This window comes from Stenella coeruleoalba (genome assembly GCF_951394435.1).
Source record: "Stenella coeruleoalba genome assembly, chromosome: 1".
NCBI classification, from domain to species: Eukaryota; Metazoa; Chordata; class Mammalia; order Artiodactyla; family Delphinidae; genus Stenella; species Stenella coeruleoalba.
Genome location: NC_137169.1, coordinates 2,662,009 through 2,734,097, shown reverse-complemented (window position 1 = coordinate 2,734,097; position 72,089 = coordinate 2,662,009).

Below are 72,089 nucleotides of genomic sequence, written 5' to 3'. Positions count from 1 at the left end.
CTGACACCCGGTTCTCACCTGGTCTGGGCAGCAGAAACAGACAGGGCCAATCCTGCCGGCCTCCTGAGTCCTGTCTTTCCTCCTCCCCACACACCAGGGACCTCAGCCAGAAACCAGGGGCCACCCTTGCCTCCCCACTGCTCCCCACCACACATCCACCCCGGGACCTGCTGTTTAGCCTCATCAAGAATTCTCTCACTCCCTTGTCTCCACCCTCACCTGGCTCAGAATGGCATCACCTCCCACCTGGACTTTCTTTGTAGCCCAACAGGGCCCTGGCTTCATTCTTCTTAGATTCATTCTCAATGCGGCAAAGCCAGAGCACACACTCCATCAGACCCCCTGACACACCCTGGGGCAGGGGCCTTGCCTCTTGGTGTGGCTGTGAACCAGGACCACAACATTCTTTGGCTCGGTGTGAAAGGCCTGAGTTCCTAGTTGGCCTCAGGGTTCCGTGGTGCCAGGTGGCCAAGAATTGTTGATCAGCTTCTACCTGGGATGAGACATACATCTGCCACGTTCTCCTCTTGGTATCTGTGCATTCCCACGCCAGCAGCCGGGGGCTGGTGATACGTTCAGAGGGGGAAACAGTGGAAACCCTGCTCTAGACGTGTTTGCAAACTCCAACCTCACCTGAGGAGCATGTTGGCCCCTCCCATGGAGACGTGGACATGCTCACACCTCTCTCCCAGCACCCAAAGGGTCCTCCCTGCAGAACCCCTCAATGGTTGGAGGATTGTTCCATAACGAGGTGTGCAGCAGCCATGGCCTGAGCCACTCCCCCAGCTGCGTGTGAATCACACCAATGTGAAAAGGCACGTGAGGCATCAGCTACGCTTCCATGCGGAAGCCTGGTTCCCAGCACCCGCTCTGCCGGGCCATCTGTTAACAGACCGCAGCAGAGAGTGGCATCCCCAGCTGTGGGGAAGCTGCCTCACCCGAGGGACCTGTGAGGTTTTGGCAGACATGTCGCCTTTAAAACACCATATGCTGGAAGAAAAAAGGAAGGTGTGCTGGCAAGCGCTCGAGGTGAGTCCTCATGGATTTAGGAAAGAGAAGTAGCATCACAAGAGTGTCCCAGAAGGGTATGCCTGCTCTGACCAGCAACATAGAGACTCTGCAGACCCGCCAACCCGCCCCCCTGTGCCAGTGGAGCTTCTGATGGATCATGTCACGTGACTCAACTGTGGGATTCACCTCGGAACAGAAACCCCTTGCAGGCCAATGACAGCAGAGAAAGGTGACTGTTTGTTATACAGCATCTCTGATAGCTCCTGAAGCTCCCAAGGCAGAGTCTGCAAAGGGGCCTAGGCTAGATCCTTGGGGCTGACGGCTTAACCAACAGAAATCTGGTGTCTCACAGCTGGAAGTCCACGATGAAGGTGCCGGCAGGCTCCGTTCCTGGAGAGGGCTCTCCTCCCGACTTGAAGACGACTACCTTCTCGCTGTGTGTTCTCACGGCAGAGAGAGCCATCTTTCTGGTGTCTCATCTTATAAGAACACCTCTTACGGGATCAGGCCCCACCCCTGGGACTTCAGGGAACCTTAACTACCTTCTCATAAGCCCCATCTCCAAATACATCTCCTAATGCATTAGGGGTGAGGGCTTCAACAAAGGAATCTGGGTTGGTGGGGGAGGACACAATTTAGTCCATAGCAAAGAGAGACACACCACCAAGACAGTGTTTCTGAACTGAAACAAAGGAGCGAGCACTAGCTCCATCTCAGGGGCCCCAGTTCTGATCCCAGGCATGGGTCTCTTACCACTTGTATGAACAGACAGGTCTGTGGTGGGGGGTCACTGTGTGTGACAGTGTGATTTGTAATAAAAAGTGTATATTTGGTCTTTCTTCAGTTCCCAGCACAGAGCTCCTAAAACCCGTGGAATTTCCTAAGTGAAAAGAGCCAGGAAGGCGTCTTTTGCTATGTTAATGAGGCTACTTTGGGAGAGCCCCCAGGTCAACTAAGGTTGGTTCCCCTGGTTGCCAGGGGAACCAACTCAGTGATTAGAGGATTAGAACTTTCAGTCCCGACCTCCAGAGAAGAGTGTGGCTGGAGACAGAATCCATCACCAATGGCCAGCGATTTAACCAGTCATACCTGTGTAATGGAACCTCCATAAAAACCCAAAAGGATGGGGCTCAGAGAGCTTCTGGGATGGCGAACCCAGAGATTTGTCAGCAGAAGTTCCAGGCAGGCTGGAGGTCACTGGGAGGGGTCTGATGCTGTGGGAAATGTAGGCAGTACAGGGGGACAAACATCGGGGACAGGGAAGAAGCGGGGCTGGAAGAGATTCTGCAGATCCTTCTCACTTTCTGTAGGTCTCCCCAGCAGGCACTGGGAGGGTGTGTGGGAAAACTCTCCTTTGGGGTCTTGTCTGCAGGTGCAGAGGTGTCTTCCCAGCCCCTTCCACCCTTGTCCAAACGCCCCAGGATGCCCACTAATCCCGTAGATCTGCTGTTGTCCCCGAGAGTCCTCCACACTGTGACACTGTCCTGTTAGGCTGCCTGTGAGGACAGAATCTGACCCTGAGAATTAAACGTTTTTACTCTCCTTTAAACCTTTGCATTTCAGCTCAGCTTTGGACAAACACAAAGAGCCAGAGATGGAGAGGGAGCCTCACTGGCTATTAAATCTCAAGGCCTCCCTCTCTCCACTTACTTTGTGGGCACAAATGCTGCGTTCTTTTTTCTTTTCTTTACAGCACTCCCACTAGAACAAGGGCCTTGTCTAATTACGAAACACACAACACTATTTTAATGATAATTACAGTCCTTCTGGGCCCCACCTCCAGCAGAGGTGGGTTTAAATGCCCCTAGGGGAAGTGGAAGAGGGGAGAGCTGCCCCCCAGATTCCTCCCACCTGCCTTGGGGAAAATTGCATCCACATCCACTACGACGTGAACTGTAATTTATGATCCTGCCATCTGATTGATGTGAGTAATTCTATTTAAAGCAAAGCCCAAGCACACACATTCTGCAAGTGCTGCCTTGTCTGTGTTCTCTGACAACAAGGGAACCGACCCTCAGTGAGTCTGGACAGGTGGGGTAAGAGGGTCCAAATAGGTCCTTCAAAAGCAGCCTCTTGAGTGAGTCAAGAGGCTGTGTGACCTGGAGCTGACAGCTCAACCTCTCTGAGCCTCATCAGGCTCACTTTCAGATGAAGTAATAAATACTCGCCTGGCTGCACACACAGAATCCAGCGAACGTCCAGCCTGACAAAGAATGTGAAAGCGTGTTGGAGGAAAATGCTAGTACCTGCCTTACAGGGTGACTGTGAAGTTCAAGGGTCGCCCTATTCGTTTTCTGGGGCTGTCGTAATAAAATGCCACAAACTGGGGGCTTGAACAGCAGACACGTATTCTCTCCCAGGTCTGGGAGTCAGAGATCAAGGTGCCTTAGAGTCCTGTTCTCTCTGAGAGTCTGGGTGCCAGCCCTCCTCACCTCTTCCAGCTCCTGGTTGTTGCCGGGAGTCCCTGGCTTGTAGAGGCTCCTCACCCATCTTCACCTCTCCCCTCCGCATCTTCTCTTCCCTCTTCTTATAGGGACACCAGTCATTGGATTTGGGCCACCCTAATCCAGTACGGACCCATCTTAACTCATGACATCTGCAAAGGCCAGATTTCCAAATAAGGTCACGTCCTGAGGGAGATGACCTCGCAGGAGGACGTGGATCTTTGGCCGTGAAAGGTCCACCTACTGCAGTGATTTTCTGTCAAGCGCTTAGAAATATGCCTGGCACTTAGTAAGAGTTTTGAAAGTATTCGCTATTATTATTTCTGAAGTAACTTCAGAAATGCATGTTGATTTTGTGATTTTTCTTATTCCTACAAAACACCGATTACTTCCTTACTGGAGCCCCACGGTGGTCCATGGGCACCCATCTGTGTGCTGTGAACAGGATACAGCGCCATTGCTCCGAGAGGTACCGACCAACAGCACCAAGTTGATCAGCCTCAGTTTCCCCATGGACTCCCTACAGACTGAGCTTCCCTGTTGCTTTCACAGATTAATGAAGTAACAGCAGCAGTGCGTGTGCTTAAGGATTCCACATAGATTAGATTTGTTGTTATTACCGCTATTTTCATATCCCAGCAATAGCGGACATACGCACCCCAGGCTCCTCACTGCCTTTCATGGGGTGATTCAGTAAGATTTACCTATAAAAAACAAAAACCAGAGCCCCACCTAATTATGCCTAATTACACTTGGCAGACACTGAAGAAAATACCACGGGGGCTGGTCGTGCGTTTGGGAGCCCAAAATAATCCAGGCGTGGTGGGTGCTTGCAGCGTGCAGCATGATAAGAGGATTTTGCCCTATCATTTTGAGAGTTACCAAATTTTTCCAAATGAGTAAAATTCTGACATGCAGCACAGGGCACCCCTGTTACCCTGGAGCATGAGGAAAGGCTGTTTCCGGGGCACTTGGGCGAATCCCACGTTCTCCCTAACAGCCTAGGATGCCCCCCTCCTTAGCAGCAATTAAGTGCAAATATAAATATCAACAATTCACCTTGGAGATATTCTTGAGGACTGTTTTACTGCTGATGCCAAGTTCCAGAAAGCTCCTGATTAAAGTTGAAAGCCACGTAAATGGTTGCCCTTTGGGTCTTTCTGAAACAGAGGAGAGATTTATTTTTCTCCCCCCTCTCGTCAGCAAAATCTAAATGGAGTGCTGGGTGTAAAATGGTGCGCAATAAACATTTAAAAGGATAAGTCACGTTTTAAAATATTATGAAGTTGGAGAAAATACAACCCCGCCCCTGGTCTCAGAGCTGGTTCTCTTTCAGAAACGTATAAGACTCCGGGCTCTTTGCCCCTGGGCAAGAGGTGAGCCTGAACACTGTAGAGGGTACCTGCCTGCACTCCCAGGGGCTGAAAGAACACATCTGTGGATGCCCTTGGGTGCCAGAGACCCACACATTGTAGGTGTTCAACAAATCTTAATTCATTTTGGAGTCCCCTTCCTCCAGGACTGGACCAGAGACGCCAAGTGTGTGAATGTAGCAGTCACTATGCTGCATGATACGAGAGCGTTCAGTCTGACTTGCCATCCCCCTGGCTCTATCCTGACCAACAGCCTGTGGCCAGGTATCCTGACTTCGTACATGACCCTTAAACAGTGCTCTGAGCTTTCCTCCTCTCCAGCTCAGAAACCTCCATAGCTCCCTATGTCCGACCCCTGGCATGAGCTCTCCCGCTCCACTGGGTATTGTTACGTAGCACCCCTGCCTCTGCACCTTTCGTCAGCTCTTCTCTCCACCTGGCAAGTCTGCGTCCCCGTCTCAATTCATTCACTCGTTCAGCTAAGTTCTTGAGCAGCGCCTGTGCCCCCAGACCTGCTGGCATTCTCAAGAACGGAAGACCCTCCCGCACCTTCGACTTTCAACCCAAGACCCCCTGGCCCAGGCACCTGTGCTCAGGGCCACCTTCCTTCTGCCTGATCCACACCCGGCATCTCCCATCTTGGACCCCGAGATCTGGCAGGAGGGGACTTGGCTCCATTGATCTTTGTCTCCCCAGCTGCTTAGACTAGAGCCCGAAACTTAGTGGACATTTGACGAAGATGTTTTGAGTGAATGATTGGTCTCTTAATGGACCCATTCCCACCCAGCTCGAGTGAGCCCTGGGGAAATGAAACTCATGACAAAGAAGTATTTACAGACGCGAGGAGAGTGGGGGGGTGAGCGTGGAACTGAACTGCCTGGGGTGGGAGGAGGGCAGGCAGGCAGGTCAGGATCACAGCTGGATGGCCCATAGAGGGGAGAGGATGCTCCCGTCCCGTATGTCTTTTCAGATTATCTCAACACCATCCTCACAAAATATGGGGTCTTTTCACTTTTTCTTCTCTTTCCTCTATCCGCTTCTCTCTCTGTCTCTCTCTCTCTCACTTTCTTCTCGAGAGCTGAGTTATCAGGACCCAGAGAAAGGGTCAGATACACTTGAGATGAGCCACAAGCCCCCTCATGCAGGAGTCTGCCTGGCAGGTGTGTGTCACATCCTGGGAGCAGAACAATTATGTTGAGGGGAAATCATGGAGGCGTGTCTGTGGGGAAGGGAGCAGGTGGGGTGGCCTTCCCTGGGCAGATGGGGCATCAGGGACTTCTGGGGTAGACAGGCACGGGGCAGCCAGGGGCTCCAAGCTGGTTGGCATTCCTGGTTCTCCATCCTGTCCATCTGGCTGCACGCCTATTCCCTCCCTAGATAAACACTGACCAGCACCTCCCTTTGGCCCCAACACTCCCCCGGGGCGTCCACACCTGTGCTCACCCGGGACGCCCCTGTTACCTCCCTGTTCCAGGGTGGAATCTTCCCACGGACTGGGATGCCACCATGCACCCAGGGCGCTCCCCCCTCCTCCTACAGAACTTATCCGTCCTGGTCGCATCCCTTGGAGACATGCTGGAAGCGGGCACACCTTACACACAGGGTGGATGACAGCTGGATGGGCTATTTCCATGGGAGGATGGGAGGCACCGGGGCAATGGGCAGCCTTTGCTGGACTCCTGATTCCCCTGGAGCATGTGGTTGCGAGTGTGTGCAGGGCCCTCTGGGCTGCAGGGGAGCAAATGAGTGGAACTGGGCCAAACCCGGACCCTCTCGGGGGCGCAGGAGACAGAAGGGTGGGCATAGCTTTGTTAGAGCTGTGAGGTCAGGTGTCTCAGGCAGAAGGAAGCTGGGCTGCTGGGGGTAAACTGAGGGAAGAGAGGTCCCGGGCCCCCTGCCCAAAGACAGTGCCATATCATGAGGAAGAGGCAGACCCAGCAATCCCGGGGGTTGAGATCCATCCAAGCCCTCCCGTTGGCAGGCAGGCTTAATCCCCGCATGATTCTCAGAGCCAGATAATCGTTTTTGCTGAGTTTCGGGTGTATCCTGCACTGTTCCTTTTGGCTCTGCAAGAGGGTGCATTGTATTTAATTCCGACCCAAAGCAAATACTGAGTCACATGGAAAAGCCTGAGCTACTGGCCCGAGAGGTCTAGTCACCACTTAGAGGAGAGTGAGGACTGTTCGTCACAGACAGAAGGTGGCTCTGAAACTGGTCAGCAGCCAGACAACTGCCAATCCCGCCGCCCCAGACAGGCACGTGGTGAGGACCCCCCTGTGCCCCATGGGGTGGGGCTAGATGGGTCCCCCTGGCTCCCAGAGGGTGGATGCTTCCACTGGTGAGAGAAGGCCTGGACCTCTTCTATCCTTTCAGTGCACACCTGTGCGTGCCCACCCGTACCAGGTTCCTAGTTCACGCCTCGTCGCACCTGCACGCCCCACGCCGGCTCACGCCCCCCTCAGATCAGCCTCCAGCACCTTCTCAAAGCCGTGTCCCTGGCCTGTCCTGGGAAGTGATGTGCCCACGTGGCCACGTGGCCCTTGCTCTCTGCATCGCCTGGGAGCACATTCTACCAAAGCCCACATTCCTGTCCTACAAAACCCTGGAAACAACTCTGTACTGAGCAAGCTGCCTCGCAGATCAATTCTGCTCAGGACATTTGAGAAGGATTTTGCAACTTCTGATCAGATTTTATTTCTAACTCTAACTCCGCCCAGTGTTCATGTCCCTTGCCAAGACTTTCATGTGGCGATGATGTTGACAACACGAGTGTTCCCCTAACTTGAGTCTAACTTGAGTCTAACTTGACTTAAGTCTAACCCAGGCTCATCAGACTTTGCATCTCAGACTTCCTCTGTGCTTCCTCTCCACCAGCTCCATGCCCCGACTCGTGGCTGTGCCCCAGGACCCATGGCACGATATCCAGGATGCCTGGCAGAGGGGGCAGGGAAGAACAGTGCCTGGTTAAGGCCAAGGACAGCTCAAATCCTGGCTCTGCCACTTTCTGGCTTTGGGACCGAAGACAGGTTATTTCAGTTTACTGAACCTCAGTTTCTCCATCTGGAAGGTGCAGCAGCTGAGAGAATCCCGCCCCAGTGCCTCCTACCTGCCGTAATGCTTGTACCCATTACAAGCACCTGCTGTCTTCTTAACAATGTCACCAACCAGTATGACGTGGGGGTTATGGGAGCAGGCTTGGGGGCTCCCAGTCATTGAGGGATAGGCCAGGGCCCCGGGGTCCCTTGCTGGATATAAGGCCTCAGACCAGACACTCAACAGCACGGGCCATAGAGATTTGCTCTGAGAATTAAAGATAGAATGAATATAAAATGCTTTGTTGAGTGTCTGGCATACAATAAAGTCTGACAAATATCAACTATTAGGAATAATAGTCAACATTTATAGAAAGCTTTGTGGGTCAGACACTGTTCTGAGCATGTTGCAGCTTTTAACTTACTGAATCGTGTGCCTTGTCCCGAAGGTAGGCAGCCCTGTTTCAAAAGGAGGAAACCAAGCACAGAGATGTTAAGTCATTGCCCAGGGTCACACAGTTCACAGGTCTGGCTCCTGAGTCTGCCCCCTTAGTCACAACAGCCTTTCACACCAGAGTTTTTATTATGTCCACTGATATCAATGGACTTTGAATTCCTGAGGAAAGGGGCCATGTCTTCTTACCCCCCTCCCTGGACAGGGTGTGCACCAGCTGCCTGGGGAGTGGGCTCGCCAATGGATGTGTCCAGAGATGCACCTTCAATCCCGTCCAAGGTTTCTCCACCCCGGCACACCAGTAGGAGGGTGGGGTTTCAGTGATCAAGCCCAGCTGAATGACAATGACCGTCACACTACATCGGATGCAAGAGTGAAACATTCGTGTTAACCGCCCCGGGAAGAGCCCACAGTTGGAGGCCTATCCCAACCCCCCAAGTCAGGGAGCTAACCCCACTTGTCACCACCTGACCCCACCTGCCCCCACCTGATCACATCTGACCCCACATGATGACACCTGACCACACCTGACCACACCTGATCCCACCTGATCATACCTGACCACAACTAACCCCACCTGATCACACCTAATCACACCTGACCACACCTGACCACAACTAACCCCACCTGATCATACCTAATCACACCTGACCATACCTGACCCAACCTGCCTCCACCTGACCACACCTGACCACACCTGATCACACCTGACCCCACCTGATCACACCTGACCCCACCTGACCCCACCTGCCTCCACCTGATCACACCTGACCCCACCTGACCCCCACCCCAACCACCAACTAATGAGTACATTGGATCTTGGCCCACCCTGGAAGCCTGGCCAGTGCCCACAAACTCCAGATTCTGCTCAAACTACTGGGAGAAAAGGTGCCCTTGGTTCCAGGGCTGCTAAGGGTACGGGAGGCCAGCGAGCCTGCCACAGGAAGCAGCCTCCCCAGGAGGCAGCCAGCAGGAGCAGAGCCAGGGCTGCAGAGAGGGGGACCAGGCCAGGCCTGGGGCTGATACAGCTCGAGCCCCGTATCCGGCAACACTGGACGTCTGGGTGCTCAGTGGATGTGGGTCACCACATCCCCCTCTGGCCTCAGCCAGTCTGGGACTGTTCATTGACTGAAGCCCAGAGAATCCAGCTCTTGGGGACAACGAGGGGCCCACCTCCTGGGTGACTGGGGACCATAGGTCAGGGGCCTGGCCGCCCCAGGAGTACGTCCTTGGTAAGTGCTCCCATGTCACTGTCTCTGCCGGCAAGAGGGAGACCGCCAAGCCCTCTTCCCCCACCCACCCAGGAACAGCTGTCCTCTTCCACGTCACCTCAGCCGTTCTGGCACATCTTGCGCCCTGCCTTCTGGGACTGTTTTGGGTGGGTGAGTGGCTAGGCCCCTAGTTGAGACGCCCAGCCCTGCCAGTGACATAGACCTCCATTTTCCAAGCCACCTACGGTGTTCCAGATAAAGATGGAGCCTAGCCTCCCTTGGACCTCGGGCAGGACTGAGCAGAGAGCCAGCTCCACTGGGAGATGCAACCTGGGGATGCAGGTGGGAGGGAGGGTCCACAGACCCCCAGCTCTGCCCTGCCTCCCAGGTAAGTCTTGTCTGAGTCCTTGTGGAAGGTGAGCCCCCACCCCAAGAAGAGAGCTGTTGCCTGGGTCCCCACCCCATTGAGTCTCGGAGATCCCAAGTCATCCTGATCGCCCCTCTTCCCTCACATCGAAGTCCTGACCATACAACCTCCCAGTACTTCTGGAATCCCCACATCCCAGACCCAATGGCCACTCTGCTTGAGTCAGCCCTCCTGGACCACCGCTGCCTCATGAACAACCTTCTGCTTCCCCCGACCCTGTGTCTTGGGGTGAAATCTGTCCCCCAGAATTCATGTCCATCTGGGATCTGACAATGTGACCTAATTTGGAAATAGGGTCGGTGCAGATGTAATTAGTTAAGATGAGGTCATATGCTGGTTTATAATGACCGGTGTCCTTATAAGGAGAAGGAGATGCAGACACAGGTACACATGGGGGAAGATGGCCCCATGATGATGGAGGCAGAGATTGGAGGGATGCGCCACAAGCCAAGGATGCCTGGGGACCACCAGAAGCTGGAAAAGGCAGGAAAAGATGGTCCCCTAGAGACTCCAGCAGGAGCACAGCCCTGCCCACACCTCGACTTGGGGCTTCTGGCCTGTAGACTGTGAGGGAATAAAGTCGCTGTTGTAAGCCCCCATTTTCGGTAAGTTGTTAGGGTAGCCCCAGAAAGCGGACACAGTCTGCTGTTACTTGATCACCACGTGAAGAGGAGAATACGTTTTAAAAAATGCAGCTCTTCCCCTCTACCCCTTCTGCTCATAAACTTCAGTGGCTTCCCGTTTCTTTCATGCAAAAATAAAGATCCTTGACATGGTCTGTCTCCAGGTCCCTGTGGTCTCCGTGTGGCCACCCCGCCACCTCCCACCCATCTCCTGCCTCCACATTTGCCCAGCCACTCCAAGCCATGCTGATAGAAGTCGATAGAGTCAGAGGTCCCAGCATCCCAGCCTCTGCCTGCCCGAGGCTGCCGTTTCCTCCTGTCCACGGTTTTGTCTCGCTTGTTTGTTTGTTTGGCTGCACCATGAGGTTTGCGGGATCTTTGTTCCCCAACCAAGGATCAAACCTGTGCCCCCTGCAGTGGAAGCATGGAGTCCTAACCCCTGGACTGCCAGGGAAGTCCCTGTCCGCATTTTTATTCTCTCTCTCTCCACTTTCTCTCTCTCCTTCTTGCTCTCTCTCTTTCTTCTCTCTCTCTCTAAATACATAAATACACGTATCTAAATATAAAAACATAAATATGTATATATATACACACATATTCACATATATGGTATTAGTGGTTGTGCTTTATAACTTTACATAAGTAACACACTATCATACGAATCTCTTTGCAACTTGCTTTTTTTTAATCATATAATTCTGAGATCCATCCAAGTTGATAACTGTCCCGTATCAATATAGTTTACACATTTTTAACTGTGGCCTGACCCCCACCATCATTTATTTATGCAAACTCCTCCGTATCCCTGGACATCTCACATCAGCGCACACCGGGACAACATTGTGATGAATATCCCTTTCGTGTCCCTGTGCACTTCTGCGACCATCTCCCTCACTTCTACCCCCAGGAGCCATGTTATGGGCTGTAGAGTATGAATATTTTCCATTTTACTGACTATTATAAAAGTACTCTCCTAAGGGTTGTAATGGTCTCTGTTCCCAGCAGCTGTGAATTCTCTCATGCATTTCGGCATTCATTCAGCCCACGGGGATTTACTGAGCACCTACTATATGGAGGGCACAGTTCCAGGTATGGGGACACAGCACTCCAAGTGCACAGGCTCTGGGGCCAGTCTGTCCGGATCCACAGCTCATTAAATATGGGGCCTTGGGTGAGGTATGTAACATCTCTGGGCTTCAGTTTTCTCATCTGTAATAGCTGATAAAGTTGGAAATGCATAACTAGACATAGATATACATGACTAGGTAGGGATGATGGAGGTAGGTATAGAGCTAGAGGTCAAAGGAGCTATAGAGATACAGATATGGATGCAGGTATAGAGATACAGACGGTACAGTTGTGGACATACACACAGATGAAATCGACATAGATGATACACATAGACATCAATACACACCAGATACAGGTACAGGTACAGATACAGATATGCACAAGCAGATATGGATACAAATACAAAAACAGTTTCCTCTGTGCCTCAGTTTCCCACCTTACAGTAACTACACTCAAGTTTGATGTGGAAAATAATGTGAGAAAATGTGTATAAAAGCTCTGAGCTCCATGCCAGGCACGAAACAGCACTCATATTGGGAACAATGGTTAATGTCCTGGGTCAAGACCCCGCCACCAAAGGCTGCCGGGAACACACTGAGAGTCAAACAAGATTGGGTTTACGGTCTCGCTGTAACTAGGGAGATCACGCACCGTGGGAGCCTTGCAGCGTCTCTGCGAGAGGGCCTTAGGGAGAGCATATCATAGGTTTGGGCTTGTACTTGGTGATTTGGGGAGGGATTCGGGCTTTGCTCTGGGTTGGATGCTGTTGGGGAGTGGGGGTCTTTCAGTGATCGGGTGTCTTCACCGGTTGTACCTAGAAGGCCGGAGCAAGGGAGTGCGGCTAAAACTGTGATTGGTAAAGAAACAGTGGTCCACTCGTCTCTCAGGGTTGGGGTGACGGTCAGTCTGTGGTTTGGACGTTTTTGAGTGAGCTCAGTCCTCATCACGGAGTGGCCATGAATTCTGTGACGACACAGGAGGAGTCACCAGGGCCCACCCGGCAGGACCAGCTTAGCTCCTGCTCTTTTCTCACCGGATAGAGACTTTCTGATTTAGGTTCTTGTTCAAGGACCTCTGTTGCTTCCAACGGTCTCTGACCACCTCTTTCTCGTTTACCGGCCTGTATATTTCTCCTCCCCATGGTCAGGCCCTGCTTCTTGGGCTCAGCTCTGTGTCTTGCCAGCAATTCTCCGTGGAGGAGGGTTTCCAGCTTCCCTCAGTAGGAAATAAACTGTGTCTTCCTTCCTCTAAAGCCAGAGGATCCCACAGAAGGACCAGGAAGCAGGACCTCCACAGAGCCCTGCCTTAGCCAGGCCCCAGGTGGGGGCTTGGAGCCGCTGTTCCGTTCATCTGGCCAGTGCAGGCACCCTGTGGACAGATAGAAACTGGGAGACCTGCGTCTATGGGGCGGTGGGGACTACAGGCTCCAGGGTCAGTGCTGGGGCTGCATTTGGACTCAGCGACTGCACTGGGTTCAAGAGTGACTCCAAAGTTCATGTGCACCCAGAACCTGTGGTCGTGACCTTATTTGGAAATGGGGTCTTTACAGATATAATGAAGTTGAGACAAGGTCACGCTGCGTCAGGGTGGGCACTAAATCCCATGACTGGTGTCCATGTAAGAAGAGGAGGGACACGTACAGATGCAGAGAAGGTGGCCGGGTGACCAAGGAGGTGGAGGTCAGGGTGATAGAACAACAATGCAAGGAACACCAAGGATTGCCAGCAACACCGGAAGCTGGGCGAGAGGCACGGACCAGATGCTCCCGCAGAGCCCGGAGGGCACCAAGCCTGCCCACACCTTGATTTTGGACTCTGGTCCCTAGAACTGTGAGATGGCAAGCTTCTGTTGCTTTGAGTCACTTGACATGGCAGCCGCAGGAAGCTACTGCAGCAACCTTGAGCTGCCAGCCCACCACCTGCACCCTGGCTCTACCTTTCAGAGCAGAAGGCACCCTCATCAGCCCTTTCTCAGTGGGGCCACAGCCGGGCACGGGCAGGGCCGAGGCCCCCAGGCCCTGTGCCATCTCACGGCAGCGGCTCAGGCATCAGTCCCTGGCTGCACTGCACTGCCGGCTCCAGCCACTCAGCCCATCAAACCGTCACTGGGTGATGACTGCCATTACAAGATTGTGGTGTCGCTGGGGCCGATGATTTGTCCTGGTTAACATTTATGAAGTGTGCAATCCATCTGCAGAAAATGATGATAATAAAACACCGAGGAGTCCCCTCTGATTGTCACAGGCTGGGTCAGAGTAGAGACTCTGGAAAGGAAGACCGCACGGCGGGAGTGTCGGGAGAGGGGATGGGGGATTCGATTATTAAAGACGGGCAGTGGTGTGAGCCCCATTGTCTGAGTCCCTTCAAATAAGCACCCCTAAAAACACTCAAAAACGTTGACTGATGCTCATTAATAAATGTTACCATAGACACTAGAGAAAGCCAAGTTGATCAATACTCATTACAAACCCAGACAGCACCGTGCTAGGCACCGTGAGGGGCTGTCCCATGAAGGACACTTCTGTGTCTGCCCTTGAAGACCAGACGGCAGGACCAGCACCCAGGGACCCAATCACACCCCCTTTATTCTCACCCCGGTGTTTGCTGGTGTCGACATGTGGAGGACTGTTCGGGGCAAGCTGAGCTGGCTTGGGAGGCTTCCTGGAGGAGGTGAGTTACCTGGAACCTCGGAGGATGAGAGGGAAGGAAGAGCGAGCTGCATCACGTTCCTCTGACACATTTGAGAACCTGGCGAGGCCGTCTTTACTTTCCCCATCCAAATGGGAGGGTCAAAGTGACCGTTCTGTGACTGAGGTCTCCCAAATGCCCTCAGATAGCAAAGGCCCTGTCCATCCCTCAGGGTTCCTGACACCCCCTGGGACGAGTTTAGACATGTTTAGATGTGACAGACATTGGGCAGCCTCTGCTGCGTCCCCCCCCCCCCCACCCCTTGGGGTCGGGCAATCACCTCCCTAGGCTGCTCTCTATCTGCAAAGGTCACCCCTGTCATCCAGCAGGGACTCTGCGAATGGAGCCAGGGGACAGGGCAGTAAATCTTCTCAAGACCCACAATTGAACTCCCACAGACTGGATTTTCTGCCTGAAGTCAGTGGATTAAGAGAGGTCAGGGACTTGCCTGGGGAGCCAGGAGCAGATGAAGAGGGCATGCTGTGCTCCCAGGAAGGAAGTTCCCCTAAAGAGCCTTTGCCGGGACCCCTAACGATGGCCTCACGTAAGAAGGTAAACACTTCTCTGAGTGTCCTCCAACAGGACTCAGAGTTTCTACGGTAAGTTGGGTACCTGATTCCCAAGGTGGCGAGAGCCCCTCGGCCCCTTTCTCCCTCCACCTCCTCCTAATCTCTGTCTCTATAGGCACCCCCCAGGTGGGTCAGGGCCTGATAAGTGCAGGGGTGACCCAACTCCAGATGCAGGGACCGTGAGGACCCCCTCAGAGCTCTCCATGGCACATAACTGGTGTCAAATAAAAACACTCCAAACTTCAGTAAAGAGAGACTTGATTCTGAAGGATTACTGCAAGAGGGGGAGGGGCTTATTGCAATGGGGAGGAGCCTATTATAATTGGAGGAGGGGGCTATTACAATGGGGGCAATGGGGAGAAGGTGCAGTTTTATTGGGTGAAGGGGTTATTGTTCTGGGGGGAAGCCTCCAACCATGAGGTCAAGCCTATGAAAGGTCAGGAGAAAAGGCCTTTCTTTTGCAGAGAAGAGCAAGGAGCCAGGAAAGGACAGGAGGTTGGGAGGTGGGATAAAAGACTGAAGGATGGAGGCCACCTGATGGGACCACACACGAGAGACTGTCTCACCCTGGGGTCAGGAGGGGTCATCCGCTGCATCGGGCTGGGGTCAGCCTGGGTCCAGGGGCCCTGGGGAAGGAGAGGAGCTTAACTAAGTTCCACTCACAAGCTTTTTGTTCCTACTGATCAGTGGGGACAAAACAGTCCAGCTGGTCATTGGTGGGGCAAAGGATGGGAATTTGAAGGAGAGGGTCTGTGTCTGGGGCAGGCTGAGTCCCTCTAGCCGTGTGGGGAAGGGGTTCTTGGCAGTAGGCCGTTGCCAAGAGCACTAAAGAGTCAGGGGTGGGTCTTTGAGAGTCATGGTTTACCACGATCCGGGGCCTCGGGAGAAATGCGACATTGCTATTGGCCTGCAATGCAGACTGGAGAGACCTTCCGTGCTCTGAGCTGGACCCAAACCCAGCAGCTTTCTGTGTCTCCGTAAATAGGTCAGAGCAGTCTTTTCAAGGATGGAAAAGCTGCCTCCCAAACCCCAAGGGGCCGACCAAGGCTTGTGCATCTTTCTTAGTGGTGAGAGGTCCAGGGGCTCTAATACGTCTTTTATATTGGAGGGGACATCCCGGCACGCCCCAGTCCCACCCGCAAAGCCTTCCCCGATGTGGCCGGCTCTGGCATCTCCACCTTGGGAGCATGTATTTTCACCAAGGCCTCCAGTGTAGCCGCCGTTTCTTGCTGTGGGGTCAGCGTGCTGCCGTCGGTGGGTGAGGTGTGCACTGCTCCACTGGATTTCCTGCCAGCCCGCCCCCTCCCTGGGAACGCTGGCGGTGGACACACAGCGAGAAGAATCACCGGATGAGTCCGTGACTGTGACCGCGGCCCCAGCCCGAGAGAGTGCAGACGACTCTGCCCCTTCCCGGGGAGCCTAGAGATTCCCAGTGTCGGGCTCCATCCTCATTCAGTGTCCCCAGGAACAGTCACCCCAGTAAATGGCCGTGAACTCCTCTGGGGAGGGCTGGGCGAGCAACTCCTGCATAGGTGCTTCCTTCCTCAAAACCTGGCCTCGCCTGCACTCCATGGGTTCCGGTGCAAGAACTGGTCTGAGTTTGGAACCGGGGCAATGGCTCCTGTGCAGTTAGGGCAGCTGACCTCAGCCTTCTCCTTATCCATCTTTGATCCTGTCTGATTTTATGCATGAAGATTCTCCTCGTTGGCTGCCCACCACCATGCCCTGGAGTACCACGTTCCGTGGATCACTGTCCTGGATTCTGGAAGATCAGGGTCCTCCAGTATTCTGACCTTGCTGCCCACTCAGTAACTTGCTTCTGGCAGGTGAGCACTGCCGTATGGCCTCTGGTATTCTAGGATCCCACCATCCACTGCTTGGCACCACTGTCTCCATCATCCTTACTGCTCCAGGGGTCCAAGCCCTGTACAAACATCTCCATCATCCCACTGCCCCGTGACCCCTGCCCCATTCCACGGTATCCATCACCCCACCCCAGGGGTCCAAGCCCTGCACCATAGTGTTTATCACCCACTGCACCATGACACCCGCCCTGTCCCACTGTCTCCATCCATCAGCCCAGTCTACAGAGAACGACCACCACCAAGCTTCTCAGTGATGCTGGAACCCCCCACCAGGGCGCTCTTTACCACCTGGCCCCCAGTGGGTCAGCAGGGTGGTTTGCACTCTTAGGTGGTAGACTCACCCAGCACGCCCACACTCTCACCTTCTGACCCCTCCACAGGCTGCCCTGGCAGCCCCATGATTGCCACCTCATTCAATGCCGGCCATCGCGCTCCCACACTTCTGAGAGGTATCCCGGCAGCATTTAGAACAGTCTCCCAGGGCCCCTGCCATGGTGACATCCTGTCTCATGAGCCTCCTGTGGACACAATCTGCTTATCTCTTCTCTGTCCCGCCCCGGGACCCAGCCCTGGACCCCTCTCCCTATGCCCACAGGGGCCCATCAGCCAGGTCCTGACCCCTCACACCCTCACCCTCTCTTCCCCAAAAGATCCATGAAGGTCCTGCTATGATTTGAACCCAAGTGTGGGTCTGGGTGCAGGAGGGCAACCAGGGGTGGCCCTGGGGGGCCAGCATTACCTGCAAGTCACCTTTCCGGCCTCTGCACTGTCTTCAAGCCAGGAAGGGGCTCCATCTCCCGGGGGGGGGGGCACGTCCACAGGTAAGAGGGCCGGCGAGGGTGGCTGGGGCTGCAGGAGATGCTCGCCTGCATCTCTACAGACCTCCCACCCACATCTCGAGGTGCTTCTGCCTCCCCACCAAAGCCAAGGCAGGAATGCAGCCCTGGAAGTACCCCCCCACCGGTGGTCAGTCCCCAGCCGGAGGTTTCTGTGGGTTCCCCAGAAGCAGAGCCTGGGGTGCGTTCAGGGCCATGATCGAGGCGACGGGACAGGGCAGGGGAGGAGCTGAGGAAGTGGGGCTGGAGGGGCTCCAGTCTGACCCAGTGGGAGCCCTAGAGCTGGGATTGTGTTGGTCCCACATAGCGGTGAGGGGGGCTTGTTCCACCTCCCGGCTGAGGGCAGCCCCCCGGGGGGGGTTGTGACCTGCCACAGGCAAGGTGGCTCCACCCACCCGGAGCAGTTCTCCAGAGCAGGAGACAGCGCGGAGACCAGGTGCCTGCCTGATGGGGCACGAACAGCAGCTACTACAGAAACAAGCCTTTTTCTGCCGGCTTCTCACAGGATCCCAGGGAGCTGCGACCACCAGCCAGTCTGAGGGCTGGCCCGGCCTTGTCTGAGAACAACCTCCGGCTCCCTCCGGCTGCTTCCCGGGGCCGGAGCACCGCACGGCCATCACCGCGGCGCCTGGTGCGGACCGTGTCGCTTCCCACGTAGGGCCATCGAATACGGATCGCCAGAGGCCAGCCAGGTGCCAGCTGGTGGATAAGAAGAGCTAACAAACAGGATTGATTTGTTTAATCTAACGCTGGGCCTTTTCACAGCAGGAAGGATGCTGCCCCATTTGTCAGGATTAGGCTGCTCCCAGCAGACGAGCTGTCCAAATCTCACCTTTCTTCGATTGGAGGGTTATGTTATTAAAGACAGGCCCCTGCGACGGAGAGAGCTCTCCAAAAGAGAAATGTATGTCTTTGTCAAAGGGCCTTTTAGATTACAGCCGGGCCTTCCCTGCAAACAAGAGTTTCGGATGGGGTCGTGCCCTTCCTGGTCCTCCTCTCCCCACCTTCCCATTCCCAGTTTTACAAAGTGTTTTGAGGAAAAAGAAAGCCACCCTCTGACCTGCATCCTCCGCCCAGTCAGCCTGCTGTCCAGAGCACCGGCGGGGGTGTCCTCAGCCCTTGCCCTGCACCATCCAGATAAATTCACAGGAGTTAAGTCACAGGGCCTCAGAGATGGTGGGAGAGGATCCGGAAGCCACAGCGTTAGGACTCGAGGGCCGTTTAAGGGAAGGAAACTCGAGGGACAGCAAGGGCGGCTGAACACTGTCCCCAGAGGCGTGTCCCATCCGAGGCTCATGTCAGGGTTGGTTGTGTGTCCTTGTTAAAATGCGGGTTCCTGGGCCCCGCTCCAGGACTCCTAGATCAGGATCAGTGAGGGCAGGGCCCAGGAGTCTGCATTGTGAACAAGCTCCAAGATGATCCTGGTGCAGCCCAGAGTCTGGGGCCACTGGCTGGACCCGTGTGGATGGGGAGGGACGGCTGCCATCACAGCCCAAGTCTTCCTGCCCCACCCCGCCCCTAGCCCAGGACACTAGGTGCTGGTCCTGACTCAGTCCCCAGGTGCTTCAGAGCACTTCTGCAGCCTTTCAGCTGGGAGTGGGAGCCCAGGACCTCAACAAGCCCATCACACAACCAGCTGCCTCCTCAGGAAGTGTTTTAGTTCCTGGGGCAGCCATTACAAAGTACCAAAGATGGGGCGGCTTAAGCAACAGACATTTAATTTCTCCCAGTCCCGGAGGCTGAACCTCCAAGATCAAGGTGTCAGCAGGGTTGACTTCTCCTGAGGCCTCTCTCCTTGGCGTGTAGACAGCCGTCTTCTCCCCGTGTCCTCACGCGGTCATCCCTCTGTGTGTGTCTGCGTCCTGATCTCCTCTTCTTATAAGCACACCAGTCCTATCTGATCAGGGCCCATCGCAGTGACCTCATTTTACCTTAATGACCTCTTCAGAGACCCCATCTCTGCATATAGTCACATCCTGAGTCCTAGTTGTTAGGACTTGAATACATGAATTTGGGGGACACCATTCAGCCCTTGACAAGGAGCCAAGAAAACCCAAACGGCAAACAGGTCCTGCTCAGCCTGAGTAAGATGCCGGTTACACCAGTTTCCCAGTCTGACTCTCAGCTAGAGCAACACAGAACACAGAACACGGAATGCAGAACGCTCTAGAATGCAGTGACAGCTGCACGGAGCTGGAGAGATTGGGTCTGAGGGGAGGCGGGAGAAAGAGAGACCAGCCGGCCCTCTCCATCTCTCTCTCTCTCTCTAGACCTGAGACGGTCCCTCCTCCACCCGGCTGCCCATCAACTTGACGCTAGTTGAAGAGAAGCCCCTTCTTTTAAATGTGGTTTGCCATGGGCTTCCTGCTGCCCTTATGAATAAATCTGTTTTCTCGGCCCCCGTGAACCCTCACCCCTGTGCCCCCAGCCTCTGCCCTGTGTTCTCCATCATCCCTCGCTGGGGACTGTCAGGCATCTTGGAACCGGGTCCACCAGAGGGACAGGATGGACTCTTGTCTCCCTGCTCACTCACCCCAGCCTAGGGAGAGCGGGTGGTCAGATGGCAATGGCCCCAATCCTCATGTACTTGAGGCCAAGCTATGAGAAAGCTCTGGCTCTGGGGTGTCTCTTCATTTTTCTCTGCCCTGCCCCCTCGCACAGCAGGGAGGGTCTGCTCTGCCTTCCCCAAGTCCCCCCGGTGGCAACTCCAAGTTCTGAGCTTGGGAGGGAGAAACTGCAAACCCTGTGACCCAAAAACCAAAGCCATGCGTTCCCGCCAGGCCTCTCAGGAATGAAGCTGCCGTCTCACCTCCGTCTCCTGGAGACTCTTCTGGGATGGGCTTCCCAGAGGGCAGGAACCGGGGAATTTCTCATCCCCTGTAGCACCAAAGTCACCTATGTCGGTAAAGGCACCAGAGCCTTTTCTGGACGCTCATCCTGCATCCCCCAGCTTCTCACAGCCCTCCTGCCACATGTTGGAGACCCGGACCACAGTGCTTCTTAGAGTCCAAAGTCTGTGGATGGGACTCCAGGCAGAGCGTCCCGAGGAGAAGCCCCGACACTGAGGATGGTGGTGATGTTGACTCCCACTTACCTCACCACCAACCAATCAGAAGAAAGTCCATGAGCTGACCACGCCCTCTTTGAACCATTACTGTAAAACTTCTCACTACATCCTCCAGGTTGGGACATGCAGTTTTGAGGGCATTAGCCCACTGTGGCCCCCTTTGCCTGGCAAAGCAATAAAGCTATTCTTTTCTACTTTACCCAAAACTCTATCTCCAAGAATTAATTCTGTGTCAGGGCGCAGAGGTCAGATTCAGCTTCAAAGCTAGAATGAGCCTCATGGCCCCCAAACCAGACTCACCAGGGCCTCACACCGCTGCCATGCAGAGGGCTTGGTCTGCGGGCCATGGTGCCGGAAGAAGCAGGAGGCCCCGAGGTGGGGCAGGAACAGACCCCGCCCCTTCCGGCCTATCTTTCTTAAGCAACCCCCCCCCCCCCCCCGAGTTCCAGGTCTTCATTCCCAAAAGGAAATCACAGCCTCCGCCCCTCTTCCCACCTCGTGGTCCAGCCTGGGCTCCTGCAGAAGAAGCCAGTGGGCCCTGTTTCCTTGGGGTCAGAGGAGTCAGGCTGGAGGGTCTCCCTGGCATCAACCCTCATCAGATGATACATTTCTCTAGGTCTTCCATTGTGCTTTGATGCGTTGTCCCTCCTGAAGGCCTGGGTTTAGAAGGATAAGTTTAAAACAACCCTAAAATAATTGAAATATACTCTAGGCATCCCGGAGTAGTGGGTAGGAACTGGATTCTAGGGCCCAACTGCCCAGACATGGAGGCAGAGCCAGCTCCACCCCTTGGTAGCTTCCTGGCCAGGGAGCCAGCCTTTCCGGGCCCAGTTTCTTGTTGTGTAACAAGGTGGTGGTATTAGCATCCTCCTGACAAGGTTGTACAAGGATTAAGTAAGTCAATGTTATAAAGCGTTAGGAACTGTGTCTGACATAACAAAAGCCTTCTTAGTGTTTGCGAGTAAATTAAAAATGAGCGTTTTGTCTTTCCCTCTGTTTTCAAGTGACTTTTACCTGCAATCATGGTGAAGCTGTAACTAGCAACCCTGAGGACACACAGCCCCCCTCCCAGCCTCTCCCCGGCCTCGCCTCGCATCCCTGATTCCCTCAGCATTATGATGCTTAACTAGACACATCCTGTCAGCTTGGGCGTAAAAAGCTGCCCATGGCATTTAGGAAGGGAAAATAAATGCTTCTTTTCTGTCTCTCTCTCTCTCTGAAGTCCCAGTGTCCCCAGGGGATGAGACACTGAAGTATTTCACAATAGCTTTCCTGGGACAAAAGGCAGGAAGATAAATACAAACAGTATTCATGTGTCTGGAAGTGCTGGCAGGGTGGGAGGGAGCTCTGGTTCCCAAGGGGGAAAGGAGACCTTTCTCCTGGGGGTAAAGTTTCAGAGCCCTCTTACCCTGTGCTTGCCCCCTCTCCACTCTAGCCCCACTCTGCCATCTTCTAAATCTGGACAGGGTTGCCCAAGCTGAATACCTAGTCGGTTGTCAACTGCTTCCCAAAGCCTCCATTCCTCTCCCTCATTCGCGTTGAACATTTTGTGTAGGAAATCACCTACACAGCATAGAGGCAGATGCAGGAGTGGACAGGACATGGACATCCCAGGTGGGGAAACAGGCAGAAATAAATGGGAAGTTAACAGCCACACAAGGTATGAGTAACACTTCTGGCTGCCCTAAGGGGAGGTAGGGTCACACCTGAGAAAGTGTCCAATAAGTGGCAGATCGTCAGCAGAGGGTGTAGGGTGAATACGGATGCTAAGCTCTACGGGCCTCAGTTTCTTCACCTGAAAAATAAAAATGATACTCGCCCCTACATCACAGGGTTGTTATGAGGATTCAATGAGTTAATACACAAACGCCTGGAGAGAATAGTGTTAGGTATACAGCACTATCATAACTACCTTCATCACCATCACCACCATCACCACCATCACCGTCACCACCATCACCATCACCACCATCACCATCACCAACATCTTCATCACCATCACCAACATCTTCATCATCATCACCATCACCACCATCACCATCACCACCATCACATCACCACCATCACATCACCATCATCACCATCACCATCACCAACATCTTCATCACCATCACCAACATCTTCATCATCACCATCACCACCATCACCACCATCGCCATCACCACCATCACCATCACCATCACCACCATCACCAACATCTTCATCATCATCATCACCATCACCACGATCACCATCACCACCATCACCATCACCATCATCACCATTAATATCATCACCACCATCATCATCTTCATCAACAGTATCATAATTACTAACCCTAGAAGGTAGAAATTGAGCTGGGCTCTACAAAAGGGATTCTGCTGGGATAGCAGAAAGGGAGGTAGAAGCAGGTCAGGCAGGTGGAATAAGAGAGGTAAGGAATGGAGACTGGGAAAGCAGAGGATTCCTGGGACTGGTTCCATTGAAGGGCCAGAAGCAGAGCATGGTGGCAAAGGTAGGCTGGGCTCAACTGGCAGCATCCTCGTGGGAGCCTAGGGTCTCCCTTCCCTCGTGCTCGTCCCTGACTCCTGGCTTTGCCCGTCTTTTCCTTGGATCCGAATGTCGCACACGTGCTTGGGTGGTAACCCCTACTCCATCTTTGGAACCCTGCTCCACCTTCTAGGGATGTGTGTGGACACAACAACAGAAGTCCAAGTGTGCTGCCCCCAGGATCCGTCTCCTCAGGACACCCAAATACACCCCTCCCTTTACAGAAGCATCTCCCCCACCCCCAGCGACTTTCTGCCTGGCTCTCTTGGCTTCATGGACAGGCACCCTGGGTTTCTTCTTCGAGGCTGATTAAAAAGTTCTCCTGGGCGGGAGTGAAAATGGTGTGATAATTAGCTGGCAGGCGGCAGTGGCCAGGCCTCCAGCTCTGGACCGCTGTGATCGGAATAATGTGGGAGTTGATTTGTTCCCTCCAAAATGTACCATTATTGTTCAGTTTCCCACTGGCTGGCTTTGACAGTAGTCATTTCTGTCTCCCTCCCACCTGGGGGGACTCCTGATCCTTCCTCGTGAAAGGAGGTGGCGTCTCCTGACTGAGCTGCAAATGCCTCATTATGGCTCTCAGCTGCACGCTTGGTCTTTTTTTCTCACTCTGGGTCACATTTCATTTTGGCTTAAATAATGAAACCAGCAAACTGGAGATTAGAGCCGTTAAATGATTCTTGCTCCCAGGAAACAGATGCCTGTCCAAGACACAGACTCACTGACAGCTCAGTGGACTCCATGCTCGTGGGACTGGAAGAAATGGACTGAACCGGGGTGGGCGTGGCTCAAAGACTGAGACATGGGCTCGTAGTCCGAGACATCAGGGCACCACCAGGTCACGTGGGCGGGGATGCGGGCCCCGTGCCCTGATGTGTGACGGCAGCACAGAGCAGGCCCTGGTAGTCTCTCACCCATGTCCAGGGTGAGCTCTGTCCAGAGGCAGCGGGGCACCCCAGGGGTGGGGATAGATGCCTTTGACCTTCAAGAAACGGCAGGAATGATCCTCGGGCCCTCATGCTTTTTCAAGTGCTTTCTCATACATCTTTTTTTTTTTTTAACATCTTTATTGGAGTATAATTGCTTTACAACGGTGTTTTAGTTTCTGCTTTATAACGCAGTGAATCAGCTATACATATACATATATCCCCATATCTCTTTTGGACCTCCCACCACCTGAAAATTCACTGGGGCCACCTTGCTGCCTGCATCATGCAGACGGGGAAAAGGTCAGAGATTCGTCACTCAACCCAGATGTCCAAACCTCCTGTGGCCACCCAGATGGCAGCCCTGAGCTGCCATCTTTCCACTTAACCACTTTTCTCGCCAACCTTTCCTCTTCCAAAGGGGGAACCAGGAGCCCAGAGCAGCCAGTGACAAGCCCCAGGTTACTTGTCAGTAGGAGCAAAACTCAGACCATTCACTGCATTCTGTTCAGGGAAGGACTTAACTTTGGTTCCTCGTGGACAGAGGGACCCACTCACTGGGCAACAACAGCAGTGAATCTCAGGGTCATCCTGAACTCTCTGAGACTTGGTTTCCTGATCTGTAAAGGGGGAGTAATGATGTAGGCCTTGCAGAACTGCTGTTGAGAGTGGAGAGTGTGCGTGCTAAGCCGTGGTTGCCACTAGGATCACAGAGGAGCAAAGGCCAGCCACAGCCACGCCACCTCCTCCTCAGCTCTCGCTCTCTGGAACAAGGGCCCTGAGCAGCTCAGGACAAAACGTGCTGAAGAAAGTAAGGAATGTTGTGCCAGAAGGGTGGGCTCCGATGCAAGGGTGAGGGGGCCAGGAAGGGACGACACTCTGCCAGTGCTCCCCAGAGACAGGAAATTGCTCCCTGTGACTTACAGACATTGTATGGAGAAAATAAGCATCTTCATGGGCTCAGAGGATGTGACACGAAGCAGCCTGTACATCCCACTCAGCAGACTGAGATTAGCATGTATAGGTGGCTAACCGCAGGCTGGTGCCTTGGGCCAGACCAGCTGAGTAGGCAGTTGTGTCTTGAGGAGCAGGGGCCTGGTCTGCTCCAGCCACACAAGGAGCCTAGCTCACCTGGGCCACAGACCCCAGGGACCACAAAGAAGAGAAAGTCACGTATGCCCACCAGGCTGGCGCTCGACAGAGGTTTCATCTTCCCGCTTCCTGCCCCTCCCCCGCCAACATGAAAATGACTGCACTCCAATCCTGTTTCAAGCGGATCCTTGCCTTACTCATTCCCTGGCTTCCTCTGGGCTTGGCCTCTAAGTTCTCTGAACCATGCCTTGCCTGCATGTTCACCCTGCTGTCCTGGTGTCTTTGGATGGATGTCCCTTCCCATCCCAGGCCCTGTGGACACAGAGTTGGTTCTGGGGCTCAGTGGTTCCAACCCAGACAGCCTTGAGCTGCCAAGACCACAGCATCTGGGCACAATGGCTGGCTTTTTCGGGAGCCCTGTGGATGGGGTGCTCTTTGATACTATATCAGTATCAGTATCAGTACAGTATATGCCTGAAGCATATACTGGGGTGGCAGGCAAGGCTTGTTCAATCCTCACCCTGAGGCCTTGTGACTTTGTGACTATGACATTGGGCAAGTTGCTTCACCTTGTGAAGGCTTGATTTTCCGACTTGTGAATGAGGTAATAATGTGTTTCCTGAGGGGGGTCCCCCACTTTATCATCTGTTACTCCCCACTCCAGCCCCTGTGGCCTGGATTCCATCCTCACCATTCTGCTGATCCTGAGCTTGCCAAGGTCACCTGAGCTGTTGCTAAATTCAGTGGACACTTGGTAATCCTGCCTTACTTTTAACCTCTTGGCAACATTCAGCATATTTTCCCATTAGTTCCTTCCTGAAACTCCTAGTTCTCTCAGCTTCCAGAACCCCATACTCTCCTTCCTTTGCTCTCACCTCTCTGGGTTCTCATTCTCAAAGCTGCTTTTCTCACCACCTGGGTTAGTCAGCTCTGGCTGCCACAACAAAACACCAATGACCAGGTGGCTTAAGCAACAGACAGTTGTTTCTCACAGTTCTGGAGGCCAGAAGTCCAAGATCAAGTTTCCTAGTGAGGACTCTGATTCAGTTCCTGGTGAGGACTCTCCCTGGCTTAGTTCCTGGTGAGGACACTCTCCCCAGCTTGCAGACATCCACCTTCTCACCATATCCTCATATGGCCTTTCTTTGGTGCCTGTACATGGAGAGAGAAATCCCTCTGGTATCTCCTCTTATAAGGACACTAATCCTGTGGGATCAGGGCCCCACCTTGTGACCTCAATTAACTTTAATTACTTCCTTAGAGGCCCCATCTCCAAATACAACCACTCTGGGGGTTACAGCTTCAACATATGAATTCTGGGAGGACACAGTCCGTAACACCATCCCTAAAATGGGTGTCTCCTGGGTGCTGGCCCTTGAGTGTCCTCTCCTCTGCCCTCTGTCCCCCCAGCATTGCCCAGTGGAATTCTCTGTGATGACGGAAACACTCTAGTCCATGTGACTCTAAGCACTAGGAATGTGGCCAGTGTGACTGAGGGTCTGAGTGTGTCACCTAGTTGTAAATATTTTCCATGTAAATGGCCCTGTGTGGCTGGGGGCTGTGGTACTAGACTGTGTAGCACTACAAGCTCTCCTCATGCAGTCCCAGGGTAGAGCTTGGATAAGCTGTAAGTTGTGGCTCCTACATTCCCACTTCCAGCTCTGAGTTCTCAACTGTGGTCCTGGCCCATTGGTGTGATGCCCACACGCCATCCCCATCAGGAGGGCTCAGAGGATCTCAAATCCCACCCATCTCAGATGGAACTCTCCACCCCTCTGCAAACCCCATCCTGGTAAAAAGACCCACCATCCAAACAGTCCTTCTCACCGGAAACTTGGGAGTCATCCCCAGCTCCTGCTCTCTCGAATGCCCCCCAAGTCCTGCTGGATTCACCTCCATCATGTACCTTGAGGCCATCTGCTTCCCTCCAACTCCCTGCCTCCACCTCTGGTTTCCCCACTGCACACGCAACCTCCTCATGGATCTCCCACCTCCTCTACACCCAGCTATCCCAGAATCTCTTTGAAATGCTCAACACCTAACGCATCTATGGCTTCCACTTCATCACTCAGCTCCCATCCTCACCTGATCCTTCTGTCTGCATCTTCCCCCATCCCAGTCCCTGCAGGAGCCCCTCTCTACCCTCCATGGCCACCCCTGACCCTCTCAGCCCCCCGCTCCCTCCAGGGTCCCAGAGGAGGTAGCGAGAGGGCGGAGAGTGCAGACACGGCGCTGAGCTGTGCAATCCCCAGCTAGCACGCTGGGCCCCCACTCCCACGCCTGGACAACGGGAATAATTATAGCACCTTCCTGGCAGGGACGATTAAATTTAATGATGATTACATGAGTTAACTAGCAAACACAGCTTGGGACAAAGTAAACCTCCAAAAACATTAGCCATTATGAGCTAGAGTTCCCACCCCGAAGCCCGGGCTGGCCTCCCACTCTGGGCTTCCATGGAGTGCCTGTCCCACCAGCCCCCTACACACACTCCTCACCCACCTCCTGTCTGGGTTGGGAGCCCTGGACCCCCATTTTCCCACCCTCTAGCCAAGTCCAAGGAGACGGCACCTAACTAATGTCTGCTGAAGAAATTCATGTTAACCCCTCATGATCTTTGCTGTTCTTAACCTTAAAAAGAGATTTGAAGATAATTCTGTGCTGCAGTAAAACAAACACAGTGTGAAAATAAAGGAAGACCCCCTACATGAGAACAAGCAAAGGTCACTTCTTCAGAGCTCAATGTGGCAAGGGTGTCAGCCACCATCACCTGCATTTGGCAGAGACCCCAAAACAGAGGAGTGGGGGAGCTTCATGGTGGAAAAGGGGGTTCCAGGTGTGTCCTGATGGGGGCTGAAGCCCTGGGGGAGCTGGAGGCATTGACCAGAATGGGGGTGCCTCACGGGATTGGCTGGGGGCACACCTGGCTTTCTCTGGCTGGTCCTGAGTTGGAAGCAGAGACAAAACCTAGAGAAGCTGTTAGCTATTAATCAAGTCCTGGCCATTTGGGACACTTGTTACAGAAGTTATTGTTTGGTCTCCTGTATAGTTAGCAGAGATAATAATCTGACTTCTATGAGTCTGACTCATAGTGGCTGGTTTCCTGGGCTGGTTGCTGCAGGTCGTGGGTCAGAGTTCTCTTTTTATTCTGATCTGGCCATTTCCATTTACACAGACATCCTCTCACCAGAGAGAGAGAGAGACATTGAGTATTCCTCTGACATGCTCCGACAGCCTCTGTGAGCAGGTGCCACAGGAAGGTGGGTGTGTGCCCTTGCAGACACGTTCCTGGGAATCTGCTGTCTCTGTTTCAGTGTCTCTGCTTCTGTATGTGCTGCAGCTGTAATGCATGTGTGTTGCAAGCGTGTGCATTTGTGCTGGATCTCAGGTTGTTCAGGGGCTAGTGTTCCAGCAAGGACATCCCAAAGGCCACCCCAGGCTGTTCCTCAGCGGTGCTGGGAGTGGGGTCTGCATTGTGAGTGGCACGGATGCCTTTCTGAGAAGGATGAGTGGGGGAGGGAGGCCACGAAGCAGGACCCTGTCCCACGAGCTTCAGCTCCTCCGTGGGGTCCTGGTCACCCACCAAGGAGCACTTTCATTTTCCTCTTAATAGAGAATAATGATTGAGACCCAATTCTCACTCTGTTTTTAAATTTATACTGAAAAGACTATTAGAAATGAAACATTAATGGAATGTGAAGAATGAACTCTGCATTCAGCTCCCATTTACCAAATTGCTTGAGCTCATTGTGAGGAAGGGAGAGGTGGTAGAATGATGCCCAGAAAGGTAGCAGTGCCACCCTGTGCACATGGCTGGCTGCCAAGAAGCCACATGCATAAATATTTTATGTACTTTAATTTTCTCATCTGTGGGCTTGATGTTCTAAGCCATCTTTTTTTTTTTTTTCTTTTCCTACTTCATAAATGTTAAAAGTGTGCATTCTTTTCCCTATGAAGAGCAAAGTTCCGGGTTTCTGTTCTATGGTTTTTCCTTTGAACCCATGAGGACAAAAATGCTAAAACGTGTGGCTGCTCCTTTCCTACCCTCCTGTAATACAGTAAGTCCCCTACATACGAACCTTCAAGTTACAAACTTTCAGAGATGTGAACATGCGTTCGCATGTCCAGTCACGTTAAGTTAGTTCTAGTTGAGGAGGCACTGTTAGTTTTTGAGGCATAGGACTGGAATGTAGACTGGTACATGAACACTGCAGCAGCCGTTCAGAATGCAATCCAGTGCTACCGTGTCATCTATGATGAGAAAAAGAGAGCTACTACCCAGACATCACTGGGTCGTTTTTTCAGGAGGGTAGGTGGAATTGAATCCAGCAAGGAACCAGAACCTGTGCCATCAGCGTCAGGTGTGAGTGACATTGCAGCTCGCCCTCCATCTCCTATTGCTGACGATCCTTGAGCTCTACCATCTCCCACCTCCTCTCCATCCTCCAGTCAGTAACTCTTCTTTCCTGTTCACTTGACGCCAGCCCCTGTATGCCAGCTGTTGTCCTGCACTACTGTACTTTTCAAGGGACTGTACTGTAAGATTAAAAATGTTTTCTTTATTTTTTGTGTCTGTTTTTTATGCATTATTTGTGTGAAAAGTATTATAAACCTATTACTGTATACTGTACAGTACTATATAGCTGATCGTGTTAGTTGGGTACCTAGGCTAACTTTGTTGGACTTAAGAAAAAATTGGAACTTGAATGCGCTCTCAGAGTGGAACTTGCTCTTACGTAGGGTATTTACTGTAGTCAGGGTTCTCCAGAGAATATCATATATATATAAAGTATATATATATATATATGTATATGACATCATATATGTGTGTATATATGTATGTATATGACATCATATATGTGTGTGTGTGTGTGTGTGTGTGTATATATATATATATATATATGACATATTATGAGGGATGGGCTTATGCATTTATGGAGGCTGACACAACCCAAGACCCATCATCAGCAAGTTGGGGACCCAGGAGAGCTGATGGTCCCAGTTCAAGACTGAAGGCAGGAAAAAGTGGCTGCCCCTGTTCAAAGGCAGCCGGGCAGGAGGAGTTTCCCATACCTGGAGGGAAAGTCAGACTTTTTGTTCTATTCAGACCTTCAGCTGACTGGGCACAGCTCACCACATTGGGGAGGGCAGTCTGCTTCACTCAGTCTACTGATTCCAGTGTTCATCTCATGCAGAGGCCCCTTTCCAGACACACCCAGAATCATGTTCAACCAAACGTCTGGGCCCCTGCAGCCCAGTGGAGGCAACACATCAAAGTAACAATCACAGGTCTCCTTTGTCTTATGTTTCTTCTCATCTCACTTGCCTTATCCTCAGGCTGGTACTATTAAGAATACTGTTCTTTTTTTTTAAATTAATTTCTATTGGAGTACAGTTGATTTGAAATGCTGTGGTTAGTTTCAGGTTATACAGTTATACATCTACATATATCCACTCTTTTTCAGATTATTTTCCCATATAGGCCATTACAGAGTATTGAGTAGAGTTCTTTGTGCTATACAGTAGTTATATATTTTGTATATAGTAGTTCTTGTTAATTTATTTTTTCTAACTGGACCCTGCAGACTCTTGCAACACATGGCCTGGTTTCCCTGACTCATTTTATGTTTTCTCCCTTGTCATCATTCCCTCCTATTCTTCAGCCCCATTTCCTTCCTTAGATCTGTGACTCTTCAGAACATGTAACACACCTTCACAAAGAGCCCATCACTCTTTTATTCACTGCCCCCGCCCCGCTCCCCTTTGGCTTCACGGCTTTCCACAGTTCAGAAGTGACTGAGGTCCCTGTCTGTAAAGACATGGAGCCGCAGCTTCCTGCCAACGTACAATTAGACTGCTGGGGGTGGCAGCCCCACTATGTTCCCATCCCAAGTCAAGAATTTGGCAGAGACCCAGATAAGGCCCAGATGGAGCCTCGGGGGCCTCGACACCATATTCCACCCAAACTGCCTTTCTGTAGGTCTGTCTTCCTCCAGCCCTGTGTTCTGTTGTATTTGGCAGAAGGCCTGCGCAGCTGTAACACCTTCCTTTTCTGTTATACATGTCAAAAATATCATCAAGAAAGCAATGAAGAAGCAGTATTAAAGGAAGTTAAAGACATTAGAAGCATGTCTAATGCAAAATCCCACCTAGAGCAGCTACTATTTTTACTTGGAGTAATAAGGTCTTCATTTAAAATCTCCCCATTAGTGAAATGCATACTCTATAAAGGAAAATGAGCTGTGTGTGCAGTTGAACGGAATATATGCAAGTCCCAAGTAACCACAGTGCTCCACCAAGCAGAATTCCCCTACAGCCCCAGGCAATGGACACTCTGCAAAGAGGGGCAGCTGGCTTAGGGTCTTCCAGCCTGAAGGATAACTCAGCTGTGGGCCATGCTGTCTTCTTGCCAAGGTTGAAAGTGGATCAGTCCTTTGGGAAAGTGTTTGCAGTAATATTGGAGGGGAAAGGGGTTGCCATGTTGTCCATCAAGGAACGGAAGTCTGGAGTCCCCCATAGCCCCCTCACATTTGGAGGCTGTTCTGAGTGTTTACACCACAGGAAAGAACGCACTTTCTGGACCCTCAGCCAACTTCTTGGGCTCCATCCCTAACCTTTTGTTGCTGTTCACATACCCTTTCTCCAGACCCAAACTCTGATTTGGAGATTTCCCAATTCTCACCTGCTGTCAACTATGGGGGGTCTAACCTTTTCAATATCCTCTGATCATGCCCACCTCTTTCCAGTCTCCCATCGCCTCTCACCTGGATCCTGGCAGACACCTGACTGTCATTTCCTGATGCTTCCTCTGACTGCTCCCCTTCAGACTGGAGTTATCCAACCTCGACAGTGTCCCCCAGCCTTCTATCCCCCTAGGGACTGTGTGGCAGGTGGCATTCACCCCGGGACCTGTTCCAGGAGTGTGCCTGGGCTCTAGACACAGATGAAACACACAGGATGCACACAGAAGGCACACGGAAATGCATCTGAAAACAGGATCCTCTCCCAGGCCCCTCACGCACACCAGGCTCAATCTAGATAATCTCTGACACTGGACCAATGTTCCTCCTCACCTGGAGCCTGGTTCCCTCAGCTGAGCCCACCTGCTGTCCCTGCCTCTGCAGTGTCTCCAGCCTGCTCTGGTGACCCTGAGCCATGTGCCCTCACCGCACCCCCAGGCCTGCTGCTCTCACTGTGCCTTTGCCGAAGCTCTTGTTCCAGAAACACTGAACTTGTCTCCCAGGCCAGCTCAGGTGTCCTCTCCTCCAGGAAGCTGGGCAGGGTTGAGTGCCATTCTCATCCCAGTGTTCCCATGGTAACCACAGGAGCCTCAGCCCTGGTACCTGCCTTGTTGCATGACAATGATCTAGTCTGGACTGTGCTCCACCCAGGTGTTTCCCCAGTGTCCAGCCAAGTTTCCAGGACACAGCAGCTCCTCATTAAATGTCTGTTGTGGGTTTGCCTGGTGGCGCAGTGGTTGGGAGTCCACTTGCCGATGCAGGGGACGCGGGTTCATGCCTCGGTCCGGGAGGATCCCACATGCCGCGGAGCAGCTGGGCCCGTGAACCATGGCTGCTGAGCCTGTGCGTCCGGAGCCTGTGCTCTGCAACAGGAGAGACCACAACAGTGAGAGGCCCGCGTACCGTAAAAAAAAAAAAAAAAATCTGTTGTACTGAACCAAACCGAGAAAGGTCTGGGTCCCCCTGCTTGAGACTGACGGGTCTGTCATAAGGGAAGGAAGTGCTATAGGTGGGGCACAGCACAGTGTGACTGCTACTCCCCTGGGCTTTGGGGTTACCAAACTGGGCTCCACCCTGAACTGACTGGGTGACCAGGAACCAGAGACCCAGCGTGTCTCTGCCTCAGAAGTCATGCTGGCACCTGCCACGTCTCAGTGTGAGGATGACGAGCCAACGCAGATGCAGCTCTGACCACAAGGCCTGGCACCAAGTAGGTCGGGTAAATGTCAGCCCTTGGTGGTCATTGCAGCTCCAGCCCGGCTGGCCATTCATGGCCCATCCCAACCTCACAGCACAATCCACGTTCCTTTTAATCAATTCTCAGTTCTGCTGGGAGGATGCAGCAATCACATCTCACTGGTCCCATGGAGAGAGAAAGGAACTGTCCCCAACGAGCTCCAGGGGGCACCTGCTTGTCCCTTAGAAACATAGGAAACCACAAACCCCCGAATAAAGCCATGGCCCCAGGGTGGGAGCATCAGAAAGGCATTCTCATGGGAAGGTCTTCGGGGTGGGCGGTCAGACTGCTCACCAGGAGATCAGACCACAGGGAGAGGCAGGACAGAGCCCTGTGGGCTGCCAACATCGCACTCTGCCCCGTATCCGCCTGGCTGCAGCAGTCTTCTCCACACTCTGCCCAGATGCACTTGGATCCCTGTCACACGTCTGTGTCCCATTCCTGGTCCATCCCAGCACCCGCGAGCTTGGCTGCTACAGCCCCAAACCTGAGACTTTCTCCAGAGGACCTCCTTTGGGCTGTGTTTTCATGGCCTCCTCTCCACCTGGTGGGGACGTCAGGGTTCCCATCCCAGGGTCATGGAATGGCCAGACACACACCGCCTGACACTGGATGGATGAGACGGACAGCAGTCTCTTAGTTACAGGTTCTCACAGCCCAGGGCAGGGGACACTGCCCCACACGGGGGCTGCACTCGGGTACGGCATGAGCCAGGGGTGAGAGAGCAGGGCAAACCCTGGCTCCCACAAGAGTATGTGATGGGCGTGTTTGAATAATTCCTTGGGTTGGTGGGGAGCTGCAGCAAGATGCTCGGGGAGAATCAGGCCTTGTGCCTAGTCTCCATGAGGAGGAGGGTTGTTTGGCTGGAGACCTTATCTGTGGGAGCAGAGTGGAGGGAATCTTGCCCTTAGACCGTTCAGGGCCCTCTGGTTTCAGATGTCAGAGCAGGCCTCACACTGGTATTGTTAGAACTGCTTCACCTGCAAAACCTCAGAGGGATGTCATCCTCTCTCTTCTACCCAAACCCCTCAGCACCCTGCATCCCATCAATGGACCAATGCAGCTGTCCTGCCCTCCCACCTCCAGCTGGGACACACCCAGGGCAGAGCCCCTCTGGGAGGGGCTGAGACTGTGACTTTGCCTCAAATCACACCTTTGCTTTGCTTCTTTCTTCTATCATGTACACCTCCGCCCCACCAAGCCCCGCCCCCCCCCCACACACACACATGCCATCAACTCCCTCACTGGTTTGTCCTGGAAAATCCAAATCCTTGTCTCAGACGCTGCTTCAGGAAAAATGACCCAAGACAGCACAGTCGCATTTCATGAGGATTTGTCCTCAGCAAATCTCTTTTACTCCTGCCTCTCATATGATTCTCACCTGAGAATTAGGCTGACAAGCATCACTGACCTTGTTTTATACATGAGAATACAGAGACCCACAGAGAGGCTGGGCTTTCCCAAGGTCCCACAGCGGCTGGGGAAGGAATGCGATTGCAGCTCCAATATGAGCAATGCTTCCAACTGGAAGCGTCTTCAATGAGTGTCTCAACCCCCAAGAAAGTCCGGAGTCTGGCCGGCTTCCTCCTCCTCACTCTAGTCTTGGCTTCCGTGCCTCGTCTCACCAAGCCCTCCCCCGGCCCAAATCTAAAACTGTCCTCCTGTCAAGTTCTTTCACGTTACCCTGTTCCAGTTTCTTCTTTGCGGTTATCACGCAGATGTCTTCTTACTAACTTGTTTTCTGCTCATCTCCTCCCACGAGGCTGGAGCTCATCTCTGATTCACTCATGAAGTTGGAGTCACAGGGTGGGCGTTAGCTGAATATATGTGAAAAAATTAATCTCACGAAGCCAACTTCTGACTCTCAGTGAGGACCTGACCACACTGCGTCCCCAGTACAGTTTTCACGTGTCCTTCTCAGGGTCCATCCATCCATCTGGAAAGGCGCGTGGACCTCGGGGTGGAGAAGGAAACACTCCATGGACCAGTCACCAGATCCTCATCTTGTCATCACTGTCACCTCGTCCCAAGGGACCACACACCAGTGGGTTGCACGTGATGCTTTGATCCAGATGCCAAGAAAGACACATGAGCTACCTGGAGCATAGGTCTCCAGAAGTGGGATGGGGAAGCTGAAGGGTGTTTGGCGGGGAGGGGGACGGGATCCTAACCATAACAGGGGAACAAGCTTTTCACCTTGGGAATAAAATAGATAATCATACTTCAAACGTATTTATCACCCTTCTTCCAAGAAGGGTAAAGCTGGAGAGAAAATGGTCCGTGGGCAGTAAAATAATGAAGAAAATGTTGTGGAAGTTGCCGGTGTCATAAATGTTCATCTTCAATGAAACAGATTAACATGAGGACATTATAGTCCCAGCTCACCATCTGTTCACTTGGGGGAATAACTGATCGCCCCCTAATGGGTCCCAGACGTCTGGCGGGGGCGAGCGGTTCCCTGGGTTTGGCCTCCCTCATCTCATCCACCAGCTCTTGCTGTCCCCTCCCCCCGTTTTCACGACACTTCCCTAATTCTATTCATTTTCACCGTCTAACTGGAAACCTCCTCAGCAAACACTTTTAAAAACAAGAAACTCTGGCCTTTCTCTAATTAGATCCTTTGGAATTGGGACAAATTGGGCAGTAACTATTTTTACATACCTCATCTTTATTCTTTGCTTGAAAAATTGTTAAGAGAACTCATACCTTGGTGGTGAAGGGCAGTCTCTATCCCCCCATTAAATCTATCACAATCTACCTTGCTCAAAATAGAGGAGAGAATGGAGAGACTTAAAAGCTCACTTCTCTCTCAGGTAACTAATATTCATAGCAAGATAAATGCAGGGAGTGGCAGGTGGGGCTCACAGCATCATTCACCTTGGACTGCCGTATACATCCTTCCTCCTCCTGGTCCAGCCAACTGAGCCCCTTCCCCAGACCACCCTTGGGGTTCATCTCTGATAACCTCTCTGTTCAATTTCCCAAGATGTACATTCCCTGGGAGTTTCACACTCTGCTTTTATTGACAATGAGTATGTCCTAAATGTTGGTTAATATTTGGATATCAGATCCACAATCTCGTACTGAAAATCTACCCAATGCAAGAGTTTGAGCAATGTTAGGTAGGGACACAAAAACGAAAAGGCTTGGTCCATCCCTGAAAAAGCTAGCAGCCTGACCGGCAAGGCCAAATCATTCCAAAATACTCCAGCAGTCCTGAAGCAGAGGCTTGGATGGGGCCATAGAACCTCACCCGTGCTAGAAGGGTACCAGGGACAGCTCCCTTCTGGAGAACTGCTCTGAGCTGTGGGGTCGCAGGTGATGTCCTGCTGTTTGTCATGGGAAGGAGAGGAAGGTGGGATAGGATTTGAGCTCTGGAAGCAGGAGGCAGAGGGCAGCATGTGTGGGTGGCAGGGCCACTGGGTGGTGGACATGGGCCTGAGGGTCTCCCTGGGATCCCATCCCACGGTGATTGCTGGGCTCTTCTCACTGAGTCAGAGGCCCTCGGGGCAGGGGATTCATTAGTTTTGCTCATCACTGTGCCCCGAGCCCAGAACAGTGCCCAGGTCATGAAAGGTATTCAATAAAGAGTCCCTAAATAAACGAATGAATGAATGAATGCATGAATGCCAGCCAAAGATGGCCAGTGAGCCCACGGTGCACAGAAGATGAGAGAAGCAGCAAGCTTTGTCCTAAATGCTGGAAATGCAAGCATGGGGAACACCTGCTCTCTGTTCCAGGTGCTCTGGGAGCAGGAAGGGGGTCACTTGGTCATTTCTGCCTGGGGAGGGGACGAGGAGGGGCGTCCTGGTGGAGGTGATGCTTTGGCAAATCCTGAGGTGTAACTTACTAGCTTGTGTTGCTCTGCATCTCATTGTCCTGTGTCCACCGGAGGGACCTGTGCCTTCTCTGTCTTTTCTTCTTTCTCTCTGAAACCCCTTCACCTGGTAGGAGATGACGGTGGGGGATGATGGACAGCAACTGGGGTGGGTGAATCATTGCATGAGTTCCTATGCCTGGTGTTTTTCTCAAATTATGACTGTCCATTCTTTGTCTCTTTCTTGGCCACTGTCAGGTGCAAACCTAGTGACTGTTCCCTAGAAAGGCAGGAGGAAGTTCTGGTTAAGGCAGAAATTGTCATGCCCAAGAGGGGTCTCCAACAGAGGGGGCCTTAGGGTCTGACCCTTAGGCATCACCGTGCCCAGAGTCTTGCGAAGAAGAAGGGGTAGCACTGCCTGTTCACCCCCTACCCTGCACCCACCTTCAGGGATGCTGCCCCCGTACAGCTGCAGGGCATCTCAGAAGTTCTGCCTCTAGGACCGGGGGTCAGCATCCTCTCCATCCTTCTAAGGAACAGGAGAAATGACGAGAGAAAGAGATTGTACTCCTTCAAAGAAAGAGTGAACATATACTAGAAAAAACAATTCAAACGTACATCTCATGCTTCTGATGTGTCAGAAAATGTTGGCCCAGGGGAGGCAAAGATGCTCCAACCTGGTCCCAGCCTTCCAGGCGCTCCCAGGAGTCAGAACGTGAGGGTGAGGCTGCCTTCACTGCCCAGCCCCAGCCCCTCCACCAGGTCCACACCCTGCAACAGTCACACCCCTCGCACCAGCCCTGCTCCCCCTGCACCACCCTCACCTCCCCCTGCACCAGCCCCCTGCCCTGGGCCTCTGGACTCAGTTGCAGGTTATGCATAGGAAACAAATGTGGTCTTCATGTGGGGTTTCTGTTTTTCTCCCATGTTGAGGCTTTAAGGGGCCAGTAAATAAATTCTTTCCCTGACCCAGAGTTTGAGTGAAGTCATTCGAGAGAGACAATGGAATCGGGCAGTTATCACCACTAAAAGCTGGAAGAGGAGTGAGCTGTTGGTCACAGTAAGACACCACCAGCTCTGCAAGGTGACTGTCCCCACCAGCACCCACACCAGCACCCCCAGCACAGTGGGCGGAAGCCCAGGGCATACCCCTGCAGAGGAGGCAGGAAGGGCAGAGCTGCACACACCCGCTCCCCGCCCTTCCCCATCCAGGGCAGGGCAGAGAAACCCCTTACTTCTGCAGAATAGAGAAGAACCAGAGGAGATGCCTGGTGCTCACACACACACACACAGAGATGCCAGGCACTGTAGGGTCTCCTGACATTGTGGCCAGCCGGAAACCTTCCCTGAGCCCCAAATGGGACAGGTCACTGTTATGTGGTCCCACTGCAAACCCACTTCTCCTTGGTGGTTCCATGGCAACTGTTTAAGTCCTTTGCTACCTGCTTTTACTTCTTCCCCATAGACTGTGGACTCCATAGGAGAAGCACCTTCCTGCCCTCCACCCACCACAGCCCCAGAACCCAGCAACTCTCTGGCATTGGCAGTGAACGTCCCAGGTCCCAAGAAAACCCTCAGTTCCGGGCCCACCAGGATGATAGGTCTCCCGAAGACGCTCAGTGAATCTCGTTGGCTGGATGAATTCCTGGTTTACAGGGTTGCAACCCTACTTCCTGATTGACAAGAAACGTGAGCAGGACACACCTGAGCAGGTGCACTGATGAGGACTCAAGTCCCAGCCCACGTGACCCCCATAGGCAGAGGTTCTCCTCCCATGTGGTGGTAGGAGGGGACAGTGGGGGGGAGGGGGTAACTGTCCCAAATATGGTTGGGTTTTTTGGTGGGGGAGGTGGGGTGGGATGGAGCATGCAGACCAAAGCCCTGAAGTTTCAGGAAAGTCCCTGGAAATTAACACCATCCATCCTTCATCCTCAGCAGATGCGAGGATAATTACGGAGAAAGATGATGTGGGAATGGATACACTCTGAGTTTTCTGAAAGTCAGAGTCTCCCATGCAGTGTTGATTACTAGACCAAGCCCGACATGCAGAATTATTTCTAATTCAGTTTCAGTAAGTTAATTTGCCCATATGAGAAGCCCTTCAAATTTTCAGGAGGCTGACAAATGGAATTTCCATGAAAAGGCAGGCAAATGAGCGTCTGCAGACAACTGCGGGCACTTGTGGGCATTTGTGGCTGTGGGCACTCAGCACACTGGACATGGCAGAGGCTGAGGACGGGCAGGGTCCCTCGGGGATCCTAAGGAAATCTGGGCCTCAGTTTCAGACCTCAGAGATCTTTGATAACACACAGAAGAGATGGCTTTCTCAAATGTGCCAAGGGCATATGTGAAACCAGAGACAGGGGGATGAGCACAGCACACAGCCCCGTGGTCAGCGGGGTGCTGTCCCACAGGAAGAGCCTTCAGGGTGATGTGGGTTTGTGTTGGGCTTAAAGGAAGGAAATGCAAAGTGAAAGAGAGTGAGTTTCTGCTGACACAGAAGCCCAGAGAAGGAGATCCAGAGGTAGGTTAAGGCAGTGGAGGGAACAAAAACAGAATGGAAGGTGAGCAGGGGGCTCCGGTCCCTTCTGAGCCCATGGCCACCACCACACCTCCAGGCTCAGGCTTGAACCCCACAGTGTGGTCCAGGCAAGGTCCCCAGGGCCTCCCCGCCTCAAGCAGCAGGCCCTCCTTTGGGGCACCAGTAAGGAACACTGCTCAGAATCGATGGAGAAACCTCTCGCAGGGGTGAGAGGGATGGGACGGAGCAGGTCCAGCTGACTAGGAGTGAAGCTCAGACACATGCCTGCATGTGGGCCTGCAAATTACCACCCCATCCCCCAGAATGCACCCACACAGACCAGCTGGACCCGCAGGAGCAGGGCCTGCCCCGCACATTCTCTGCATCCCAGAGCAGCAGAAGGACCTTCCAAAAGACAGGGGCCTGGGCCTTGGCCTCTCACTTCCCCAGGACGCTAGGAGGAGCCATGAGTGTGGGGGAAGGGCAGCCTCCTCCCGCATCTCCCACCTGAGCCACCCATGGATTTGGGGAGGGGGAGAGACTAGGGCCATTGTAACCAGTTAACCAATCACCACTAGCTGAGGGGCTCAGAACCACAGAAATTCCTTCTCCCACAGCTCAAGGGACAGAAGGCTAAGATCAAGGTGCCAGCAGGGTCGGCGCCTTCTGGAGCCTCTGAGGCCCCACGCCCTGGCTTCAGGGGGTTTGCTGGCTTCCCCGGCTTGGAGAGTATCACCCTTACCTCCGTCTCGGGGTCACATGGCCTCTTCTCTGGGTCCCTCCTATTTTATCAGAACATCAGTCATTGAATTCAGGACCCACCTAAATGCAGTGTGATTTCATCTTGAGATCCTCAACTAATGATATCTTTGAAGATCCTATTTACTATAAGGTCAAATTCTGAGGGTCTGGGTAAATGTGAATTTGGGGAGGGGACACAATTCAACCCACTCAGGTCCCCCAACGGTGTGGAACCCACACCTCTTGTCTTCACCGATCTCTCTCTCTTGCCTCATCAACTTCTGCCTCCCCAGAGGGTCACCCGCCTGCCTACAAACCCGCCGCAAAGCCTCGACCTAGGACAGTGATCACAGAAACACAAAAACCCTGACTGCGTGTTCCTGTCTCACGCCAGCCCCTCCCTCTGCCCCCTTGGCAGCAAAGCCCCCGTTTCCTGTTCCCCTCTCCGCGTCTACAGCTCCCACCCCGCCCCTCCCCTCCCCCTACAGCCCAGGTGGGCTCACACCAACAGGGCACCCCGGAAGAGGCTCTGAGCGAGCTCATCAGCCACCTCACGTTGCCAAATCTCTCCCTGATTGCACCCAACCTCTCGACACCATTCAACGCAGTTCAGAGGCTGAATATACAGACGATTGTCCGAGACCCACCAGCTCCACTGCATCCAGCCCAGCCGCCCAACCACAGACTCTGTAGGCACCAGCCCCCAACGGTCAGGACTCAGTCAAGGACTGCAGCTTCCCGACCGTTCACCCTCTCTTCCAGCTCAAGGCCAAGCAGAGACCGTGCCCCCCAAACCCATCAAGGGGACCCCGCTCCTGCTTGGCCTTCTCCAGCTCCCTGGGGGCAGCCTCCATCTGGGGCTCCTGGAGCCGGGCCTGTTTCCCCGTGAGGCTCTCCCCTGCCCTCAAGGCTCTGCAAATGCTGACCTTTGCAGTGGAAGCTCTGAGAAAATGCCCTCTGTCTGTTCTCGCTGAGAGGTCTTCCTTTATTTCCACATACTCCATTATGCCTTCCTTCAGGAACTGATTCCTTCCTTCAGGATGCAAACCCACGTGCCTCTTTCCCCCATAACTCACCTGCTGCCCCTGCAAGGTCTCTTTTGCTGAGTCCCCCTCATCTTCCCCACATCGTAAGCCTCTGAATCCAGCTCTCGTCTCCCTATGAATTTTCTGCCTTGATGGTCTCACCCACGAATTCACATGCCACCGTCTCTCATTTCTGCACATCCAGCCTGACCTGCCTTGAGTTGCGGATACATACAGCTTCCCCCCATCCCGACCCAGTACACATGCATTTGAACATCTGACAGAAGGCTTAAACCTAGCATGGTTGTATTAGTCAGCAATGGCTGCAGTAATGCTGCATAAAAAAGTACCCCCAACTCAGAGGCTCATGGCAATCTGCGTGCACTCCCATGCTCACGGCTTCCTGGGCTGACTGGTTTGGCTGGAATCAGGTGGGTGGATGGACTCCAGGCTGCAGGCTAGGTGCAAGTTCAACCACAGGTGTTCATCCCAAGGCCCAGGCTGTGGGGAAAGTCTCTGTGGGGATCCCTAGCACACAAGAGGCCAAATGGCACAATGTGTTTAAGCCCCCAGCTAGCAACATGCCAACCATATCCCTTTAGCCAGAGCAAGCCTCACCGTCAAGCCCACGTAGTAAGGCAGGGAGGTTCCCTTGACTCACAGCCAGGGGAAGAGAAGCAAGTATTTGCCAAACAATAACCCACAGAGGAAAGGCATAATGATTGGTAAACTGTCTTTATGGCCAGAAAATATGATTGTATATGCAAAATCCAAAGTCATGTACAAATTATCAAAATTAATAAGCGAATTCAGCAAAGTTGCAGGACATGGGATTAAAATACAAAGTAAATGACACGTCTATGAACTTACAACAAATGACTGGAAAATGAAATTAAAATATCCTTTACAATAATAGCATTAAACTTAACAAAAGATGTGTGGGATTTGTATATTTACAACTACCAAACACTGCTGAGAGAGATTACAGAAGGTCTAAATAAATAGAGGTCGTGGTTGGGAAGAATTTATATTTCTAAGCAGTCAATTCTCCCCAAATTTATCTATGGATCTAATGCTATTCCAATCAAAATCTCAGCAGGTGTTTTGGTAGAAATTGGCGAGGTGGTTCTAAATTTTATATGTAAATTTTAAGAGACCAGGAATAAATAGCCAATATATTCTTAAAAAGAGCATAAAGTTGGAGGGTTTATTCTGCCTTATTTCAACATGTACTGACAAGTTACAGTAATTAAGATAGTGAGGTATTGGCAAAAGAATAGACAAATAGATCCACAGGCCAAACCAGTGACTCCAGAAATGTGTATATAAGTGCACATATGTGTGTGTGTAGATAAATGTATATGAAATGTACATGTGTATGTAAATGTATGTGTATGTAGATATTTGTATGTGTATGTAGATGTGTGAGTATGGACTAATTGTAAAAGGCACCAACACAATTCAATGGATAAAGCAAAATGTTTTCAATAAATGGTACCAAAATAACTGGATAGCCACATGAAAATAAAAAACCATTGACCCCTACCTTACACCACACACAAAAATTAATTTGAGATGGATCATAAATTTAAATTTGAAAGCCCAAGTTATGAAGCTTCTAGGAGAAAGTGTAGGAGAGGATCTTTAAGGTCTTGGGGTACACAAAGATCTCTTAGGACACAACATTACACTATCCATTACCAAAACATAATAACTCAGATTTTTTTCTAAATTTAAGCCTCCCATTCATCAAAGGACTCTACTAAGAAGATGGAAATATGGGCCACAGACTGAGAGAAAATACTTTCAATACACATGTCAGAGGAAGAACTCATACCCAGGGTTTGCAAAGGACTCCCACAAATCCATAATAAAAACAGAGACGATCCCCCCAAATGTGCAAGAGACTGGAACAAGCAAAATACCCACAAGTACAAGAAGCACAGGAAAAATCACTCCACATCACCAGCCACTTGGGCAACACAAACTACAATCATGATGAGAACCCTGCACACCCGCCAGAATGGCCAGAATCACCAACATGTTAGCCCCAACTGGGACTGAGGCTGTGCACCAGCTGGACACTTACCTGTCACTGTGGGTGTGTAGAGTGGTCATGTTACCAAACTCAGGTTCAGCTTCTCATCACTCAAGAATCCCATACCGAGAGACAAGTGTTGGGTAAAAGGAAATATAGCTTTACTGAGGAAGCTAGCAGTCCTGGGGAGAAGGTGGACTCATGTCCCAAAGAACAATTCCCCCTTGTTGATCAGGGGGCAAGAGATTTTAAAGGGGAGTTTCAGGGGTGCACAGGTGGGGGGAGGGAGCTACATGCAGAACAGCACAGTCAGCTCCGACACTCATCTTGAAATTGGTCATGCAGTGGTCTGATCAGCATCATCTTGATTGTTTTAAGTACAGTTAATCTTCAACTCCAGGGTTGTTTTTTTCCCCATTTCTTTGAGGCCAGTTCTCAGAATTGTGGTAGCTTATGTCACAGCTACAGTCTGGTCATGATGTAGTTAACTTCTTCCACCTGGTACGGGTTTCAGTATCTACAAAACAGATCAAAGGATATGGCTCAGAATATTGTCTATAGCCCTTAAGGAGGAACTAAACGTCCTTGGCTTTGTTTAATGACTAAGCTCTTATTATTTTGTCCTGTTCAACTGTTTTCCTTTGTTTCTGTTTCTGTCTCATTTTCTCACTTCTCTGATTAAACTTATTCTTCAGCTAAAGTTTTTTTACAGACAAGAAGCAGGTGGAGGACATGGGGGGCTTCTGTCCTAGGAAGGCCCCATACGGTCCTGTTCCGTTTCAGTCAGACAACTTAAGAAAACTCTTTGGTGGTTTCTTGTATGACTCAACGTGTATTTACCCTAAGACCTAGCGGTCCTACTCCTATGTACATACCCAAGACCCAGGAACATGTAGGTCTACCCAAAGACTTGTACAAGAATGTATATTCATAGCATCTAGATTCACAACAGCAAAAAAATTGTAAAAACCCAAATGATGCCCATCAACAAGAGAATAAATAAGAAAACCACAGTATATCCATTCAGTGGAATTCAACTCAGGAAAAAAAGAAAGAAAGAAAGAAAGAATTTCTGATACATACAGCAACTTGGATGAAACTCAAAACCATTCTGTGGAATGAAGGAAGCCCACAACATAGCACATTTATGTGACGTTTCATTTATGTGACGTTTATGTGATTCCATTTATGTGACGTTCAAGAACAAACAAGGGGAATCCATGGGGATGGGAGGCAGATCCTACAGAGGGCGCGAGGGGGGCTGACTATAAAGGAGCAGGAGGGATCTTTCTAGGGTGAAGAAAATCTTCTGTGTCTTGATCTGGGTAAGTTACAATTATCAAATTCAACTAACTGTTCACTTATAATTGTGCATTTTACAGTATGTAGATTCTGCCTCAATAAAGTACTGTTCAAATAACATTAAAATAAACTGAATGATGATATATAAAAAAAAAAAAATAAAGAACTCGGGAAGGAATTACTGTGATGTGGAAGCTCTTTCCACTTGGGAACGGAATACCCTCCTGACACGGTGGTAAATGTCTTACTGCATTATCTCATTCAGTGCTCCATAATCCCCTGGAGTAGAAAGGTTTTCTTGGGCCTGAGAGACTTGGCGACTTTCCTGAGGTCACCCAGGCCATGCAATGCAGCAGAGTCAAAACATCGGGCAGGCATCCCAGACATGGAGCTCTAACCTCTACCCTCTCTCCCAGGCTTGGGCTGCTTTCTGTTAATTTGTGTAATTCCCACAACAACCAAGGAAGGTCATTGTCATTACCCCATTCTAAAGGCAGGACAACGGACTCAGAGTGAAGTAGGGAGGGGGAGGTGAACCAGGGCGGTGGGAGGGAAAGCCCACCCTTTCCCCGACACCTCCCAAGGGGCTTCAGCTTCACATGATGGGACTGCTCGCTTCCCAGCTCCTGGCTGCCACCCCGAATACCGTGCCACCCAGGCCCGTCCTCTGTCACTGGATCCAAACAAGAGCAGCCCCATCAGTTCTGAGGTGGATTCCCAACACAGAGAAGGCCATCTCCTGTGTGGCCACGCTGCAAACCCACAGCTTCCTAGTAGCAGGAGATGCTCACAGGTGAAGAGCTTGCCTCCACAGCCATCCGTCATCCGAATGTTGGGATTTAGACACCACCAGGGGTGTCACACCCCCAGGCTCACAGGGGTCTGTGAGTTTAACTCCCTCTCCAACATGCCCGTGCCAGGGGGACACAGACAGCCCACTGCAAATGTCCCCTCAATGAATCAGTGACCATGGGCATGACGCTCCTGGTGGCTGGTGTGTCCGACCAACTCTGACCTCGGGCAGACCACCAGCTCTGAGACCCCTACCAGAGAGGCAGCTTCCCACCTCCTCCTGCAGCTGACCCAGAAGGGCCTAGAGAGGGGCCACCAGGAGGCCTCTTGGAGGGGGACTTTCAGAAGGGAGCCAGCAGCTGACCCCCACCTCAGTTTATTGAGAGGAAATGGCCCAACAGCTTCAGAGGCCTGAGGGACACTTCTGCTGCCCCTCGTCCCGGCTGGCTCTGACACACAGGCCCCTTGGGACACGCAGGGACAGGAGACAGTGTCACAAGTCCTCGAGGCATCTCTGAATCTTAGCTTGGCCACGAAAGGACAACAGCCCTGGCCGGGCCTTGGCTGGGAGGTTGTCAATCAGGAGAGGAGGTGAGATTCGGGGTGGCAGTGCTGTCCAATAGAACTTTCTGGGTTGATAAGCATGTTCTATGATATGGCCACTGCTCATCTGGTATGTGACTAGTGCGGCCATAAGTCAGCTTTTAACTTAATTTCATTAATCTAATTGTAGAGTCACATGGCTACACGTGTCTACTGGCCACCACACAGGACCACACACTCTGGAACCTAGAGGTTCACAGACGCTGCTGGGTGACCTCCCCTGCCAAGGGCCCGAGTGCCCTGACTCTGCCAGAGGTCTTGGTCCTTTTGGTGGGGGAGAATCTGGCTGGTTTTGAGGACATTCAAAGAAAAGAACCAGCTTTGGTTCCCTAGGGGTGTCTCTGGGCCTGAGCTCCAAACCCCTCGGGGGGGAAGCAGAGCCCCGTGTCCTGTGGAGGGAGGGGCATGGCCCCAACGAGAGGGATGCTCTAAAGAGGCCACCCTATCCAGGCCACCTCTGCAGGCCTGGAAGCCAGGGCCCCAGAAGGACTGTGACATCCCCAAGGTCTTTGCTAAAAAGTGAGGCGTAAACGTGGACACAGTTCTCTTGGAGCCTTCCCAGCCGAGGCCAAGGAGGTGGCAGTGAGAGCCGGACTATGCTTGCAGTCCTTAGAGATGGACCTTTCAAACAAGCCCACGGGGGCGAGAAAGCCTGACAACAAGGCACGGCCCTCTGAACTGGCCCTGTCGGGTGGGGCCCAGGCTGCGGCTGTGCAGTGGAGACAGGGGGCAGTGGTGGCATCACCGCGGGCACCCATCTCCTGGTGTGAACTTCCCAGGAGAGCAGGCGGCCTGGTGGAGGGGCTGCACCTACCTCTCCTGCCCACAGCCCCACAGCTCAAGGTCACGGGTCTGCAGGAAGCATCCTTTCCATCCCCACTTCCTGCACGACCTGTGGGCCATGGCAGGGAGCAGGCCCCATGTTTGGTGTCCCTTTTTCAACCCAGTTTTTCAATGGCCTTTAACCAGCTTCTGTATCCTCTCCGACATCCACTCCTCCAGGCAGACACCAAGTCTGGAAAGGAAGACCTACCCCAGCTTCCCTTGCGCTGCCATCTCTTCTCCAGCGCCGTCCCCTTGGTGGGGAGACAGGACCACGTCTCAAGCACAGAAGGTTGCCAGAAACCTCACGTTGCTCCTGCAGGGAAGCCGGATGCTGCTTCCTCCATGTAGCCGAGGCTGTCCCTCACCGGGCCTCGGTGACACGGGAGAGGGGCCCAGGAAAAGCCACTTTCATCCTCTTCTTCCCCAGAGATGGGGCTTCAGCCCGAGGCAGAGACAAGGTTGAGACGTTGAAACAGCCGTGCGCCTGCTCCGGCCTCTGTCTGGGACGAGCCGAGTGACGCGGCGTGGCGGGAGAACAAATGTCAAGGCGGCTGCTAGCCCGGGAGGGGACACACTAGCCCCGGTGACAGTGAGGAGGGCTCTGCACTCAGCTGACGCCCCCTTTCTCTCTTCTTCCAGGTGTCCCTGCAGGACGGACACCAGCCTCGCCTCTGCAGACTCCCTCTCTGACGCGTGGACTTCACGAGTGACTTTTACTCTGGATCCCTTTTCGGCCCCGGACTGCTTCCTCCTCCAAAGCTTTATCCGCGTCCATCTCCAAGTCAGCATTTGGCTTCCATCAAGGGCAACCTGTGCGTGTGTTTCTCTTTGACCCAAATAAATACTCCTGGCCCACATCACTTCCACATTCCCCCAGGGTGGGGACAGGACAGCAGCCCTGATGACAGAGATCCCGGGGTTCTGGTAGGCTCTGCTGTTGAGGAAGAGACTGCAGAGAAGGGCCCTCCTCCTTGTGAATGACCCAGCAGCCCAGCAACTCCCAAGGCCCCATGCTTGCAGCCGCTCAGCAGAGCCCACGGGGCAGCAGGGGAAAGCATTGGGCACTGCGCAGAGGAGAACATGGCTTCCTGGAGGAGGGCAGAGACACAGGAAGGAGGACGCAGCGGGTGGCTTCTCATCTTCCCACCTCCACGAGGAGGCTTGGAAGCCCGTCCATCTTGCTGTCCACACCTGAACTTGGATGCTTCTGCGGGCATCCCTGTTCTGAGGCCAGCCAGACTCTGGGGAGACCCACATCAGCCCACTCCACCCAGGAAGTTCTGAGCGGTCAGAAAGAAAGAGTCTACTTCTGGGCTAAGCATTCCAGGTTCGCCCAGTTCCCGTGGGAACCTCCAATAGCCCGATTCCACCAGCAATCACGGAAGCAGTAGCTGCTGCGTGTTTCCGAATCTACACCCGTGCCGGGGCTGCACTGTGATCACCTGTCTGCTTCTGTGGCATGCCCACCCTTCAAGGGGGGCCCAGGTACCGACCGCGTTTACAGGTGACTCAGAGGGGGTGACGAAACATGCCTGATGCCCAGGCGGGTGAGTGGTGGAACCAGTGTCAGGGGACATGCCCTTGGCTCAGGGCCGCCCAGACTCCTGCAGGCCCTTCCAATCCCGGCCAACCACGCACACAAAGGGTCGCACAAGTCCAGTCTCTGCCCAAAAGCCCTATGGCCAGGCAGTCTCCTGTTCCCCAGGCCCCCTGGCTCTTCTGCACCCCTCCCGTGTCGAGGACATCACCTCCGCTGCAGGCCGGTATAGCATCCATGCTGGGCTCGCAGGGCCGGGGACATGTCCAGCCGTGGTCCCTCTGCCCTCGTCCGGGGATGTGGATAGCATCCATGCTGGGCTCGCAGGGCCGGGGACATGTCCAGCCTTGGTCCCCCTGCCCTCATCCGGGGATGTGGATAGCATCCATGCTGGGCTCGCAGGGCCAGGGACATGTCCAGCCGTGGTCCCCCTGCCCTCATCCGGGGATGTGGGTGCTGCTTGCTCCTGGCCATCAACTCCAACAGCAGTTTCCATCCTACCCTCCTCCTGGCGGGAAGGATAAATCATGAGACCCCAGCCCCCCCGGTAGCCGGGTCTCAGGGTGAGACTGAAGAGAGATTTGCTGCCTCCACAGGGGACGTGTCCACTTGCCGGGTGCCCTGTCTCTGGCCCCCTTCTGCCTTCTCTTTGCTCTTTGTCACATAGCTGGAGGCCCTCGAAGCCCCAGGCAGAAGCGGAGACTTCAGGTCAGGCCTGAGCTGCCACGTGACAGCATCATCTCGCAGGGATCCGGGAGGGAGAGAGGACCGTGGGGATGGGGCTGCCATGTCCCCAGGTCAGGCTCCCACAGCCCCGGCCACTGCCCACCCTCTGTAGGGGACGCCTGTCCTCCAGGCCTGGTTCTGCGTCAGAGTCGCCCGAGGGTGGGGCCGTGCTCGGGGCGCGGCAGGCGTCCAGCCTTCTTCACAGCTCCCAACAGCTCCATCAAACGTCTTGAGCATCTCCACCTGAACAACGAGCAGAGGAGGGAAGAGTAGAGCCGGGGTGGAGCCGTCCTCCTCACAGGACACAGCCCAACAGGTATTCTGGTCGGCAGCCGTCCAGCCCTCTGGGCCTTTCCACCTGGTCCCTCCAACTCGGGGGTGAGAGTGGCCAAGAGGCAGGTTGGGACCTGGGGCCTGGGACCCTTTGCTGCAGTGCCTGCACCTGGACAAACGTCTCCTCCAGCAACAAAATACAAAGACACTATAAGGGACTAAAAATAACTGCGTGCATGGGCAGCTGGGGCAAGTTATGGACAGCAAGATGCAAAGAGACAAAAAGCCCAGCTGCCACTTCTGAAGAGTGGGAGCAAAAAATTGTGTTGGGAGCAAAAGCAGGGCACTGCGCATGGTACCCTGCACTCAACACCACCAAAGGGGTGGGCAGACCACCTAACCCCCACCAACCACCCGACCCATGGACACACCCCTCCCCTCACACCATATGAGGAAACAGCTTGCCCCCCCTCGGGGAGTGAGCAAGGGAACCTGTTACTTGTTTTCACTCCCTCCTGCTGCAGCAGGAGCCCCAGTAAAGCCTTGCCTGAGTTTCTTGTCTGGCCTCTTATCAATTTCTATCGATTAAGGAGGCCAAGAGCCCTGGTCGGCAACAGCCTCACGCACGCATGCACACACACGTGGTGTTTGGGATGCACCAACGGGAAGTAACAGCAGGCAGGGGGCCCCAGTGCTCAGGTAAAATTCCTCTAGATTAGGGAATCTTAATTCAGAGCAAGAGGTTGCTGGATGAACCTTGGGGGGTCCACAAAGCCCCTAAAATCTTTGCAGACTTGGTTACTCTGTGTGTGTCTGTGCAGTTTGGAGGGAGTGAAATCCTTTGATCAGAACTTCAGAGAAGCCTTGGGGAGTTGCCAGCACAAGGGAAATCGAAGCTCACCACCTTCCCCGGGGGGGAGGGACTCCTCCGCACGGCTTGAGTGAGACCCCATCCTGCAGGAGGGAGGGCTGGGCCTGAGCCTTGGCCGGCCTCAGGGGACACCTCAAAGGCCATGAGCTCTCTGCTTGTGCTCAGAGGCCCCCACGGGCTAGGGGATCCCTCAGGCCAGTCCACACCGGAGAAGACCTCAGATGCATGTGCAGAATATTTCCAGCTCTGGAGAAGGAAGCAGGGCATACACCGGCTCAGCGAACCTAGAAAACCCAAGCCTGCACACCCCCCCATACCATGCTAGTGCACCGCACCCCAGCGCTTGGGAGTCGAGCCCGGTGCCGATGTGGAGGGAAACCCACGCTTCCTCGCTGGGCATTTATGCTGATGGGCTAAGCACCGATGTACGGGAGAACGTTTAAGTTCTAAGCGGATCAGCCACTCCTTCCAAAAGAAGGCTGGGAGAAAGGTACCGGGCTCAGGATGGAAACCGTGCTCACAGGTCTTGAATTGTGATGCTGAGCTAGTTTGCAAAAGGGAAGGAGAGAGAGAGAAAGGTCAGGTAAGAGTTACTGGAATACGAGAAGCCCAGCAAAGCCTGCACGTGTGAAACAAATCGAGGCAGCAGCCCTCAGACTAAATGTGAACCTGGTGGAAACGGATCAGTAGGGAAGAGCAAGAGTGTGCGTGCCACGGAGATAGACGCCACGCCGGTCACGCACAGCGTCCCTGGCCACTCTGCAGCCTCGACAGCTGTGGACCACGTCTGCCACATTACCTTCTGCAAAGGGCACAGGGAGTCTCTGCTCCCAGGCTGAACCCCACAGCAGATGCTACAGTCTCCCCAACCTGTGAAGGGGGGCAGAATAGGACACCCCAACAGAGGCTACTTTGGCATAGGAATTATTTTGAGCTGAAAGCAACTGAGAAGAGGCAGATACAAGAAAAGCCCTTTGTCCTCTCCCCATTTACCTAAAACAGGACACAGATTTGTGAAGGTGTCCCTCTCCCCCCAGTCAGGAGGGACAGAAGTTAATCACTGGAGTCCACGCTGGGCCCTGATCAGCCCAGAGGAATCCACACCACAAACCTCACTCACTGGCCCTTGCCTCCCACTAGGTCCCCCATGTATTTGTCCTCCCACCACTTGCTGCCTTAGAAACTCAAAGACTAGTTCCTTCGTCTTGTCACTTCCCTAGGAATCTGTTTTTCTCTTGTTAGATGTTATGTAAGCCCGAGTTCTAACCACCCCTTTGAGTTACTCATCTCTGAGTTCTCCACGATGCATGTGTTAGCAACCTTTTTTTGTTTTTCTCTTGTTAATCGGTCTTTCCTCTGTCCAGTGTGCAGGGTACCAGTCAATGCACCTATGATGTTTAGAGGCAAAAAAGAAGTTTTTCCTTCCCTTGCACCTGCTTCCAACTGTCTTCACAATCTAACCGCAAATTCACTTCCTTCCAACAGTGACCCCATGTTGGCGGGCCCAACACTGTGCTGAGCCCCAGAATATAAGAATGATTTGACCTGGACACCCCCAAATCCGCTCCCATTCGAACCTCATCGTCTGGCAGGACAGAAAGGCAACCAGGGTGGAGAAGCAATGGTAGGGCTGAGGCAGGAGGCACCAAGCCCCAGTATGAGGATGCACGTGTGGACTGACCTTGGGCTGTCCTTGAGTCCCCACCAGCCTCTGTTTATTCACTTACAATGGGTCTGGTAACAAGAGAAATCATCTTGCAGCACATGGAGTCTCCCAGAGCCTGGCACAGGACAGGCACTTGCATCGGTCAGGGTGAGCTAGGTCACGCTGTGCGAAAAACAACCCCCGTGTCTCAGGGCTTTCAAGTGGGGGCCGTGCTCTGCCGATAGAACAACCACTGCCTGGGGTGCTGTGGGTCCCTGTGGCCAAGGGAAGCAGAGGCAGACAAATCACACACTGGCTCTTCAAGCTTCCACCTGGAGCGGTCAAGTCACCTCCACTCACTGGCTGGAAGTCCCACGGCCACACCTAACTCCCATGAGCAGGAAAGTGCAGTCACCGAGCGCCAGAGGGAGTGCTGGGGAGGCTGCATACATGGGGCGGTGGGGCTGGCGGCCTTGCTGATGGGGCCCCATGGGGGATAGGCAGCCCCACAGGGACACGGTCTTCAATGCAGATAGAGCTCTGGTGACAGGGTCATCATTTCAACAACTGCCTCTGAGCTTCTGGTGCGAGGTGCTGTCCTAGAAGCCAAGAACGCAGCCGAGGACAAACGAGACAGCAATTCTGTCCTCGCAGGCGGCTCACACTCTAGCTGAGGATATGCATATGTGATGTACCGTCCGTGTGCATGGACCGGACAGGGCAGCCCTGCCCAAGAGAACTTCCTGCAACAACGGAAATGCTCTATATCTGCACTGCATGTCTGGGTGCTGAGCACTTGAAATGCAGCCAGTGTAACTAGGAACAGGAATTGTTTATTTTATTTAAGTTTAATTCATTTATATTTAAACAGCCACACGTGGCCAGTGGCCATCGTGCTGGACAGCACAAAGACTATTAAATGATGCGAAACACAAAGTAAGAGGTGACGCGGGGGAGAGGACCCGAGGGCAGTCGAGGGGGTGGGGGAGCTAACGAGGGGCATTTGAATGGAGACCTGAAGGCAGTAGGAGCAGCCCGTGTGGACAGCTGTGGAAAGAGCACCCTCCCTGGGCAGAGTGAATGGTGTGTGCAAAGGCCCTGGGGCAGGAGCAGCCCAACACACTCAAGTAAGAACAAGCAGGTCAATGTGAAGCAGAAAGAAGGGAGGAACAATGGGGGGGGGGGCAGAGGGGTCACGGGGAAGCGGGGGTGGGCAGAGAGGTCACGGGGAAGGGGGCTGGGGCCAGCTGAACAATGGCCCCTCAGATACCCACGCCCTAATACCTGGAGACTGTGACTCTGTTCCTTCCATGGTGAGAGGGGTTTGGCAGATGTGATTAAGTTAAGGGTCGTGGGATGGGGAGATTCTGCTGGGTTACCCAGGTGGTCTAATCGTCATCACAAGGGTCCTGGCAGGAGGGAGGCAGGGGCATTGGAGTCAGATGTAGACGTTGGAGGAGGGGAGAGATTGGAAGATGGAGGAGGGGCCGCCAACCCAGGAAACTGGGAAAGACAAGAAACGACTCTCCCCCGGGGTTTCTAGAAGGAACCAACCCTGCCAGGACCTTGATTTTAGGACTCCTGACCTCCAGAACTCTAAACTAATAAATTTGTGTGGTTTTAACCTGCTACATTTGTGGCAACTTCTTACAGGGAACCCTACAGGGCCTTGGGCGCCTGCCTGAGGACTGTGGCTTTTATTCCAAGAGAAACGGGGCCATGTCAGTCACCTCGTGCAGAGCAGAAGCCCGTGTCTGGACACCACTTGTCACAGCCCAGCCAGACCTCCTGGACTGTCCCCTTTGTCCAGTCATCTGCACCTGGGCTGTTTCAGGCAAGTGGCGGGACGTGCAGACAGAACCGGGGGGCACGACACAAGTTCAGGGTGGAGGAGCCTGGCCTCTTACCCGCAGACCTCAGCCCCAGGGGAGACACACGGCCTCCAGGAAGCCCCTCCAGCTGACCCGAGTGGCCATGGCCCCCTCAGCGACCCCCACCTGCACTGTCCCTGTGACTGACCAGCCTCCAGACCCCTGGAACTCCCTGCGTGTGTTCATGCTTCTGATGGAACATCTGGGTTCAGCCAGCCCCTTAGAGCCTGAACATGGCACCCAGGGACCTAGGACTCCCTCATTCACCCATCACCCAACTATTTACCAAGCACACGGTGGGGGGCCAGCCTGGGTCGAGGTCTAAAAGGACTGACAGCCGGAGAGAGTCCAGGCCCCTGAGATGCCCCAACTAGCAACAGAAATGGGGACTCTGTCAGCACTTACAGGTCAGGGTGGAAATGCCATAGAAGAGGAGGGACTGCGAGAGCCCTGGGGGTGGGAGTGGGCTTGCTTCCAGAAGGTTCTGGGGCAAGGAGCAGCAAGGCCCTGGGAGGAAGGGCGGAGAGAACATCTGGAGCAGAGAAGACCAACTAGAGGAAGGCTGGTGTCCTGAGAACCTGGCCCACCTCCCGCCTCTGTCTGTCTGGCTGTCTGTCTGTCTGGCATGGCAGCTGGAAGCCTACACTAAGGCGGGGGTGAGGGCTACGCAGGCTTCCTCTGCTCGCAGCTGCCACTCAGCAACAGGAGGACAGGGGAGCTGGCTCCCACCTGCCTGGCGCTGGCAACCCTCCTGAGGTCAGTGGAGGCCCACTGGGGCTGAGACGCTGCTTCCATGACCCATGGCAGCCTCAGTGGTCCCCACAGCCCCCAGCAGCCACTGCGACCCCTCCTGAGCCCCTGTCCCTTCCTGGTGTCACCTTAGTGAGGTGGTGTCTTAAGGGAAGCGAGGAGGAGGCCCCAGCCTCAGCTCTGGCTCTGGGACCGCGAGGACGGTGCACCATCGTTTCCCTCCATCCTCCCTGGCCAACCTGGCGCATGAGCTTCAAAGGGCAACTGGAAGTTTCCACGGCAGAAGATGCCATTAGGACACTGATTTTCAGTGAGATGTTCTCCTCTGGGTCCTGAGACTTGACACTAGAGGGACAGACAAGAGGACACATTCAGGAACACAAATGCATGTGTGGGGTCTGAGAAACATCACCTCTCGCAAGGCCCGATGCAGCTGAGTTCCCAAAAGGCCTCAAGAGGAAAAGCCATACTTCTTCTAAAAGCAATGATTTAATCGAAGAAGAGAGGCCAGTCTCCATCCACATCACTTTGGACAGCTGCAAGTGGAACTGGACCCACGGCTCCGTGGTCCCTGGGTCACCACCTGCACGCGCCCCCCCCCCCACCCCCGCCCCATCACTCCCTCATTCCTCCATGAACAGGGCTGCAATATCCAGCAGGGACTGGGTCCAGGACAGGGCTGGGCCTCCAGCTCAGGGCTGGCGGCTGACAGCGCAAACCACCCTGTGTCTGCGTGACCGAGGCAGGTCGTCACAGCCGCTCACACTACAACGGCATCCAGAGCGCCACCGAGGGCTGGAATAAACACGGGAGACAGCGCGCTGGGTGCCAGGTGATGAGCGGGAGGAGACTAGGGATTCGTCGGCAGGCTGGGCGGCCTGCCCAGCTGCAGGTGTGCCTCGGGCCAGTTTGCACCTCGTGTCCAGACGCAGCTGATCGATTCCTGCAAGACTGAAGTTCAGAGGCCAAGCGAGCGGGGAAGACGTTTGCATCCCTTCGTGGGAGCAGCCGGCCCTCCCTCCCTCCCACACAGGAGTGCACAGCTACGTAACCATGAATCACCTGTGTGTTTCTGGGGAGGCCTCAGCTCATGCTTCTTCCAGCCTGGGCTCCCTGCGGGCACCAGCGGCGCGAGATTCTATTTCTTCTGCAAACGGTCAGCTCCGCTTCCCTGGCCGGGCTGCGGTCTGCGCCTGGCACTTGGGAGCCACTCAGTGCTCACTAGTGGGATGAACGAATCAATCAATCAATCAATTTAGTGTAGTTTAGTCCCTGGTGGGACGGGGACGGGCCTGAGCTGGAGGCGGGAGGCTGGGTTTCCATCCAGGATCCAGGGCTCACCAAAGGGGAAGACAGACATGCAGAGCAGGAAGGGCTCTGGGGAAGGTCCCGGGCTGGGGAGTCATTCGTGGGGGGGAACCTGGCGCAGACCCCAAGGGACCACTTAATAGCTACATGAGTTCAGACAGCTCAGTAAACCTTTCTGAGCCCCAGTTTCTTCATCTGTGAAGTGGGTATAATATTACCCTCCTCTTAGAGTCATAGCACAAAACAAGTGAGTTAATGTATCAAAGACCCTGGTCTAAATAAATGCTCCATGAAAAGAGGACTGTGATATTCCGTTCCCTCAGCCCCAAGGTGCCCACCTCCCACCCCGTATTACCCAAGCTTTTTATTTTCTGTATTTCTGAGGTTCTGACATCTGGTACCTTGCTGACCCTGGAGAGCCCCTCCCAGGGCCAGCCAATCCCTAGAAATGATGGTAAATGGACTTGTGCTCCTTTCATACACAGACTGACCAGTCCAGAGCCCACATTCATCCATGAGCTTACACTCAGGACCACTTTCCCCTGCCCCAATCACCCAGGGCCAGATACAGACAATTAGAGGCAGCCCCGATGCCCCAGAGCCCACTGAAATGATTCAAACTAGCCAGTCCTCAGCTCGGAGCAGCATGGGTGCAGTGGAGCTGGGATGAGGTGGTCAGGTTTTAGTAACGTTGTGAAACTCGAGCAGACAAGATTTGCTCATCAGTCGGGTGGAGGGTATGAAAGAAAGAGGAGTGAAGGATGACTCAGAGGTTTCTGGCTTGTCTTTTACCAAGAGAGAGAAAGTGGAAGGTTGGGGGAGTTCCGCTTTTGCAACCTAAGTGTCCACTGACAGAGAAATGGATAAAGAAGGTGTGGTACACATACACAATGGAATACTACTCAGCCATGACAAAGAATGAAATCATGCCATTTGCAGCAACATGGATGGACCTAGAGATTGTCATACTAAGTGAAGGAAGTCAGACAGAGAAAGACAAATACCATACGATATCACTTACACGTGGAATCTAAAATATGACACAAATGAACTTATCTACAAAACAGAAACAGACTCAAGACATAGAAAACAAACTTACGGTTACCAAAGGGGAAAGGAAGGGAGGATAAATCAGGAATTTGGGATTAGCAAATACAAACTGCTATACATAAAATAGATAAACAACAAGGTCCTACTGTAGAGCACAGGGAACTATATTTAATATCTTGTAATAAACTATAATGGAAAAAAACAAGCAAACCTAGGCAGGCTTGTGTCTTTTTACCCTGTGTCACCCATTCCTTTTTGCAAAAACCACAGTAGAGGTTTCTGCCCATGTTCCCCACCCTGCCGCTGCCCCTGCCCCCTGCCCCCTGGCTGGCCCTGGTGCTTCTCCATGTAGCCCTCTGTGGCACACCTCCTGTTTCTGGATGTGAGTATAAACTTTTTCCTTCCTGACGTGTGTCCTACCACACCTGGCTAGAATAAACCTCAGACTCCATTATAAGACATCCACCCCAAACTTGTCACCCACAGGCCCGGATGCAGACACCTTGCAGGAAAGTCTGGGTGGAGCGCATAAACCATGGCAAAGGCTTCTTTCTGGGATGCAGCAGGAGGCAGGGATGGGGCTGGAGCAGGGACCAGGTTTTGCCCCGGCTAGACCCTGACTGAGTCTCCCCTCCCCTCCCCCCACCTCTCCACCCACTAGTCCCTCCTCCGCCACCCGTCGCTGAGACATAAACTTCAGTGGCAGACGGAATAATGGCAAAACTGTAGTGACTTATTTATGACCGTTTGTGTCAGAAGCCTGATTTTTTTTAATTTCCAGAAGACACTAATTCAAAAATGAAGCCCCAAGCAAAAAGATTTATCAGAAAAGATGGAGAATAAAATAGCTTGACGTGTGTGTTGCCTTTTCCTCCTTTACATTCCCCTGGGCCGTTAGGCAGGGAAAACATAAGCAGGGGAGAAATGCCTCCAGTATTGGTTCTGGGGGCCCAGCTTATGGGGGGACAAGGCGTGGCTCTCACTCCCTTGCCAGGTCAGCGCCCCGTGGGTCAGGCTCTGGGCCAGGGACTGGCAGCGGACTTCCCACCTTTGCTGAGTCCCCAGCCAAGGGGCAGAGATGATCTTCACCAGGTGAGGAAGCTTGACGGAGCACCTAGGATGATCTGGGATGTGCTGGTGACCTGGGGAGAACCCGCTTCCCGGCATCCTTCTGTGGGCAGTCCCATCTCACCCCTGACCCTACAGGGCCACAAAGAGGGAAGAGGAGGAATTTACATTATCTGAAGACAATCACCTGGAAAGCACGTGAGCTAAAAGATCAATGGACATATTTATCACTTCTCGGAGCTTTCATTGTCGAAGCAAATTCCCCGGAGATAAGAAGGCGAGATTCATTTCACACCGGATGGGCTGTCTCTGCTGGCCCAGCCCGTCTGAATTGGATGCTAGAAATCTTCAGGAATAATGAGTCTGATTTGGCATTTTGAAATAGACTTGGACACCTAACTACAGGTTTTATATTTTCCCCCCGACAACCACTTAGAATGTTGCCTTTAGCGCATGTCCCCTATAAAATTCTCAGTAGGGCAAATTCGTTACTTTTATTGGGGGAAGTTTTTACTCAATAACATAATTATCTCCACATAGAGGCAGATCCTGAGGGAAAATACTGTGTGGTTGGGAGAAGTTGCAGGCGGCACCCTCCCCAGCCCCGTCCTTTTTTGGGAGGGGAGGGGGGACTAAGTGGCCCAGTCCCAGGAAGATTCAGGAACAGCATCCCCTCCCTTTTTCTCCCCTGCCCCCCAGTCATGAAAAAGTTAGGACCACCCCCGACCCACTTTCCTGTCCCTCACTGCCCAGGGAGAAGCAGAAACGCCCTGAGTCGGGTCAGTTGTTTAGAACTCAATACAAAGTTCCTGTCAAAGCATCTCCCCTTCCCGAGGCCACACCAGTGAGGCCACGACAGTCACAGGCCCAGAGACTCTGCCCCTGAAGTTCTGAATCTGACAGCCCAGGGCAGTAGTCCTGGGAGCGGGCCTCTGGGTGAATCAGAAGACAGCCGCCTGCAGGCCAGAGCGGGGGCTCACCCTATGCCCCAGGGCGTGGAGGCAGCTTTGAACTGGGAATTCCTCCAGGAGCCCCTCCTCCCACCTTCCCCACTCCAACTCCTCGGCATCCCTGCCGCATCCCTGCCGTGCCCTCAGACTTCTGCTTTGCTCCGCCCTCCCCCCCCAACGCACTCCCCCTGGACCAGCCCCTTGAGGTGCCACCCACCACAGCAGGGCGGGAGCAAGAGCCCACCCCTCTCCCAGGCTGCTGTTCCAGCAGGTTGTCCCCTCGCATCACCGTCTCTGACATCCTCGTCCTGAGCACAGCCTCTCCACTCGGCGACACGTCTCCCGGGATCTCCCTGTGTGACCCCACTCACATTCCCAACCGAGAACTTGACGCCTCCACGTGAGGTCTCTGGGTCCCTGACAGCACAGAAAGGGCGTATGTTCCTGGCCCGTTTACCCCTTAACCAAGCTCTTCCCGCCCGCAGCCCTGAGGCCCCCACTTCAGGCAGTGGCAGCTGCATCCCCCAATGTCCAGCCGGGAACTTGGCTGTGACCTCTGATGCCTCGCTGTGGTCCACACCCACCAGTCCCCATCCATGCAGACTGTCACAGACCTGCCCCTCTGTCTGTCTCCATGCCTCCCCTTCATCCAGGCATCACCACCTTGTGCCCAGGCGACCACCAGACAGTCCTGTCTGGACCCTCAATTCTATACTTGCACCTTCCAACCCACTCTCCACCCAGAATCTTCTCAGAGCCACTCACACTCTCCCTCCTTCCTTAGCATTTCCAGCGGCTCTCATTGCAGGGGGCTGGACCTCAGTGTCCCCCGGAGGCCACAGGGCCTGAGGGCCTGGCAGGCTTCCTGTGGCATGTCATCTTGTGACCCCCAAGCCCATGCAAGGACCTCCGCTCACCTCCTTTTCCATCCTTCACTCACAGACCTCTGTCCTCCCAGGGCCTGAGGAGGTAGGAATGCATGGCTCCACCTACCACTTTCCCTGACCACGTCCTGCTCTTTCTGGTCTCAGTACCTCAGAGAGCCTCCCGTAACTACTCTTCTAAAACTGGCTGTCACCCCGCCCCCCCACACCGTGTTTGTTTCCTCCCAGTATTTCCCACACTGGAAGTATCTTTATCTGTTTACTTGTTTATTTTTAGGTCTTTCCACTACAATATAGGCTCAATGGAGACAGAAACATTGTCTGTCTTGTTTATAACAAGTCTACAGTTACCAGAAGAGGGTCTCTAGGTGGGAATTCATGAGATGGGTGGATGGATGTATGGGTGGATGGATGGATAGATGGATGGATAGGTAGGTGGAAGGATAGATGGTTGGGTGGATGGATGGATGGGTGGGTGGGTGGATGGATGGATGGATGGGTGGGTGGGTGGATGGATGGATGGACAGGTAGGTAGATGGATAGATGGTTGGGTGGATGGATGGATGGATGGATGGATGGATGGATGGATGGGTGGGTGGATGGGTGGATGGACAGGTAGGTGGATGGATAGATGGTTGGGTGGATGGATGGATGGATGGATGGATGGATGGATGGATGGTTGGGTGGATGGATGGATGGATGGATGGATGGACAGGTAGGTGGATGGATAGATGGTTGGGTGGATGGATGGATGGATGGATGGATGGATGGATGGAGGGGTGGGTGGGTGGATGGATGGATGGATGGAGGGGTGGCTGGAGGGGTGGGTGGAGGAAGGGAGAAGCAATAAGAAGAACTGACTCTTCTTTGTGTTTACTTGCACCAGGGTTAGACGCAGAGCTTCACACATGTCTTTACAAACACCTTAAAAAGTGGGCACTGTCATGGGTTCATTTTACATTTGAGGGGATCAGAGGAGTGAGATGATATTCCCAGGGTCTCAGGGCAGGATTACTGATGAAGCATTTAGGCCACAGAGGAGTTCAGTAGACTTTAATTTTCATGCCCTGGCCCTGGCCCAGGGACACAACTCAGGTGATTTCTTTGAGGGGTTTCACCATCAGAGGATTTGTTATGAAACCAAGGTGGAGAGGTGGGAGTTGCCATAGAGGGAGGGGCCACTTCCCATCCCCATCTTCATTTGGACGCTTCCCTTGAAATCAGTAAACAGCAGCACCAAGGTAGGGTCTGGCCTCCGGGTGAGGTGGACCTCAGGGCAAAGGCAACCCCTGCTGGTCAGAGCCTGAGTCAGGGGATCCAGGAGCGACGGCTGCAGGAGCAGGATGAGGGCCGCTGTGAGGACATGAGACCTCAGGCTGGCCCAGGAGCCACGACACATGGGGTCTGAGGCTGAGGCAGGCCGGCAGGAGGGAGGGGACAGGCACAGAGCAAAATCGATCCACCTGCCTGCCTCGCCCAGACCCAGGGCACCAACTCCTCTACTTTACTTGGGACTTTTCTGGTTATAGCACCACAGTCCCACAGCCAAGGGTTTGCCTGGGACTGCCCCGATTTTAAAACCCAAAGTCCCATGGCCCAGAATCCCCCTCAGTGATGAGCAAACCAGGACAGTTAGTCACCCTGCCAGGTCCCCACATAGAGAAAGGCATCCGGATCTCAAAGACACTGGCAAGGGAGTCAGACCCTCTGGAGAAGCACCATAAACCTTCCCTGGAGGAGGAGCCTGGGCCCCCTGCCCCTGGGAAAATGTTTGATGTCCTCTGCTCTCCTGGGTGGCCGATGAGCCATGCCCTGCTGGCTGTCAGCTGAATCCCTGGAGGCTGAGGCAGGTTGCTTTGCACAGTTTTCCGTTGTGCTGTCGGTGGTGGTTTTCTTTCTGTCATTTGTGGGAGTATCTCTTTGTATTCTCTGAAGCTGTTGATCTCTTGTGAAACCCGAAATGTTTCCCCTGGACTACAGAGTCTGGGAGGGTGGACCTGACCAGGGCTGATGGCCCCAGCCAGCCCGTGATGTTGCAGCTTTTCGTCGCTGTGTGGAAACCTGCTAATGGGGGCTAGACGCCCCCCTCAGTGCACTCCCTCATGTCTGCAATTATTACATGGCTTCTGCCAGCCAGGCAATATTGGCTAATTTTTCCTATTATCTCATTAATTCAGGTCTGGGAAAAGAAGGAGCAAAACGTCAGGTTTAGAGAAATCTTTTCACAAGCACTTGGGAATAACAGGCCGGACGATGGAGAGTTAAAAGTTCCACCCGCACAGCCCCTCTTTGGGCACCTTCAGGAACCCGAGGTTGAATTCCACTGAGGGAAACCAGGTAATGTCGTTCCGTCCTTCTGATTCCGGCCTTTAAGAAAAATCAACAATTTTCAGGCATGTCAGGTGCTGGGGCAAGAAGAGGAGGGAGCCTTTGGACATTTACCAAAAAGTAAAATTTTTCTCTTCTACTCTTGATTTATTTCTACGTTTTCGTCCTTTGACCACACAGGTCTCTGCAGTTGATACAATGATAGCCTCCCATGGGTCCCCAGGAAGGTTCTCACCCAGACACCCCTGGGTCTGGAGGCCATGTCTTTGGCTTTCCTGACAATTAAGTCACCATCTTCTGCTGGAACCTGGTTCTCAAAAGGCCTTGTCGTCAGCGCCTTGGAGCAGACTGTCAGCCTCCCTGTCTGTGGAAGCCAGGCGCCCATCACGGGTGTGCTGAATCCCCAGGGCACCCTCCACTGTAGATGGGCAGCGGGGGCCCAGAGAGGCCAAGCAGCCTGACCAAGGCCACGCAGCTTAGCAGCTGTCAAGGCAGATTCCAGCGAACTCTCTGAACCTGGAGCCCACACACGCTTGACCGCTGCTCTCCCATCTCCCTAAAGGATCCGAAACACAGTCAGCGTCCAATGAGATTACCTTCAACACCATAACGGAATAGGGTAGAGGTTTAGAGTTAGGAGGGGTCTCAGAGATGTCGGGGGAGACAAATGTGAACTTCAAAATCCCTGGCTTTGAGATGGCTGTAGAGCAACAGGGGAAGCAAAGGTAACCAGCAGGTGGCACAGACAAGACACCTGCGTGAGGACGGGGAGCTGACCCCCTTTGCCGCTCAGGGGGCAGCAGGAGGAAGGGTGCTGCTGAGGTCTCTGAGCCCTGGGCTGGGCTGAAAACACAGTCACCAGGCAGAGGAAAGGCAGACGGTGCCGGTGGGGAGCCTGAGAGGCAGCAGAGCCGGGCACGTCCCAGCGATGGCGGGGTGGGCAGGGGGTGGCGGGCAGGACTTGGAGCTGGCAGGACACTTACTAGTGGCCCCAACAGCTGTGTGAAAGAGGAGAAAAACCTTCAACCTCTTAGGCATTTTTCATGACTGCATGTTTAGCTAATCCTAGTTACGTGCTTGGCTAGAATGATAATTATAGCTGACTGATGTTTTCTGTCATGGAGAATACTCTACCCTTGAGAGGGCTTTCATGGGAAATCCGTGTTCTACAAAATTACACTGTGTGAAACAGTCTGTGGAGTCCCCAAGAGGGCGGGCGCCTGCATGGGTTCAGACCCCCGGCGCCCGCCCCGGGTCATAACCTTCATCTTGATGCTTGTAAAACATGAAAATGAAAAAATTACACCATTTTTTCAGAAGAGGATACCGTGGTCTCTAAATATTCTAGATAAATACTGGTAGGAATAATCACAGCCATCATTTTTTAGTATGTACCAAAAGCCAGGACTGCACTATGTTCTTTCTCTATGTATGTAAACACATGCATTCTACACACGTAAAGTAAACAAACTATGATTCCCATTTCGTAGCCGTCAAAGGGCAAGTTATTGAGCCTCACAAAGGTCTAATATCGCACAACACAAAAGCAGCAAGATTAAGATGTCAACCCACATATGACTGACTGCAGACCCAGGACACTCACTGCCAGCCGAGTGCCCCATTGCACGGCTACTCTGGAAAACTATGTGTCGGACCCTATTACAGCTAAACACGCTCTTCCTCTGGGACTGAGGGTTGCCATGCCTTGATAAACACCTAAGAAAAATAAGTACCTGTATCCACTAAGGAAATGTACCAGAATGTTCGTAACACCTTTATTATAACAAAAAGCTGGAAATAACTCAAATGTTCAACAACAAAAGAATGGGTAAACAAATCATACTGTATTCATATAATGGAATCTACATAGCAATGAAGTACCACGACATGAGAGAACACGAATGACTCTCACGTATGTAATTTTGACAAAAGAAGCCAGACAAAAGAGTAACATCACAAGATGCATTTAAACGATGTTTTCTATTAGGCAATGGTGCAAGGTGTCAGGAACGGGGTTACTCTGGGGGATGATGATGGGGAACGGGCATGAGGAAGGCTTCTGGGGTCAGGCAATGCCCCATACCTTGATCTCGGTGGTGGTGACATGGATATACTCACTTCGAAGAATTCAAGATGTACATTTAGGATTTACACAATTCACTATATGTATGTTGTACTCTAATACAAATATTTACAAACAAAACAAAACAAAAACCTGTCCTGAAACTTAACAGTTCCTAACACAAAAGGCCCTCTGGGCTCCCACAGGGTCCTCACTGACTCCGTTGGTCTACACCCATCTTTCACTCAGCAAAGGTTTCCTGGGGGCTGCAGTGTGTCCGCCTGTGCTAGGTGAGTCAACGCAGTATTAACTTCTGCTTTCATTGGGATGAATATCCTACAGCCATGCTGTGGGAGGAATAAAAGATCAGACTGAATTTCTCTGATTTCAAAGCATACTTGGGATGAATTTATCTATTTATCATGTAGACAGCATGTAATTTTAAATTTTTTAACTGAATCTTCTACTTGGGGGCTTTTAATATCCAAAAATTTATTATAGGGAGACAAAAGCCCCACCAAAATACAAAATATACTTCAATACTTAAAAAAGAAATCATTATCATTATCACTATCATCATCATCACCAACACCACTGTCATCATCATCTTCATCACCATCATCACCACCATCATTCATAATCACTGTCATCATCACCATCAACATCACCATCATCATCATCATGACCAACACCACCATCATCATCACCATCATCTTCATCACCATCAACATCACCATCGCCACCATCATCACCATCATCACCACCATCAACATCACCATCATCACCATCACTATCACCATCATCATCACTGTCATCACCACCATCACCGCCACCCCCATCACCATCACCATCATCTTCATTCTCACCATCACCGTTATCACCGTCACCGTTATCACCATCATCATCATAGTAAATTACATGATAAATTAGAGAAATGGCTTTGTATCATTTCCCAGATGTTCCCTGTAGGATTAAGTTCCGGACACCATAGTAGAAGCTGTTTGATAACTTACCTTTGGTAATGCCTTCTTTTCCCTGCATCAGTTCCCTATACCCCACCCATAGAAACAATTTGCACCTGAATCATCATCTCAGGATCTGCTTCTGGGGACAGCCTAAAAAAGAGAATCCTCTTTGGGCCGTTGTGAGGATTAAATGAGGTAAACCAAATAAAATCGGGCTCATAGGAAGTAGTCAGTAAGTCTTATGTGTCATTGGTCCCAAGAAGTCACTGAGTTCTTGACTTTGGGGAAACGTGTTGTTACAAGCACTGCTGGGATTGATAAGTCCATCAATTCCCACAGAAGGCTTGGAATTCTTTTCTCACATGATATCTGACCTGTTTTCTCAGTGAATTCATCACTTCCTCCCCCCAGGCTCCCTGGAAAGGAGGGTCTGGTCTTACTAATTTTGTATTCTAAGCATTTAACAAGGATGCTCATTAAATGGAAACTGGGACATTAGCCTTTTCTGCAGCAGCTTCAGCCTTCCCTCCCCAGATACAAGGGAAGGGGGTCTGGGCCTGATACCTGTGATCCAAGTTACTGTGAGACCTTGAGCTGGTCATTTGGCCTCTCCAGCCCACCCTTTATTCCTCACATCTAAAATGACAATCACAATAAAAATGACCCCATGCCATTGCCGTGGGGAAAAGTTAAGACAATTCTGTTAAAGTGCTTAGTACAGAGCCAATGACAAGTAAGCACTTAATGTTTGCTTTGATTATTTTTTACTGTAGGTCCCTTAATTCTGCAGCAACCAATCCTTTGAATGAATTTCCTGTTGCTATCCTTTAGATTCCCACCAAGACCAAAACATGCAAATGCAGATGGAGACTTCATAGATTCCTTCTGAGCCAAACATGAAAGCAGCAGTCACCCCCAAGCTACTGGATTCATATTGTTTTCTTCCTGGCAGCTACATCAGCGTTCAGATGCTAGTCCCCGGTGTTGCTGTTGTTGTTTTAATTGAAAACACCAAGTTAACAATCGATGTCCATGATTCAGTAAGTAGCAAATGAATACAACTTTCACTGGTCCCGATTTCCCTCTACTGCTCATTTCCCTGGGATGCTTCTACCCCACCAAGAACACAGAAAGCCTGGGGCAGAGAGTGAGGAACAGAATATTGTGACAGAGCCTTCTTCCTTAGTAAAAAGCAAAGTACAAAATTCCCTAAAAAAGAAGAGTTCGGAAAGAGGAGACCTTCAGACTGGAGGATCCTCCAGGGAAAGGACTGCTGATCATGAGAACGTGGCCATAGGCTGAGCTCAAGTAGTATTTGTTGTCTGAATGACCTGATGGATCAATGCCATTCTCTAGGCAGGAAGGGACCCCTTATATAGATCTGACCCTCTCCCCTTCTTTATACCCAGGGAGAAAATATAGAATAGAAGCTTTGGAATAAAACATTAACGTCCAGATTCACCACTCACAGGCTCTGTGATCTTAGGCTTGTTATCTACCTCCCTGAGCTGTGACTTTCTTGTTTGCAAAACATGATTAATAATACCCAACTGACGGGATTAACAGGAAGAGTAACTGTGGCAGCACTTGGGGACTGCATTCAGCTGCAGATAACAGGAAACCTTCCTCTAGAGGCTGAAACTGTGAGGGGGTTTAACTTAACGTATGCAACAGGGTGGGCAGTCCTGAACTTGTGAGACTATAAATGGGGACATCTGAGACCCGGGTTCTTCCTTCTTCTGCTCCACCATCATTACTGTGCCTTTTATGCTCATTGCCCCAGGGTGGCTGCTGTGCCTCCAGCCATCACTTCCAGTTTCCAGGCAGGAATAAAAGGGAAGGTTGAAGGGGTGAAGGGCAAAGAGCCTTCTCCCAACAAGGCTTTACACTTGTGTTTGGGAAGGGCTACTCTCCCCAGTAGCTTTCATCTGGGTTTCATTGGCCAGAACTGGGTTGCATGGCTATAGTTCCCATTGCGCACATGTCACATGGAACAAACCCAGAGTCTGTGATTGAGGAAGTCAGGGGAAGGGGAGGGAAGACATTGGGTGGATCAAGGAGCAGCATGTGTCCCTTCCTGTTATATGGGATGTACCACATATTAACCTAGGCTAATGTTATCATATCCCCTTCCAGATCACCACTCTGCACACACTTTGTGTGTGTGTGTGTGTGTGTGTGTGTGTGTGTGTGTGAGAGAGATATTATAGTCATAGAAATTTCCCTCACAGGATGCTTGGACATCTTGCAAATTGCTGTACTATATTAAGGAGTTGAAATATTAGACTATTTCACCCAATACCAATTTCTCCTTTTTCTGAAATCCTGTTTCATCTGAGTCAGTTTTAAATCAACCAACAAATATTTACAGAGCCCTTTGTGCATCAGACATTAACCTGGAATGGTAGCCGCTCCTAAAAAAGGTAAGACAGAAATTCTCAGCACTAAAGGATCTGCCATCTTCTTGGGAAGCTGCTGATGGAGGTGGTCGTTAGAGAAGCATCTACAGCAAGAATCAAGGAAGCGAGATTGTTTGGGGGCCATTTGTAAGACTGGGTACACAAGTCACCCCCCAAAATGCTGTTAATTCTCTGTTGTGTCTATGTCTTTCTCTCTCAAGCACACAAAATTCTGACAGAGGAGAAGAGGGAGAGAAAGAAAATGAAAGCAAGAAAGGCAAAGGAAATTGTGTCCCCTATAAAATATGTGCAACTGGTGAATTTAGCTCCTGGAAATTTAATTACCAATAGCTCACAAAAACTGAACAGTAGGCCTAACCCTGGACTTGGGTGCACATCTTTACCTCTGCCACTTACTTGTGGTAGACCTTGCAGAAGTCACTCAACCCCTCCAGCCCACCATTTCCCCATCTTTCCCATGGGAATAACAGTAATGCTCAGATGAATGCTTGGAACAATATCTGAGATCGTGTGTATAAAAGGCCCAGGGCTGCTCAGTGAGTAGGCTGTCCTGACTCTCTTATCATGATTAACAGTGAAATACAGTTTGAGTTGAGACGCCTTTAGCCTTTTTTATAAGCTTTTGTTAACCTTGATTCCTCTAATGCTTTCTCACTCCAGCTACTGTGTGTATTTCTACCAGCTGAAGAGATTCTGTTGAACTTTACTTCTGCAGTTAAAAAAATGAGAATATGACAGTCATCAGGGTAGTAGCTAGCACTTATTCTGTGCTTGCTTATGTCGATGAGCAAATTCAACCTATTATTTTTATGATACACCTTATACATGACACCACGACCTTTCTTATAGGACTTTCCTGCCTCACTATTTTCTAACCAGGGAACACAGGCTGTTACTGTGCGTGGTTCTGGAATCAGGCATTCTGGATTTGAATTCAACCAATTTCTAGCTGGGTGTCCTTAGACAAGCCACTTCATCTCTATAAACCTCGGTTTCCTTGTTGATAGAATGGGGATGAGAGCAGCATAGTTCATAGGGTTTCGGCAGGTGTTTCTAACTGTGGTGGATACACCCTAGAGTGACCTCATTGGTTCCTGGTCCCCACTACCCATACCTTTGTGTAAACCCAGCCCCTTAAATGTGGACGGGACTTGTGGCCTGTTTCTAATAAATAGAATACAGCAAAGGTGGAGGAACTTTGCAGATGTAAGTAAGGTCTCTAATCAGTTGACTTTGAGTTCACCAAAAGGGAGATCGCCCTGGGTAGTCCTGGTCAAATCGGGTGAGCCTTTAAAAGAGAGACAGGAGCCCTCCCTGAAGTCAGAATGCCAAACACAAAGAAGAAAGTCACTGTGAGCCCTACAACCGCAAGAAAATGAATTCTGCTAACCACCTTAGGATACTTAGAAGCAGGGCCTTCCCCAACCAAGCCCCTGATGAGAACACATCCTGGCTGACACCATGACTGCAGCCTTGTGAAACCCTGAGCAGAGAACCCAGCTAAGCCATGTCTAGACTCCTGACCCCAGAAACCCTGAGATAATAAATGGGTAATCCTTTACGTGACCAAATCTGTGATCACTGGTTATGCGGCAATAGAAAGCTAATATAGAAATCCCAGTAGGATGCTGAGCATGGTGTCTGGCTGTAGTCCGGCTACAGGACGGAGAGCCGGTATTAGTAATGGTCATATCATTAGGTGGGTAATGCCATTTAGGTGCAGATGTCTCCTACCCTGTCCAGCTGTCCCAGCCTGGGGACTGGTCACTGTGCAGTGGCATTGGACCAGCTGGTGCTCCTCTCACAGTGCCAGAGGGGACTCACATGCTGCACCAGGGATGAAATCTGGCCAAGAGTCTCCAAAGCCTTCAACTTCCTGCATCAGGGTAACCTTAGCCTGACCAGACCTGAGTTTTTTTAATATCTTCAGACTTCTTGGCCTCCTTCTCCAGCGCAGTTGGTTTTGAGCAAGAATAATGAGTGTTTTGAGCCCTACGATGTTGACTGCTGGACACCGGTGTGTCAGGGTTTGACATCAGCCCAATCTTTGAAATAGACATTCTCCATCTTTTCCCAGTCTCAGAGCCTTTTAATAATCACACCCAAATCTGCAGGCCCCCAAGTCTGAACTTCAGCAGCTAAAATATTCAGAACAACACAGCACCTAATAAAGCAACCTGGTGCTAATGATCCCCCAAACACCTACCCTCCCCCCAAAAAACTCTCTGCCGGGTATCAACAAAAGACACATGTTTATCAACTTTTAAATTGTTTTCTCATTAAAATGTCTTTAATGCCTATTAAAATGTGTGTTATGGATGCATGTTCCTCATAGTAATTGAGGGAATCGATGTGACTTTCTCATTCTAAGAGACTTCCAGTATCCTCAGAAATTATTTTTCATTCCTTTAGGATTTTACAGCTGCTTTTCTCATTATCTGCTACATAAAACTTTGTTCCAATGAAGTTGCCTGGAGGAAAATTAGTTCAGGTGGAGTTCCTCCCCAAGTTCGGCAGTGAAACCCAACTCAGACACAAACGTAGAGGTCCAGTGTGCTTGTCTGGGTCCACCTCTGTGGGGTAGGGATTTGGGTCAAATGGAGAGAGACACGACCCTGTGTGCTATGAGTGATTTCAAGACTGCCAAACTTGCCCTGAAATCTTTCCCCACACACGGCCTCAGTGGCAAAAACATCACCCCAAACCTTCGTAAAAATTCCTACTGCGGAAAGTGACATCTGTATTTCCACAACTACCATGAATTACTTGTTACGAATCAGTATACAAGTTTGAGGTCATTCAACAAGATCTAAGAATGGGCAGGGCATAGGCAAATATTCACAATAGGACTGGCAGAGAAGAGGCTGGAAATTGCTGGAGAGCAAATCAGCTCAGGTATGGTCCTTCCATCAGTTCTGTGGCTCCAGAAGCAGCTGGAGCGACCTGGAGCCTTTCTGCTTCCATCAGAGAAACCAAAGCTGCAGCGTGAGGCTTGTGCATAGCCCATAGGATGGCAAAGCCTCTGAATTCCTGCAGGACCTAAAGCAGCCCTATCACTAACTCAACATTTACCAAGCTCTTCAATGTGCACAGTCCTGAGTCAGGATCTGTGGGGGATGAAAAGATAAGTGTAGCAAAGTCCCTGACTCATTCATTCATTTAGCCACTCATTCATTCATCATTCACTTACTGAGTGCCTGTGATGCAGTAGCCTTTCCTCAGAGCCCCACTTCACTGAGAGGTGTCCCAGATGGAATTCTGTGACTTCTCACTCATTAGCTACGTTTCTTTTTCCCTTGCTTTAGGCCCCTGGTTTGCTGCAGGAGCTGGGACTTCTCAACTTGAGGGAACAGAGTAAGATCTTGCCTCCATCTGGACCCTGAACCTCCCTTTGCAAGACTCTCCACAAGGCACAGACACCAAGTCCTGTTTCTACCATTGTAAATTTGAGCAGTGACAAAAAAAGAAAGCCACACACACCCTCCCTGTCATGCAGGGCTGGATCGCTGGGAGGGCAGAGGAGAGCACTAACTTTGCAAAGAGCATCTCCTATCACCTGGTCTTTTCAAGAAACATGGGCTGATTTTGGTTAAAACAAAGAAGCCAAAGTACTTATCAGAGACCTTTGCTGATGCAGAAAAACGCTCATCAGATTTTATGCCCTCTCTGCTATGAGGCTGCAGACCCTGGAACCTTGTGGGTAAAGAGAAGGTTAACTCAGATTTGAAATTAAGCAAATTTCCACTTTTGAGTCTGGGGAAGAAATCCTTTTTCATATTAGGAAGTGCTGGATGGTGAAGAATCGTTGTCAGGGTAAATGAGAGTATGGACCACACTGGGGTAGCTTCTATTTGGGGAAGGTCTCTTTGTGCTGAGTTTAAACACTGACTTCCCTCCTCCCCACCGGCCCCCACCACTGCCCACACAAAGATTAAATCCTGCTTTGCAAATGAGGACAAGCCTCCAAGCTACAAAAAATTTAAAGGTTTGAACCAAAGCAAAACATTTTTCCTGCTCTCTGTTGGGTTAGTTTTCCTTTGTTCAGGGGAGGGGAAAGGAATGGGCTTAGTCAGGAGCCTGACATAGGGCATGACTTTCATATAGATTTCCAATAATCTCCAGGTCTCATTTGTGTCAGCAGCAACGAGGTGACACTTGAAAATCACATTTGATAATGACCTTGTGAAGAGTCTGTTCAGCCTGACATCTTTTTCCTCCAGGGCTTCCCAACAACATCTCCTGCTCCTTTTCCACTCAGAGTCTCCTCGAGAAAGCAGATGCAGTGTGCTGCCCTTGTCACTTCCAAAAACACCCACTCTCCAATAACAGGGAAGCAGATTTCAGCTTTGATCTGAAATCAAAGGGCATGCTCCCTTTGATTTAATTTAAGGCATGCTCCTTAAAATGCTCGAACCCTTAACATTAATCTGTGTTAAGGTCACTAAAGGAAAGCTAGCTATTTGTGATGGGACATGAGGAATGTACAATGGATGTTGCCCCTTCACACCACGGAATCCCACTGT